The 63,622-nt window shown below is 39.9% G+C and overlaps 5 protein-coding genes across 9 annotated transcripts; 4 read left to right on the forward strand and 1 right to left on the reverse strand.

The window, feature by feature from the left end:
- The first annotated feature begins 13,960 nt into the window (after window positions 1-13,960).
- On the forward strand, window positions 13,961-27,109 carry aak1a (AP2 associated kinase 1a). 3 transcript variants are annotated; one of them, XM_079558717.1, is made up of 20 exons: window positions 13,963-14,101; window positions 14,523-14,736; window positions 16,216-16,334; window positions 16,638-16,746; window positions 16,827-16,969; window positions 17,038-17,159; window positions 17,239-17,320; window positions 17,413-17,545; window positions 17,616-17,719; window positions 17,851-17,930; window positions 18,005-18,150; window positions 18,233-18,393; window positions 19,064-19,245; window positions 19,467-19,660; window positions 19,741-19,809; window positions 21,349-21,453; window positions 21,547-21,642; window positions 22,543-22,665; window positions 22,779-22,868; window positions 25,637-27,109. In XM_079558717.1, the coding sequence occupies exons 2-20, from the start codon at window positions 14,574-14,576 to the stop codon at window positions 26,428-26,430; spliced, it is 3,015 nt and encodes a 1,004-aa protein (XP_079414843.1). In that variant the 5' UTR covers window positions 13,963-14,101; window positions 14,523-14,573; the 3' UTR covers window positions 26,431-27,109. The 3 variants fall into 3 exon arrangements, with proteins under 3 accessions (XP_079414844.1, XP_079414843.1, XP_079414845.1); XM_079558719.1 differs by lacking the exon at window positions 25,637-27,109 and adding an exon at window positions 23,349-25,524 and having other exon boundaries at window positions 13,964-14,736; XM_079558718.1 differs by lacking the exons at window positions 21,349-21,453; window positions 21,547-21,642; window positions 22,543-22,665; window positions 22,779-22,868 and having other exon boundaries at window positions 13,961-14,736.
- Window positions 27,110-27,792: 683 nt separating this feature from the next.
- On the forward strand, window positions 27,793-30,374 carry med22 (mediator complex subunit 22; the record flags this gene model as incomplete). 3 transcript variants are annotated; one of them, XM_079556744.1, is made up of 4 exons in its annotated part: window positions 27,793-28,108; window positions 28,200-28,280; window positions 28,592-28,800; window positions 30,054-30,374. In XM_079556744.1, exons 1-4 carry the CDS (start codon window positions 27,986-27,988, stop codon window positions 30,238-30,240), a joined length of 600 nt encoding a protein of 199 aa, XP_079412870.1. In that variant the 5' UTR covers window positions 27,793-27,985. The 3 variants fall into 3 exon arrangements, with proteins under 3 accessions (XP_079412870.1, XP_079412871.1, XP_079412869.1); XM_079556743.1 differs by having other exon boundaries at window positions 27,834-28,108; window positions 30,048-30,374; XM_079556745.1 differs by lacking the exon at window positions 30,054-30,374 and having other exon boundaries at window positions 27,795-28,108; window positions 28,592-28,810.
- Window positions 30,375-30,379: 5 nt separating this feature from the next.
- On the reverse strand, window positions 30,380-32,192 carry cUnh9orf78 (chromosome Un C9orf78 homolog). The gene is made up of 9 exons (XM_079556723.1): window positions 32,024-32,192; window positions 31,841-31,900; window positions 31,714-31,765; window positions 31,566-31,636; window positions 31,406-31,483; window positions 31,128-31,325; window positions 30,920-31,056; window positions 30,721-30,828; window positions 30,380-30,620 (listed from the first exon to the last, which is right to left on the reverse strand). The coding sequence occupies exons 1-9, from the start codon at window positions 32,098-32,100 to the stop codon at window positions 30,523-30,525; spliced, it is 879 nt and encodes a 292-aa protein (XP_079412849.1). The 5' UTR covers window positions 32,101-32,192; the 3' UTR covers window positions 30,380-30,522.
- Window positions 32,193-32,203: 11 nt separating this feature from the next.
- On the forward strand, window positions 32,204-35,957 carry nfu1 (NFU1 iron-sulfur cluster scaffold homolog). The gene is made up of 8 exons (XM_079556734.1): window positions 32,204-32,297; window positions 32,683-32,780; window positions 32,858-32,993; window positions 33,117-33,183; window positions 33,268-33,385; window positions 33,464-33,527; window positions 35,403-35,577; window positions 35,656-35,957. Exons 1-8 carry the CDS (start codon window positions 32,245-32,247, stop codon window positions 35,689-35,691), a joined length of 747 nt encoding a protein of 248 aa, XP_079412860.1. The 5' UTR covers window positions 32,204-32,244; the 3' UTR covers window positions 35,692-35,957.
- A 685-nt stretch (window positions 35,958-36,642) lies between these two features.
- Window positions 36,643-49,126, forward strand: gfpt1 (glutamine--fructose-6-phosphate transaminase 1). The gene is made up of 19 exons (XM_079572371.1): window positions 36,643-36,724; window positions 37,918-38,025; window positions 38,779-38,886; window positions 38,975-39,100; window positions 39,192-39,250; window positions 39,321-39,455; window positions 39,530-39,591; window positions 39,672-39,751; window positions 39,835-39,943; window positions 40,470-40,633; window positions 41,136-41,231; window positions 41,361-41,458; window positions 41,547-41,667; window positions 41,899-42,056; window positions 44,071-44,185; window positions 44,692-44,819; window positions 45,915-46,082; window positions 47,018-47,179; window positions 47,802-49,126. The coding sequence occupies exons 1-19, from the start codon at window positions 36,718-36,720 to the stop codon at window positions 47,844-47,846; spliced, it is 2,049 nt and encodes a 682-aa protein (XP_079428497.1). The 5' UTR covers window positions 36,643-36,717; the 3' UTR covers window positions 47,847-49,126.
- Window positions 49,127-63,622: the final 14,496 nt, after the last annotated feature.

A 63,622-nucleotide genomic window follows, 5' to 3' on the forward strand; every position in this document is an offset into this window, starting at 1 on the left:
GATTGGCACCGTGGCTGAAGACAGGTAGAAATACCCATGAAAACATGAGATTGGCTGTGATAGCATCTCTTCAGCTGGCTTCCTTTTGTTGTGGAACATTGTTGGCATTGCTAATGGTATATGTAGGCACAGGACAGGCTTAGACCTGTTCCTCTAACTTTAAAATAGAAACAACCCGGCCCATGTTTGGTGTTCCTTTCAAATGAGTTGCTCAAAAATGAAAACAGGACATGTCATCGCACAGGGGAAACCAGTCCTCATTATGTGGCAAAAAGACCAACATGGCAGGAGGAAGAGAATCCCACAGTCATTAAGGAGGGAAAAAAGGTTTAATAATTTCTCAATATGAATCTGATTCGCAAAAAGGCAAAAAGAATTCCCAAGATGTTTTGTGCTGAAAACAATAAACAAATCTGACCCAGTGATTGTCATGAGCCATCAGTCTTCAGGAAAACAAAAATCTTAATTCCTGTACACAGCTCATTTACTGCAGGTTGTTAGGCTGGTTTAAACTCACATGCACACACACACACACGCACGCACACACACGCACACATCGTTTATCACATCGTTTATCACATCGTTTAACACAGTCACATAACTGGACCCACCTCGTTCTCTTTTTTCTTATTGTGTCTACAAGGCTTCAGGAACTAGACTTGAAGACTGCAAGCACGATTAGCAGATTCTGTGTTGAATTGGCAAATTTTAATTTTAGATATATATACACACACACACACTCATATAATTGTCTCAACTTTAATGAGAATAAATAGCTCGATTTGATCAAGCAGGCACTTAATACCTAAGGGTAGTTTATTTGCAGCGATATGGAAGCAATTGCTTTCTCCAGTTATCATGTGTCTAGTGCGGTTATGTGGTCAGGCATGTTTTACCTGCGGAGGAGGAAAGTAACAAAGTGTTGTTAACAATATCTTCTGTTTATTTGATACAAATTGGCGTGTACCTCTGAGTCCGACTGGAACACAGACCCTAACCAACTTCTCATGACATAATGTGTAATAACTAGTATGGTGGCACTCGTTCTCAACCAGAGGATTGCAGGATCTTGAGCTGCCCACTGTCGTTGTGTCCCACTTCATCTCGTTGCCCAGTGCAGTCACAGATGTGGCTAGTTGTAACAGGAACATTGGGCATTTGTTTGTGGTACACATGATCGCTGCTCGAACCCTTTGGAGCTGAACTCTGTGTGCAATGAACCGTCCAGGGGCTGACAGTGGACGATGATGGATGCTTGTAGATTAATTGAAAACAAGAATATTTGCTCATTGTCCTCTATCATACTGCGTCACAATAATTAAACTGGTGTTGTTTTAACTTAATAGAAATGTCTGTGCCCAGTTATTCATCTCCAAATAGCTTTTCCAAGTGTGTGATTCTGCGCTAAGGTCCTTCCCACCGGCAGACCAAGCTAGAGGCAACTAAGAGTCTTCACTTCTAATCAAATGAAGGCATCTGATTAGCCGGGTCTATTGTTGTTGTCCACTGAGCTGTGAGGGAATGGGCCTGCATTATATCACCTTTACACACGTATATGCTATAACATCTCTATATACTTTGTGTGAGAACTCTTTATCTCATGTAAATTAGGTTTGCTGTGGTCACTCCTCCTGGACTTGTGGAATAGAAGGAACACCCAGACAAGTTTAACGTTACACAAAGTCGTGGGAAAGAAGAACCGAGCCCTTAGTCAGAACGCCGCAATTAATGTTGACATAGTAAATTCATGAATAAAAACAAATTAAATGCACGAATGAGCGTTGAATAATTGCTGTATCTCATTGCAGAATCAACCATCTTGAGTTGGACTTTCTTTGTTTACTTGCTGTCTGCCTGCATGTCCTTCCTCCCTTTTTATTTTTTTTAAAATGGAATACGTTTTTGTTTTTTTTTCCGGGTGGAGGACACGTTGTGGAGGGGGGCACTCGTACCTAAGTGCTACCGTCTAATGATGCTTCAAAAAACGAAATTATCTGCCCTGATTACACATTACCAGGCATCAAGTATGTTTCCGACTTTGACATTGGTGAAAGTCGAATTGCAACATCATTATAAGTAGTAATACCTATTATTGAAGAAGTATTAGTTGCTGCGGCACTGCGGGCAGAGTGGTGGTGCAACGGTTAGTGCTATCCTCCCAGCAAGAAGGTCCAAGGTTTGATTCATAGGCCGGATAGAGCTTTTTTTACTCTGGACACACTGGTTTCTTCGACCACCATGCACAGTAGGCTTAAAGGAACAGGCCATCGTTTTGACATACTGAGATATGTTCTTACCTGAGCTTAGTGTTGATGCGTAACTGCCTGGTATTTGTGCGTGCTCTCAGTCACGCAAATAGACCAAAGACGTTGTTAGCATTTAGCCTCTCCCAGCATATAGCTCCAAACTGAGGTGACGTTCGAAGCTACCAAGCTATTCCACGTTTTCCCTATTTAAATACAGTTACAAGAAAAGTTACACGATCCAAGTCTAGTTACACAAAATTAAACATGTCGATTTTCTAAGTCTATAAAAAGGGGCGCTAGATTGTAAGGCATAATAATACCTTAGGAGCACTTCGACATCCGCGCAGTAAAGTCGAAGTGCTCCTAATGTTTAATTTTGTGTAACTCAATCAATCAATGGTTTTGTATAGCCCAATATCACAACAGGAGTTGCCTCACAGGGCTACACCATTAAGGCAATAAAGCAGACCAGTAAATATGACAATGTACAGTTCAGGCAGATTAAGTATCCAGGCAAACATAATGTTCAAATAAGCATCAGCAGCAGGTGGCAATGAGCGGCGCGGGTGTCCCCTGTCCTTAGACTCTCCAGCGCGGCAAGGAAAAACTCAAAAACCCAGGGGGAAACATGAGAAACCTTGGGGAGAACCACAGAAGGAGAGATCCACTCCCATGGACAGACAGGCTATAGACCCAGGGCCGATAACTAGGCTTGGATCGTGTAAATTTTTACGTAACTGTATTTAAATAAGGAAAACATGGACGAACTTTGGTCGCTTCTTCTCCCCAGTTTGGAACTATAGGAATATTCTAGGGCAGTCTAAATGCTAACAACATCTTTGGTCTATTTGCGTGACTGAGCGCATGCATTAAGACCAGATAGTTACGCATCAACTCGTCTAAGCTGAGGTAAGAACATATCTCAGTATGGAAAAATGGTGGCCTATTCCTTTAAACCTCTAAGGTTATAATGCTAGCTCAAGATATGCTGCACTTTGGTCGCTCACTACCCTTGAGGATGGGACACTTTTTTACATGGGGTATACAAAAATACAAATACAAAATACAGTAAATAGCTAATGACCTATAGTCGTATGTAAAGTAGCAGAGAAGTTGTTTTGAATTAGCACTCAGTTGTGTGATGGATGTAATTGTGAATTAAACATGGCTTGTTATTGTAGGTGTTATAGCGTGTATTAGCGCGTGGCCTCACACATTGTTTGTTAGCGGCGCATTGTGAGCTATGTGTTAATTCACAACAGGTGTCCACTCTCAGGCCAGTCTCTGACAGTGTCCAGACCACAGTGAATCAAGTTTCCTACGGGGCTTTTTTAAACCTCAGTGTGATCACGGTACAAAGGAAATTTCCAGGCCTGCATGTCAGCGTGTTGAATGAATCCTTTTGCTTTGTGTGCGCAGTGTAAACCAGCTGCAGGTAGAGCACAGATGGCAAGATTGCTGCTGACCATAAGTTGACCCTTAAGGAACAAGCTCAAAAACAGCATTGAATAAAAGTGATTTTGCACAGACACAGCAACTCGAGATGTTGATGCAGTGGTTGGAAATTATTATGTTAAGTTCTGGAAAATGCTCCTCTGTCTTTAAATTGTACAACATTTACCCTTGAATTTGAAGATCCAGTCCAACTTAGTCCAATTTAGATTCATTTTAGATCCTTCTTATACCCGTTTTAGTCCTGATCTTGATCTAGGTCTGGTAAATATTTTATGAGGTGACACTTGTTGTGAAAAGTTTGAGTAGCACCGGTTTAGTGTTTATTTGGGCAAAGAGGCTGCAGGTTATTAAATTAAACACTGGAATACACTTCCCACATTATGGCAGATGTAAATTAAGTGAATGGCTTATTGAGGAGAATTATTTAGTAAATGATTCTACCTGCAAGGAACATTCAAACAAACCAAAGCTTTATTGTCCTTACAGCAGTAGGTGGTCTAATTGTGTCCGAGGGAACATCACAGACTCACTGTTATATTGAAGCGTATATCTCTTGTGCATTATCTTGATTCATTTAACAAAAGCGCCTCTAAGGGGTGCATGCATCATTACCTTGTTAGATAAAGTCAACTCATGTGAGGAATAGTAGACATTGTACTGGTCATTTTTACTAGTGAGGAAACAATCTTTGATCACACCCCAACAGTTGTTTCATTGTGTGTGGTCTGTGAACTCCCAAATACTACACTGCTACAAGTGTGTGTGTGTCGCCTCTTTGACGTGAGGGAGTGACCAGAGTCTGTGGGATGGTATGCTTGTGTAAATCTAGACATATTACATCATATGATTAGATTCCTGCGGACTTGCATTCTTCATCAGATAAACCTGCGTTTCACCTTTTACTTTTTAACCTGATCTTGCCCGATACCTTCACCTTGAGGTGGACAATACTGATGTGAAATTTATTAATCTGAAATTAATAATCTTTTTGCAAACCGTCATAAATTTTCAAATATTTCTTCAGTTAAAGTTATATTTTGTTAAAATGTTTCCTGCTTTTTCTACCCTTGTTGATTCCTGATACACTTGATATTGTAATTTTGCATAATCTTCCAAACAATGATATTAGTATCTTGACAATACATTGCCCACCTCTCGTTCACCTGTGCTTCACCATTGTGGAGCCACCGCTAGAATGAGTCAGCGCATATGAATCTTGATACATAACATTCAGACATACCAATGGGCCTGATGCTTATCTCTAGGTGAATTATAAAACTTTCAAAGATATGAGAGAACTATTTGTTTGAATAATGACCTGCCCTGGAGGGATTTTTGTGAGAGGAATAGAGCTGTTTTTAGACTTGAGTTTCGGTCTAATGGCACCAATAAGGCAGGCAAAATCCTTAAAGGATTATGTCAGGGCATTTTTTTTAATGTGAAGTTGGGTTTTCCCCTTACAGTACTGGTATATTGTGTTTGCAAATGAGAGACCATCGCATGCTGTGCTCACAGTATCACAAACCTTTTTTTAGCAATTGCAAATTCTGAAGTAGCACTGACGCTAAACACAAATAGCCTGGTGGGCTTGATCGTGAGCATCATAGTGCCACTCTGCTCCCATAATGGTGTGAAACATGCTCATGAACTCATATGGTCATGTTTGAAGTAGGGCTGAAACAACTAATCGATTAATCGACAACTAACGATTATTTATTTCAGTAATCGATTAATCTTCTGGAATTAGTCTTCTGGAAACACGGACTCAAATAGATCAAACATTACATGAAAATGTTTTACTTTTGATGAAACACTTTTGAACACTGTTTTTTAAGTTAGGGTATGTAGTGTTATGTACATTGTACATTTAATTAATATCTGTGTCTCATCCAATCAGAAATCAGAATTAGCTTTTTGTGGTAAAAGGTTAATTAATTAATCGATAAATTGTAAATATAACCGGTAGATCAATCGATCACCAACATAATCGATAGTTGCAGCCCTAGTTTGAAGCAGCCAGAAGGGAAAAACAAAGTTGAATTAGACATTAGGAAGCTACATTAGCTTTGTACCGTTTGTCGCTTCTACTGAACAATTTGCTCTGAAAACAACATCCATTTGGACACAATTTTGGCTTGTCTTTATTGGTGTGTGATAAATATGTTTATAGTCCATCAGAAAACAGTTTAAAAAGTTGGAAATAGTGATTCCCATGAGAGGTTTTCTTCCCGCCCTGTTAGGCCACGCCTACTTGTATGACATATTGCCGTCTGTATCTATCAGGATATTTGGAACGAGGGAAAAAAACGGGTACAGCTGCTTTAACTTTTTCCTTTATGAAAATATACTTTTGGTTTCTCTGTAGACGAGTGAATTGTTGACTGTGTCACATCAGTTGAAAATGGTAATTACATTATCATAGTAATTATATAAAATCTTGATAGCTAATCGGCTGCTTTCATTGCCACACTAATAGTAGTCATAGCAGTAGGCTATGCTTTTAACAGAAATGTACTGATTATGCAAATATAAATAAGAATTAAATTGTGTTGTATTCTTTCTGGAACAAATGAGCAGAACTGAACACTCTCGCTTCACATTACAAAGACTCTCCAGGCTTCACCTCTCTGTGTGGATTTACATGTTCTTGATTTGTCTATGAGTCTCCTCTGGACGGGTGCCCCAGTTTCCCCTACCACAAACAAAACATGTCTTAACAGGGTTTCCACTTAAGCCAGGACTCCCCTGAAAAATAAGTTGTGAATCACAGTGAGTTGAATAAACATGGTTAAATAAAGGTCAATAAATATACAGATTTTGAGCTCAACCTGCTCTATTACTGCTGTAGTGCCCACTGTCGTTCTAGAGGCTGAACTAACAGCATTGCAGTTACACCATTATCGCACAGTGAGGCGATAAGATCCAGGCTGTTTTTCCTGGAGGAGACAATGGGAAATGGGGGGAGTGGGGTGGAGATGCTGTGAGTAGGAGTAGCCTTGTACATAGGACCATTGTAAACGTCAAATGCCTTGGTTCCTTTGGCTGAGCCCGAGCCAAAGTGAGAATGTGAGAACTCAAACCAAAACGATTCTTTCATTCGTCAAAGAGCTGTTCCATTGAGATGCAAGGAGGTATAGAGACCTGCATGGACCTATATATTTATTTACAGTGCTTTTGGGGGTTTATTTGAATCTTGCTGTGCTCTTAGTGTAAATTGAAACGAGGACATTCCAGTCTTGTTCTCAGGCCCTCGCTCTATCTGTAAACGGGACATCCCCTGAGTCTATACCCTGCCTCCGACAAACCACAGCCAAATGTGTTTATTTTTACCCCCCTGCAGTGCACTAAGCCAGATCTCTGTGGACTATTAAATCTTTAATAAACATGTTGCAGCATGCTGTATATTATCTGCTCATTTGAAAGAGAAAACTTAATTCAATTGTTTTATTACTGTATTGTTTAATATTCTATCCTTATTGCCACTCAAAAATAACATCTATTTTAATAATCATTTGTAGTGCCCTTACTCAACTCAATGGTCCTCACGCAAAGTGCAGTCTAATGTGAGCATATAGACAATTGATTAGATTCACTCTACACACTGGCTGCAATCACCAATGTATTTTATTACCACGGCATTAAAATACTGCTCCATACAATGGGCATCAAAAGGATGGGTCAAATGCCAAGGACAAATATCCCGACAGGGACAATAAAGTTTACAAATACAATACTATTTATGGGGGGGAAAAATAGTACTAGGCACCACTATAGTTTCTGTATTGTTTGAACCTACATGGTTTTGTTGTAAAATGCATAGCCCAGCCCTGAGTTAGGAAGACCATAAGTTCAAAAGGTTATTTGTTGACCATTTGTCATGCAAGTAGCCATGTAGGGAGCAGCTCATTGTGGATGATATTTCTGTGGTACTCAAGATCATATTTACACTTGCAGATGGTATTTAGCAGAGTCTGGTCTTCATATAGAGCTCAACAGTAAAAATCTATTTTAGTATCTTTTAAAAAATAATGTACATGAAGAGTTTAAAAGAACGATAGCAGCTAATCACTTATGTGGTAAATAATTGACATAAAACACACAACACACAATTTTAAATAGAGGATTCATCCAAAACTTTCTAGCATTTTGCCAGATTTTCAAGTATTTGGTATTTTCTTTCTTGTCGATTTTAGTTCGCACTAGATACCGTGGACAGATGTGATACCAAAGCTCCGTGTGAAAAAGTATTAGGCTTCTGAAATGACTGTTTCTCAAGCCTGCCTTTGTTATTTGGCAATTCTTTTGTGTGTTGTAGTGAGTCTGCACGAGGCATTCTGCCCAAACTCATACTTCATTAATCTTTGCCAGCCTGGAATATCTGCAAACACAGATCCTCGGAAATAGAAAGTCCTCCAAATTATCACCACTTACTCAGCTCATCTGCCATAGTGATTTATAGCCCACTGTGGGGAAGGAAAACACACAGTATTGCTGCCATGGCCTAGCCTGATGACATGTGTTGACTTGGAGAGGAAATAACTCCATCCCTCTATCAAACAGTAGTTAATAGAGGGAGACAATAATTTATTGAGCAGGACCAAGACTGATACCAAATGCTCCCTGTTATTGTGCACGTCCACAGTAAAGCTTTCTTCCATATTTCCCTTAAATCCCTCTTATCTGTCACATCGATGAAAATTGCTTAACAATATGGTGGTGATATTTTTTCAAGATTTAGGGACTCATAAGAAACCAGCTTTGACGCATTAGGTGCATACAATAAGATGTGATACTGGTATAGTTGATGCCAGAGGGATTCGTGGAAATGGCATCCTCATAAACTCACCACAGTTGCCCGTCGGGATCCGTGCTGTCCACAAAGTCAAAATCTTAGCGTTTTTACAACAATTACAGTCAGCATTTCAGTTCTGCTGTTATGAGACAGTGACAGGTACGTTAGTGCACCACTGCTTTAGTTCATCTGGATTTGGCCAGGAGAGGCCTGTTGTTTTGGAGCCAAAGATGTCAGACTCAGGAAACAGTGCTGATGCATATGGCCACCCTTTAATGCCTGCTTCAATTCACACCATCCATCTCATTTTACACGGACGGCTCATTCGTCTTGTGTTTGTCGAGCTTTTCTTCAGCCAAGCAGAAAAACTCTGACGAAATCCGAACTTGGGGATTCTCTGATCTGCACGTACGCAATGGGCGCTCACACTGATCACAGGCCTAATAATGTTTTTGATAGTATTTATTTACCGCTAACTTTGTAGCTAGTGCAATCGACTTACTTAGAACATGCCAAGTTTTTGACAGACATTTTCTGATTTACAGTCAAAGCCACTAATGCGGTAGTATCATGCATTTAGTCGCACTGGGCAGCGCAATTTGTTGCTATTAAATTTAAACGGTCATTTTAACACTTTGAATTAGCAAATCGCAAAGGCTGCAATTATTTTCCTAAAACTAACAAACATCTGTTTCCATCTGTATAAAACATGCAAAAATCTCCTTTATCCCCTGTATATCAATGCAGTCCCTGCGGCCTCTAACACTGAACTGGTTTTAATTGCTTTTTTAATACACTGTTTGCATCTTTTTTGGTGCCCAGTTCATGTTTGTGCATGATCGTTGGTTGTGTGTGGACTTTATGTTATATTTTAGCGCTTTACAGATGAAGTTTGATTGAAATTTAGTTTGATTTATAATTTGTAATTCACATGAAATGCCGTGAAACTTGGCTGAACGTGTCATTGTGAGAGTTTATTCAGTGAGACGTTTATGACAGCTCATTTTCTAAAGCTGCCATGTTATGAGGATAACGTGGAGCCTGTTGCTGCCGTGCTTCCAAAGCAGCAACAACGTTGTGAGAGTGGCTCAGCTCAGGCCTCGAGGGAGCCCAGAGGAAAGTGCAGCGCCACAACTGCTCATTACTACAAAGGTACACACTTTTTCTGTTCATGTAAAGAATGTTTGTGGGGAGCCAGGAGGTTGGATGAGATGGTAAAGGATCTGTTTCATATGTCCTGAGAGGCAGCAGTATTTTGATCTAAAGAGTCTCTCTTTGGAGCTTACTTATAAGGTGTTTTTTTTTTTTTTTTTTTATCTTTATTTTTTTTAACTTCAGTGTCCTTGGGCAAGACACTTCATCAACCTCGCCTCCAGTGTCTGCGTACAGTGGGTGTATGAATGAGAGAGTGAATGGGTGACTGGTTCCTTGCTATAAAGTGATTTGGGTTTTATGAAGGTAGAAAAGCACCATATAAGTTGAGTCCATTTATCATTTGAAATAAAAGCTCCCACACACTGTCTCACTCTCCTTTATGGCTTTTCTTGCTGCAACATTCCTATCATGCATTTTTCCTGTAAATTTATCTCACTCCCTGTGTTTACGAACATGCACACACAAAAAAAGAGCAGAAATGTCCTGTGAAATGCCCACAGTTTGCAAGCAGCACTCCGCCCTGTCAGGAGTCCCAGGGCTCAGGAAGTTTAGACTCATCTCTTCATCCTGACTCTTCCGGCTGATCTCTACCGATTGCTGATAGCTGGGTGGGCCCATGTCCGAATCATGCATACGAGGCTTTAAAGGAAATCAATTCTGCAGTGAAGACGAGGATAAACCTGTTGATTTTACAATAAAAGAAAAAAACTTTACAGCAGAATCGTCGATGTCAATCAGATTGTCATTTTGTACAGTAGATTATTTATGTTCATACCCTACAAAAATACTTGTTATCTAAAGGCTGACAAAACACATGGGAGAATTGATTTGATTTTTACAGCATGTTGTTAGCTGCTGCCACAAGTTCCATCAGATATCTTGATTTGCCAGGCTCTTTGTCACCAGAGCTGTCATCGCCTGTGAGCTGGTCAGTGCACACCTGCTGCCTCGCCACCACTCTATAATCCCCTGTGTTTGACAAGAACTGATCCTTAATGTAGACCTGTGAGGATAAGCACGTCAGCAGGCTGCAGTCAATACCAATGAGCTTTAGACCATGCGAGTTTCATCGGAATCACTGAGCTTGACATTTATGAAAGCTTTGGTAACAGGCTTGGAAAATGACAGAGAAACTGTTTTTGCTTTTGAGATAACTGAGAATAATTTCTTCTTATTAGATGTAATGAATGGAAATGTTGTCTTGGTTTAATTACAGGAAAACATCTCTGAGTCATTTTCAAACATTGATGCACAGTTGCAAGACAAATAAAGTAAGCGCTTCAGAGGGTCCAGGAGTGAAAGGTAAAAAACATGTGCTGTTCAAAGACACAATACAATTACTGCGAGTAATTAACTATGTTAAGTTTTAAATTTTTCAAATGTTCACATGTAAATTAAACCATCCCAGAGCTTTACAAAAGAGTATTTAACACATTTGCACTGCAAGAGCCGCTAAAAATGCTTATGTTGGCTAGAGATTAGGCGTGCAGGAAACGTATATAAGTGGCCAAATTTAAAATGCAAAACGGAAACTCTGCTCTCAATTTTCTGCTCTGTTACTTTCTGTGTTTTCCTCTTCATGAATGTATTTTGAGCAAAAAAAAGGTTAAAGAGCGTGGAAAATCAAATAAGAAGAGACAGACTTACAGCTTGTTAAAATGTAGATTACAAGTTATTGTTTATTTTCTTAATGCATGGACTTTTTGCCAGTAAAATGACATAAGGCATTTTAACGTATACTGCACCTAAAGGTCTGTGCCAACAGAGATATCAGGACCGCAGCTTGTCCACCATTACATTATTTAATTGTATAGTTGTTTGTTGTATTGAAGTGTTTAATCTTGAAGTGCTACACTTTTGTGTTTGAGCAAAATCTGTGGAAAGGTTTACGCCTGTGGCAAATGATTGCAATAATTAAGACATGATCCTGTCCATTGCTGAGTGGAGAGGAGAGTTTTCTTAGGTACAGCATGTGATGAATGGCTTTCTTAAACACAGAAGAGATCCAGATGTGTTCTATGTTTGGATGCAAAGGGCACCCCCTAGATTGTAACAGCTTAAAGGGCATGATTAACCACTGCTACACAGCAACCTCCCTGAGCAGAATCCAGTATCATAATAATAATCCACCAAATCTCAAAGTGCTACAAGTGGACAACAGAATTAAACAATACAATATACAATAATAGCACAACATATATTTTAAAAAATAAAAAAATATACAAGCATTAGCTGTTAAAATAAGCTTGTGTAGAAAACTGGACCATCACAGTGGCACACACCCCAGAAAGAGTCTCACTTACCATTAATTAGGAACTCAAAAACTCTCTTGAAAATGCACAGGAGCAGCAGATCACAGCGCATCATGTGACGCGTGTACAGTGTTTGTATGAAGTGTGGCATAAAATGTTTTTATTTTATTTATTTTATTTTAAGAGAAAAAAAAAAAGGTCAATGTTAAAAGTTCTTTCTTATAATGTTGTGCAATATGGAGCTACAATTCAATGACTGAGTATGATGTAGTCCCTTGACATTTGTAACTGTATTCTAAACACTCTGAAATGAAAGCGTAGCTTTCCCAGAATACAGTTACTCAAAATTAGTATACTAAATACGTATTCTAAATACATGTATTTAGTTACTCCCCAAAACTGTACACACCTACTGGCTAAAGAAACTCAATGCACTCCATGAGCGCTTAGCAGCACAAATGAACCAACTGCTGAGAGATGGGAATCACTCTGAATGGTTAACCGAAGGGCACCTGACCCTGAAGCAAAGGGTACAATCCCATCCAACTAGTGGCCAATGCCTCTTCACAACATGGAGGCTCATGTCCAGCATCATATCCGCTAAGATAAGGATCAATACATGAGCACAGGAAAGAAGGGACTCTGTAAAAATACCAGAGGTAAACAGCACAGTGGTGCAGTGGTTAGCGCTCGTGCCTCAGAGCTAGAAGGTCCCAGGACTGGGCCTTTCTGTGAGGAGTTTGCATTTTCTTGCTGAGGGTGTGTTTGAGAGTGTGACAACGGATGGAAATTAGCCTAAGGCTACAATCCAGCACGGCATGTATCCATGCATGTTCATTAACATGTGCTGTCCCCACCAAATAAAATTCACTTATGATAAACTCAGCAGGGTGAGAGGTGTGTAAATATTGATGGTAAAACTACGTTCTGATAGTAGGATAATTAACAATACTGGCATCAAACTAATAGCCTAGCAAAAATACAGAGATGGGGAAAGGTCATGTTAAAAAGGCCATCAAGATGAGAAATTTGTGACTGTGGAAAGATAAAGGTCACACTGTGTCATTAAGGATATCCCTGAGCTTTAATGGTTTCAACACAATGCTTTTCTTTAAATTAATCTCGCTTGTATACACATGACGTCGCTATAGTCCTGGGTAAACTTTATTTGATCTACAAATAGGCTACATGACATACCTTTGAGTATGTTTGGTAATGGCATGTGTTTGATATCAAGTTGTTGTTAGCACTTGCAGCATAAATGAATCATTCTACTCTGCTTGGGTCACACACATTGGACTGGCTTGTATTATAGGCCTATACTGAGCTGCGTGGCTTTTTGACCCTGCCTTTTATGTTACGGTATAAGGATGTTTCCGTTCTCAGGGGACTACACGAAAAATAGGAACAAAGTATAGGTTCAGTGTTAGGCATATTTAAATGAACAGGGAATGCATTGAGCATTGTCATTTAACGCATGCTAAACACATGCCAAACTCTTCAGAATATTAATTTAGGCCTATATATCAGGGAATGGACATTAATGGACATTTCAGTAAATATTTCAGTTAGCCACAAGGCTATTTTTCATCTGTAGTTCCAGGACAGATAGTCAACTTAAAATCAAGAACAATGACATTGTAAAATAGTTCTCCATTCTCCAGGTTCATATGAATCACATACACAAACTCTTCGCACTAAAACGTAGACTATGTCCTTGCCTGTCACCATAGGGACTGAAATTAGGTTGCTTTGTTAAAGCTTTGACTAACCTGAACTAACAGAGTTAGCAGACTCACTCACAGTCACTGAGGTAAGTGGCATGTGACCAAAGGCAGCCTATTATGGTTGCAGCTTCTTACAGGAATACACAGCGCCCCCTGTCGTATGCAACCTCTCATTACCAGTTCTTATTATTTTCATGTAGTGCGTTATATATTTGAAATTTTCAAATTTAGCAGATTCATATAACTAATCTATATATTGCCGCCGAATAATACAAATAAACAGCCAAAACGTGCCGATATGTGCAGGAAGTAGTTTATTTTCTCTTGACCAATCAGACAAGAGTGACATGAGCGGAGCAGAGGAGCTGGAGAGGACTGTGCTGCCTGTGCGCAGTGTTTGTAGCTACATTAGCTTGAGAACATGAAAATACGCTAAGCCCCGATGCGGACAGCGGACATCGGCACTTCCCAGAGGTTTTCTTTCTATTATTATTACAGGCTCAGGAGGATAGAGTTAAACGCTTCAGATGAAGATGTGTCGTAAGCTGCACTGGACAGTGGGAACCCACCGGACAGCTAGTTTTATCTGACAGCTGTCACCGTGTGGAGCCACTTAGCCGGTGTGCTAGGTGAGCTCACGGCTAACAAGTGTTGGGAGCTGGCTAATCCAACTGTCGCTGTGTAGTCTTTGAAGAATTGACTTCTTACGGACATCTTATGCATTATAGTCACAGTAGTATATAAAAGGATGATTTTGTGTGGGTAGTTCTGAGCGTATTCTGGAATAAAGCTAGGCAGTTAGCATTGCTTGGCTAACCACAGCTATCTGATTTCATTCAATTACCCAACACAACAGTGTTGTGAACACAAGCCTTGGTCTCTATTTCCACCATAGCCATTTAAAGTCGTAATATCCCCCGGACTAATAGGATCTAAAAGTGAAATTATGAAGAAGTTCTTTGACTCTCGCCGAGAGCTGGGCAGCTCTGGGCCCGGCTTGGGAGCCGCTGCTTGTGGAGGAGCTGGATCCGGAGGAGGAAGCAGCTTCATCGGACGAGTTTTCACCATCGGACGCTACCAAGTCACCGTCGAGGAAATTGTTGCTGAAGGTAACCCGTGTTCTTTCATTGCAGGTTTCAGTAAAAAGCCTTTATGATTTGTATGAACTCGCTGTGAGTCTGACTTGCTGGGTAAAGTTGTTTAAGAGTGACATGCATGCACCTCTGTTTTGTTCCAGCTCTGAGCTGAGGGATTTTAGTATCGTGAAGGGCCTATGCTGAGTCACAGAGGTGTCTTGTGTGCACAAGGACTGAATACTTGCTGATACATAACTTGTATTGAATTGAATATTCGTGAGGCATTTGTTGGACTGGAAGTAACATGTTTCTCATGGTCACTTGCCAGCGCAAGACTGCCATGCTCCCTGGGTAGGTAGCAATGCGTGAGCTGTTTAATAATGTATGAAACAGCTAATTAATTCATTATGCGTATAAAGGGGCAGTAGCTGTTTCACATTGGCTTCATGAAACTGTAGAGCATCTAATCTCAGTCCCTTCAGGCAGACTTGTTTTGCAGTGCATTTGATATGAATGCATTTTCCGCAAATTATTTGACTTGTCGCTGATATATGGAGTGTAACCTTCCCAGCCAAGCTACACCTGCTTATTCAGATGGTTTCAGCTCTAGTTTAAGTCAAAGCCATTTCTGGTTTCTTGTTGTGTACAGTGGATTTAATCTCATCCTGATGTCTGTCTTGACATGGGCTTTTAGACATTTTTCAGTGAACCTAACCAAGGAAAGTCATTGCATTTTATACAAGCCCTATTAACCTTTTATACCTTTTATAATTTAGATGTTGTGCGTTTCCCCTTATTTCAATGCCGGAGGAGCTTGTTCCTTTTCTTTTAAACTGCTATGAGTTACCATATAGAATTACATCATGAAACAACAACCTCCCTGGGGCATGTTTTCTGCTTCAACATCTCAAACCTCAATTTAGAGGGATTCTCTGGTTGTATGTTCAGATTTTATAGCATGATAATGTGTAGGGAGAAGGAACTAATTGTAGGAGCTGCCACTTGGCGCTTAGTGTAATGTGGACTGCTTCTAAATGTTGCCTAAGAAGAAGGCTAATCCCACTAATCAACAGGCATCTTAGATTAGACCTATGAGACAGCAAGGAGTAGGATGCAGCTTTGTGAACTATTTGCACTACACAAACACACAAGCCGTTACCTAAGGCTTCAGTTATGTTGAGCATGGCCCTGTGCCTTGTTTATAATGTGGCCGTTGTTGTTTTGTTGACACATTCATTTTCTAATTGAGGTGTAAGCAAAATTCCTACCAAAGTTGGAACGTTGAATATAGTCATTTCCTGTTTCCTATTGATTCATCGACTTTGTGTGCCCCCTCTTTTCAGCACAACCACTGCTGACTCACACTCTGCTTTGAGAGCTTCTCATTCCAATGTGACAAACAGCCCTTATTTAAATCCTCAGCTCTTATCACATGGATGAAACACTCCCTGCAGAATTCTGACTGTTGTTGTCAAAAGGTATAATTCTACCTGTGTGTTTATGATTCTTTAGGAGGATTTGCTATCGTATTTTTGGTGCGCACTCATCAGGGGGTCCGCTGTGCACTTAAACGAATGTATGTCAACAATGAGCATGACCTACAGATCTGCAAACTCGAAATACAAATTATGGTGAGTAAATTTATCATAGCTAACTAGTTATTAACAGTGTGCCTACATTTCGATCACTGCACGCTATTTCAAACCAAGACACTTTGGACCACAGCTAAATAGTGTGTTGGTACTTTGATGAATAAGAGCAAATGTTGTTTATCTTTCCAAATGAGTCTTGTACACAATGACTGGGGCCACACCCAGGTGGTACTTTGAATCATTATCACTAGATCTTTACTTCTCGACCCTTGGCTCAAAACTCTGCCTGTGTAAAAATGGTTTTGAACACAAAATAATGATGCTCCATTTGTGTTTCTGTAGAGGGACCTTGTCGGCCATAAAAACATAGTTGGGTTTCTAGACTCGAGCTTAACAGCAGTTGGAGCTGGGGACGTGTATGAAGTCTTAATCTTAATGGACTTTTGTCGAGGTAAATAAATGTCTTAAATTTCACATTAGATTTGCTGTAACAAGCATTTTTTAACAGTTTTAAGCATTTGCGCTGTTTAGGAGGGCAGGTGGTGAATCTAATGAACCAAAGGCTACAGAGCGGTTTCTCTGAAGCAGAAGTCCTACAGATCTTTTGTGACACCTGTGAAGGTGTTGCACGTTTACACCAATGCAAGACGCCGATTATCCATCGGGATCTGAAGGTAACTCACCGTAAAATGTGGGTTAAAGATTTCTCAGTTTTGCAGCTTTAACCTTTTTTCCTCACCAGGTTGAAAATATTCTTTTGCATGACCGAGGACATTACGTGCTCTGTGACTTTGGAAGTGCCACGAACCGTTTCCAGAATCCTCAAACTGAGGGAGTGGCCACGGTGGAGGAGGAAATCAAAAAGTGGGTTTTGACACAATCCTTTCATTTTCAAAATTAAATTTGCAGTAAAAGTTTGAATTGTCTTTTTTATTGTCTTTAGATATACTACTTTGTCTTATCGAGCTCCTGAGATGGTCAACCCCTATGGCGGAAAAGTCATAACGACAAAAGCAGACATTTGGGTAAATCGGCTTCTTCAACATTATATATGACAGATATTTGTGCAGCTATTTGTGTAGTTGAATAAGTAATATTGAATGTTTTCTCTGATCAGGCCATGGGCTGTTTACTGTATAAGCTCTGCTTCTTCACACTACCCTTTGGGGAGAGCTCAGTAGCTATCTGTGATGGCAGTTTTACAATCCCAGACAATTCTCGGTATTCGAATGAAATACACTGCCTCATAAGTGAGTGACCTTGATTTTGTTTATTGTCTTTATATGATTGATTATTGATATCATATATTATTTTTCTTAGGATACATGCTTGAGCCTGACTCAGACCAGAGACCTGACATCTATCAAGTGTCCTACTTTGCCTTTAAACTGGCCAGACGAGAATGTCCTGTCCCAAATGTACATGTAAGTCACTATTGGAAGGCTATTACACAACATTAGACTTTCAGGAATTTAGGCTTTATCCTACATGTAATTGAAGTGACAGTGATTGTAATCAATTCAAGTTCTAAATGGTTATAATCTCCATGTTGTAGAACTCATCTATTCCTGCAAAACTTCCTGAGCCCATCCGAGCCAGTGAAGCTTTGGCCAAAAAAAGTCAAACCAAAGCTAGGTAAGAGTAATTCCTAATGCAAGCAATTCACAAATGCTTGTTTAGCATGTGTTAAACAGTGCAGTTTCTTTTAGGATTACAGACCCTGTTCCCACACTGGAAACCTCAATTGCTCCGCGCCAGCGACCCAAGGCCGGCCAGGCTCAACCGCAGCCCATTTCAGGCATGCTTTCCATTCAGCCTGGTGCCACTCCACGCAAAAAGATCAACTCTGTACCAGGTGGGCGAGAGGGAGGTCTTGTTCCAAACAGCCAGATGTGCTGGCTGTTCTTTCATTTATTTATTGTTTTGTTTGGCTTTAGGTGCAGGTGTTTCATCTTCAGCCACTCCTGCTGTTCAGCCTCTGTCTCAGCCAGCTCAACAACCTGTTCAGTCTAACATCCAGCCTACTCCACAGCATCAGCAACTCCTCATGCAGCAACAGCAAGCCACTGCATTTCTATCTCTCCAAAGTAACCAGCAGGTAAGGGGCTCAAACTCTATTTTACAGATTTACATTTGACAGAAACATCTATAAAATTTATCCAAGCTAGGCATTTGTGACTATTTTGTTCTATTCTTGGATTTACTTGTTGTTCATGCGTAGCATTCTGTGGTACAGACAGTCCATCTTCGTAAAAGTGCTTCTCTGGCATCCACTCTGCTGCAGTCCAGAGTTAAAGTTGTGGCCCAGCAGCACCAAAAGCAGCACAATGCTTACGTTGGTGGTGCACATGAGCCTGTGCTTCAGCTCACTGCAATCCCAGAGTCAGCAGCTGTTGCTCCTGGAGCCGACGTTGAAGTTGTGGTAACATCACCCTGTGCTGTCTGCTGCTCTCTGAACAAGGATCAAAATAGGCTTATTTCATTCAAATCATTTCAAGAGTTTCCTTTCTTTCCTCTTTGGGACAGAAAGTTGGACAGATCTACGGGGAATGGCCTTTCTTTTCAGTCCTGCCATGATTTTGTGCTTTTATGCTTTTAAATGATGCACTGTGCTCTTGTGTTCCTAGTTATTTGGTAATATTCGGTTTACGGGTTACTATTCTTTGAGACATTTTCTTCTTTTACGGGGCATTACTGCTTATTTCTTTGTTGGTGGTTGTTTCAGTATATTTTTTCCCTCGCACTCAGTTTAAACTTTTGTTTTGCAGAATCGCGGCATGCACAAAGCAGGCTCTTTAACGCCTCCATCCTCACCAAAGATGGCTCCGAAAAGTGGCCACAGACGCATCCTGAGTGACGTCACCCACAGTACTATTTTTGGGGTTCCTGTGAGCAAGTCCACCCAGCTTCTTCAGGCAGCAGCAGCTGAAGCCAGCCTCAACAAGTCTAAGTGAGTACAAAGAGCCCTCAGATCTGTGGAAATGAGAGGTCTTCTTGGTTCAGAGAGGACATAATAAACACTTCATTTAAGTTCAACCCCTTTTTGGAATAAAGAAGTCTTGAATCCTAAAAGTTGATGGGTTTTGTGATCTCTTACAGATTTGTTACCACACATTAAAATTGACAACTCTTTTCCCTTACCTCTGATGTGTTTTTAAAACATTTCTGTAGATCTGCTAGCACTACCCCTTCTGGCTCGCCGTGCTCTTCCCAACAAAGTGTGTACCACCCATATGATGGCAGAACCGTTGTGGCTCACACTGCAGGCAACAGTCAGCCCAGTTGGAACCCTTTTGGGGACGATAACTTCTCGAAGCTCACCGCCGAAGAACTTCTAAATAAGGACTTTGCAAAGCTTGCGGAGTGTAAGAGCAGCCGTGTTAATAATAAATGGCTACATTTTCAGATTCAGCAATCTGACTACTATTTGTATATTTATGTGCAGCTGGGCTATCAGGGGAGAAGCTTCCCGGCTCCAGTGAAAGCATCATTTCCGGACTCAACGCATTTCCAGGTACATCATATATATTAAATTATGATGTTTTTTCTTATTACATTAACAACAATGACCAGCTCCATGTCATAATAAAATATATGTTTTCATTAGTCTATTAGTTTTTTAAGTACATTTGACCTCTCGGAGTTTATTTTTGTCATTATGTTTTTTTTATTTTTTATTATTTGGTTTGAATCCATGGGTACTAGGGATTCTGATTGTAATTTCAACCTTGTTCACTTTCCCAGAACAGTTTAAATGCAGCTCCATTATATGGTATTTTTTTAAAGTGGGAGCATGCATTTCTTATAAGGGGATACGTTTATTAGCACATTTCTCACACTTTCTCAGCACTTTCAGGAGCAGCTTTACAGTCAGGGCAATGCTAACAGCAACTAGTCTATAATATAAAAGAACACTTATAAATAGATGCACTTGTTTTTTCCCCCCATATTTCTGGGGGGTTCTTCTAGGAATAATAATCCAGAACGGTGCCTACACATTTAAAGTTTGCTGAACTGTTTTGGGAAGATAAGACTTTGATTGTGATTTTTAGAGAATATCTTGTTGGGAAGGAAATCACACAGCCGACCCTTGTAACGTGAACATAGCCGCAGCTCGATCTCATCTCATTTGCAGATCTTTGGCTGTTGCCTGGTAACCCCAGGGACAGTTTCTTCTTTGTTAATTGGATTTCCTTGTTGCTCGTGGTACTTCCTACGCAATCCCCTCTGTCAGACTGAGGAGAGAGTTAAATGGCCTGCACGTTTTAAACGGGTCTTTGGCCCACTGCTCTCTTGTAAACGTCTTGGCGTTGTGTCTGTTTAAGGCCTGGGCTGACTGGTTCAAACTGGACGTTACATAATCGGGGTGTGGAAAGCTTCTCTTAAAGGCTGTTGTGGTGTAGCGTGGATTAGCAGTACCAGATTAGTGTTTAGCTGCAAGGGAATAAGTTAACTTTCCTAGTAATGAGGAATTTGCACAAAAAACTGACCTTTTGTTTTTATTGTAAGGAGCAAAGGGTCACATCTGCTGCTCCATTTTGTGACCAACACTTTCCTCCTCTTAAGACCCCACCTTATTTTCCCTATTGTTGATTCCTGTGAGTATGAGCTGCATCAGAAAGCACTTAATTGTGAGTGACAGCATGGGACATTGTGTGTCCGCCTAGTTCAAGGGTTTGTTTACATTATAGTGTTTCCTCTTACTAATATTTCTAATCATGAATGTTATGACTCACAAGTTTAGACCATAGATTTGACTCTTTTCGTCGATATTTCCTCTGGACAAGATTAGGTCAAGCAATTGGTTTTATGTTACTAGGCCGTCCTTCTGTGAACGTGTGTGTGTGTTTTGTGGAGTAAACAAACCAGAGTTCGACTTGATGTTCTCTTTGTTTACATGTATGCAACTTACTCTTTTTTAATTCACTACCATCATCCGTTATAATGTGATATTTTTGTGACATTTGTACACAGTTAACTGAATTGGGTGTTCGACTTGCTGTTTCTCTGTCTCCTTCCTTGCTATCCTGTCCTTTCTATTTCTGTCTCGCAGAGAAACTGATCGAGGGCCTGAAGTCCCCTGAACCCTCGCTGCTGCTCCCTGACCTCTTAACCCTGACTGACCCCTTTAAAACCTCCTCAGAGAATTGCACTAATGGTATCTGATCTCACTGACTCCTCTATTGTGGCCTTTACAGCTTCAATTCCTCACAACTGTTTTTAATCAACTCGTTTTATCTATCTCGTGTAGCAAAAGCAGAGGTATGTGTGGACTCGTTGATTCCTGGTTTAGAGGCTCCACAATCAAACCAGCGGCAACCAGACTTGAGCTCCTCTGGCATTCAAGGTTAGCTGTAGTTTATAGTCACAACATGGCGCAATCAGGCTGTATGCATACCATTCTGACCACTGGCAGGAGAAGTGAACAACTCTTGTGATTGCCATTACTAAGCAAGAGGTCATTATTAGAGATGCACCGATCCAGCTTTTTTGCTGGCGATACCGATACTGAGGTTTAACCGATACCAAGAGACTTTCTTAAAAGTGGTATGCTATGAGTGAAAATTTAATTGACTCTTCTCCATTGTTTGATCAATAAAGTCATATTATAATATCATGCTACAGATCACTTGTCAATTATATCTATTGATAAACTCTTGGATAAACATTTGAAAAGGATGACTTTTCTATGCTAAATATCCTTTTGTTGTTAATATTAACAACTCACATGAAGTGATCTGATCATTACAAATATGTTAGATCAGTTATTTCTAAACAAAAATACAAACACTTGGCTTCAGCAGTGGTTATTTTATTTTATCAGGCTACTTTAGGTACACTATCATAGTTTCTGACCCAGCCTTGATTAGTTTTCGATAGCATTAGCATGCTCCAACTAGCTTTAGCATGCTTTTGCTAACCGCAGAATTTTGCACGCCAATCAAAAATACATTTGCAGCGATTGGATTCTCCATGTTCTCAGCTTTACAATAATATACAGCATGCCCATATTCACTTAGATTTAGGTGGTAAAAGTTTTGTTTTTTAAGGTGTTGAGAGCCAAGCTAGTATCGGATATTTGTAGCCGATACCCGATATTGTATTTTTTCCAGTATCGGATTGGTGCATCCCCAGTCATTTTGGTGTGCATGATTGTTTTTTGGTTTTACTAATGCATTAACTCTGACAAAGCGACTCGTATCTCAAGCTAACACTTCTCCTCATGCTGTGGTCCTTGCTGCTTCAGACCGAATCACTGGCGATGGCTCTCTTCTCGGCTGCGATCTCCTGTCTCACTCTCCTGCTCACAGAACCCAGCCCTCTGTTCACCCCTGTGTGGAGGAGCAGCAGACAAACCAAACTTCTGCTGGTAAGACCCTTATGCATTTGGGTCAAAAGAAACCACCTAAGATGCATGTTCTGTACGTCTCGCTTGATTCTCTTCTCTATTCTATCTGTTTTTCTCACCTCCTTGCCCTTCAGACTCCTCTCTCCTCTTGTCGTGCGGGCACCAAGTTAACAATGATGAATTTGACCCGATACCGGTGCTCATCTCCAAAAACACAAGTCAAGGTAAGGTTATATGAGAGCAGATGGTCTTGAGACTATCTTTTTGCTTGCACACCCAGCCGTAATACAAGTGTAGAGAGAGTAGATTTTGCTGCTAAGCTGAAAATGCCTCGTGTCACCTAAAGCCTTCACATCTCATTGTCACACTATTGGGCGTTATTCCCCTTTACGGCCAGCGCTCCACTGCCTGCAGGTGTTTGGCTTGATGTAGTTTATCCTCATGTTACAATGACTATCCCTTACTCTCCCTTGTTTTTAATGCAGCTGTGTAAAAATTATCCCTGCTCACACTCTGCTTGTTTTTTCCCCTCTTTCTGCCCCTCCTCATGCATCCATACCATTATCATCCTCATCAAACTCTTTATTTCTTCATTTAATCTTGGAATAAAAAAAAACAATAACTCTTGCTTTCACACTTCCCATTGGCTCCATCTCTATCCCTTTTGTTTCGTTTCCCCCTCTTTTCTTTCTGGCACGTTTCAGGTGGTCACTCGCGCAGCAACAGTGGCACTTCTGAGTCCGGCATCCCCAACTTGGCCCGCTCCCTTCTGCTGGTGGATCAGCTCATCGACCTGTAGAAGCGGTGCCGGGGTCACAGGGGCAGAGCATGGAGCTTAAAACAGGGCGGGGCGGGGCTAGGAAACCGGGAGCGGAGACACACGATGTAGCACCTTAAACCAGGAGGAACTGGTTAGATCAGTCTGGACAGTTCTCGATGAGCCTCCTTGGCCTCAGATCCATCTCTAGCTTCTTGATAAGCTGGCTTCATGTATCTCTGCTGACCTCACAGTAAAACCGTCATGAATTCCTGCACATATCAATGGCTTCTGCCCATACTTTGCTCATTCTTTTCTCATTCTCTCATTGAATGCACTGCCATTGTGAGTTCTCATATGCACATTTACATAAACCTTTTTTTTTATTATTATTGTTGCTTAAGGTTGAAGCTTTAGTTGAATTACTTGGGCATTTATTACAGGGCCTCAATGGTGAGGGATGTGTCTGTGGACCTACTCTATGTTGCACTTTGTTCTGAAAAGCTTTGATCACAGGCAGCTTATGCATCTGCCACAACATTGAAATCCTGTGGCAAACATTAAGAGATTTATGTATTTCCCCCCCCCCCCCCCCCCCCCAACTGATTATGTTTTAAGGTAGTGCACATACACATGCAGTATAACCACAATATAGTGACAAACTATGGTCCTTTTTTCTTTTCTAATGTGATAGAAATTATGTGATACAGCAGCAGTATGGAAATATCTACAGTACAAATGCACTGTTTTGCATGAACCTTTGTGCAGTTCTTTTGCACAGGAGACATGAAAGATACTTTGACCTTGTTCTAGATAATATTTTGTGGACTTGACCAGCTGTGGCAGAGTGGGATTTAGGTCCAGCGAAGTTCATAGGAATCATCTAAATGCTTGTATAGTGCATAAGAAATGGTCAATTGCTAGTCGTTTGTGCTAGACTGCGCTCTGGTGTAAAGAACATTAGTATTTTTATTTGGTGCTTGTCGTAATGTAGACTTACTTCATTATCATGGTCTTAAATTGTTGCTGATTGATCTAGTGTTAAGTTGACTGTTTGAAGAAAAACTATTGTGTAACATGTGCAGATGGTCAGGCTGATGAGCAAATATTTGTACAAATGCTCATGTCATACTATGGTAAATTATATTTTCAGTCTGTGTTTTGCTATAGGGGTCGGATTAAACGGTTATTATTTTAGACATTGCCTTTAGTTAACATGCACAGACTTTGTGCTACTGCTGTCCTCTGCAATGTGTTATAGAAACACACTTTTACACCCACATGTGTCATTTACAGCTGCTATACTTTTATATTAGCTTCTCTTTTATAAATACACACAGCACACATTATTTTCCCTGCATTTTATTAGTTGCATCATGCTAAAAGTCACTGTTTTATAGATTTTTCCTCTACATTACAGCATACAATTAAGTAGTGATATAGCCCATAGCCACCAAAACACTGCACATCTTTCACGGATTTAGTAACATTGCAGTGTAATGACCAATCTATGCAAAATGTTTAATTTTGTCATCATAGGTCTGTTTTACCTTTTTGCTGATCATTTTTGGTTTTTCTCCTGGTTGTGTCATTATATTGCTATCAACAGCAGATGTCAATCACTATTGAGTGTGTACTTCTATTTTTCTGAACTGAGGCTTAAAGTGAATAAAGCTCCAAGTGTGAAGTGAATTAAAGTCTCACTTAATCATTGACCATAAAGAACAGTTCCAGATAGTGCATGTGTTTGACAATGCACCAGCACTTGTAGCTTTTGTTGTTTTGATGCTGTGTGGAAAAAATAAATAAAAGTTGGGCAGTATTATTAGATACAACTTCCCAAGAGATGGCTGTAACAACTGCTTCACATTGCCGAGGTAAGCATGATGTGTGGTGATCTGTGCACACTATCTCTCACTGCTGCCACCTGTGCCGTGAACCTTCACTTTGTTTCCACTCATTACTTTTTTTTATTGTTAAACATAACCTTGATGTTGCTTTGTAGAGACTACGCTGCATCTGGATTAAAACAAATTTGTGTGTTGTTGTTTTAACTGAAGCACTGGTTAGTCTAGTTGTAGATCAAAGGCATATATGTGTTTGTTAATGTGTCGTAGTTTCGCTATTGATGCTTTGGTGTGGTGCTACAATAGAAATGTTTGCGCTGTGGTTCTCAACATTTTACATCCAGTTAACTTCGTTTTTATTCACATCATGAACGTCTTCTGCACACAGATCTCCAAGGGGACAGTAATGGATACTCCGTGCTCGTGGAGGGACAAGAGAATGAAGCTTCAGATCCTCAGATGAATGAAGGCTGTGTGCACTCCAGCGATGAGGAGGAGCAGGAGGAGTCTAAACAGGACGACAGTGGAGCTGGTGAGAGTCAAGTGTCCGCTCACGACTGCGGCGGCTCAAGGCCTCTGCTGCTAGACTCGGAGGACGAGGCAGATGAGCCTGCACACTACAGCACATTACCGTCACAGCTTCCTTCATCTTATCCCCCGCAAAACGTGGTCCAGAACCACTGTCCGCCCTCTTATAATGCCTCGTCCGAGGAGTACGTCCCAGTAGATGTGTTCTCAAGGGCCCCCTTTCAGACTACACATGAAGATGCCAGTGATGTTTTTTCCAATGCCCCATTTAGACGCCCCTCTGGTACAGCACAGCAGCAGATCGATGTCTTTGCTCAGGCGCCCTTTGGGAAAAGAAAGGAGTCAACAGGAGTGGCAATGTCTGTGCAGCCCAAGACCCAGTATCCACCTGCAGCAGCACCTACTGAACAGGGCGTCCTGGGAAATGTTGCACAGCAGCCTTTCCGTCCTCAAGCTCTATCCAAATATTCCCGCCACTTTGAGGGGACCGTCCCACCGCAGCCAGATCCAGCTCACAAAGGAGGATCCAGTGGGAGCCTACATGCAACTGTGGGCTCTGTCCCCGCTGTTCACTCGTGGACCTCAGAAAGGAGCTCTGTTGACCCTTTTGTCTCTGCACCGTTTCACCTCCGAGCCCCACAGGAAAAGCCTTGATTTGCACTGACATGTAAACGTCCAGTGAATTATGCAAAGTCAGACATCCTGCATGCCGTCACCAGCGCCGCAGCTGGACTGTAGGTCTGCATGGATCTCACGCACAACAGTGGCCCAGCACTTACAGCAACAATTTAGATTTGAATGACATATATCATTGATAAACTGCTTCATGATGATGCATCTTTTTGGTACGTTCGCAGATCATGGTTGTTGAGTATGCAAGTGTCTCTACCTCACATTTTGGTTGATTATGACAGTGAGGGTATATTTTGTTTGTTTTCCTCATTGATAATTGCTCTAATGTAGTTTCTAGGAAAAAGGATTGATGAGTAACTGCATTTTACTTTGCAAGTGTTTCACAACTTTTGTCTTTGGCCACCAAACTTGAAATTGTGTTTTAACAAAATGCTGGATTAAGCTGCACATGCAATTCCTGGATGAGAACATTTATGCAAAATGTTTGACTGTTTGACAAAGAAACTATTTTATTTTCAGTCAGCATATTCAGTTTTCATTGTGTGACTGATTAATTTCTTATTGCATTATTATATTTGCCTTCAGTCAACTGCTGCATTTAAATGTGTCATTGTAGTTGCATTTAGTGCTAAATAAGTCACCTTCTGCAGTAGACACAGATCACTAACACAGTAAATACAGTGAAAGTTCAGAAATATTTTGTTTTGTCAGACATAGCCTGTTGCACAGCAGTCCAGGCTAGAGACTGTGCAGGCTATATCTTATGTCAAATATCATGAAATGTGCCGCTCTTAATGTGGCCTTGGTTTTTGTGCTTGAAAACTGTCCTTAAAAATCGCAGAGCATCTTTTTTGTTTTTTTTGCAACCATGGCACTTTTAAGAACTTTTTAAGCAAACCTTTTTCAGTCCAAAGTCTTTCTTTGTTGCAATATACCATATGTACTTAATTTTTATGTTATGTTGTGTACAATCTTATACATGCCTATTTGATGTGTAAAAACGTTGCACAGCGGTGGCTCTTTTATTGATACGGTATTTGAACATGTTCAGGATAGGAATTTTATGGAGGACACACACCTGTTGAAAATGTATTTCTCATGCTGCAAAATCTGCCTTTAAAATCATGTATTAAAATGAATGTAAATGAACAATTTATACCCCAATTATTTCACCAACATGCTTTAGTAATTAGATTACATGGCACATAGAAGTGTCCACCACCAGCGGGGGAGTGGGCCTTCACTGAAAATAATAAAAAACTATTGTTTGTTTTTTTCCCGCTAGAGGGCGGTGTCGGTCATAGTGATCCTACGCCGCTCAAGAAGTAGTGCCAAACAAAAATGGCGTTTGTCATTTCATTGAAATTCACGCCGCGCGATCTAAATTAGGTCTGGAATATTATTGGTAAAAATATTGTGTCTTTGTGCATCGGTTTTGCGGAATATCGATAACATCTGTGCTTATTCTGAGTAGTTGAATATTTATATTTCGGAGCCTAAGTTGCAAGCTGAAGGCATGTTTTGAGAACAATACGTGTAGGGTAGCCAAGAGGCAACGTCAGGTCTACGAGGCGCTATGTCCACTCCAAGAGTTCTTCCTCAAAGCAAGGAAACACTGCTGCAAAATTACAATAAGCGGCTGAAAGATGACATCAAGTCTATCCTCGATAACTTCACGGAAATCATCAAAACGGCAAAGGTACGACACAGAATCTTTCATATGCAGTCTGTGTTAACACGCTGAAATGAAGTCTCAAATGCTGGTTTCATTTTGTCTCATTTGTTATCAGATAGAAGAGGAGACCCAGGTTTCTCGGCCAACCCAAGCAGAGCAGGACCATTATGAAATGCATGTCAGAGCAGCCAATATTGTAAGTTTTTATGTTATTGCCTTATTGACATGCGTGTCTTTTTGTATTAGTTCCAGTCTAGACTAAAAGTTGTGATCAGGTACAGTTTACTCTGGGAAATGTGGTTACTCTTTCCACTATGAGGAAATGACTTTTACACTAACATACTCCCTAGGGGTAATTATGAGGATGTCTGCTTTCACTTGTATTATTATGGCTAGTCTACTCAAGTATATTATTTACTAAAACTATTTTGTGGCACTACTTTTTAATGATTTTGTTAATTGATATTTTGTCTTGCATGTTGGATGTGTTTTTGTTGTTATATGCAGGTGCGTGCTGGCGAGTCCTTGATGAAGTTGGTGTCCGATCTAAAACAGTTTTTAATTTTGAACGACTTTCCATCCGTGAATGACGCCATCAGCCTGCAGAACCAACAGCTTCGCTCACTGCAAGATGAGTGTGACAAGAAACTCACGTCCCTTCGAGATGAAATCGCCATTGACCTGTACGAACTAGAGGAAGAATATTACTCCTCCAGGTACAAATAGGATCATACCCGCTCTCATTCCACCTCCCCTTTGGTGTCACATATCCATTTAGCATAGAACCATGTATTGCCAATGTCTACTTTTTTACCACAAAAGTAAAAGGGGGTATCACTTGTACTTTTATCATACCAAAACCATTATAAGTCATGTCATTTTATTTTACGTGAACGTGTCACGCATGCATCCCTCGGGCTACGTCGCACAGTATATCAGAGGATTTCACTTAAAGGCACACTGCGTAACATTTTGGACTATACTGATGCCATCAGTACAAAACATGCTCCTAATGACCAACTCAACACAGAATATGCTATTTCTGAGGTGGTTAATCAAAGAATGGATTTGGATGAGAACCGAACCTGTTTAAAGCTCAAATTCTGCTGACTTAAGTCACAACTCCATGGAGCTGAACTGGAGACGTACCCACTCCTGGTAAAGTTTCAGTCATGTCTTAGGAGAGCTGAGCCGCTCATGTTTGTTTGTACATTTATGAGGTATTTTTCAATTATGAATTATCTGTCATAAAATAAATGCTTGTATTTCAATTATATTATTGGATAAAATTCTACACGGTGTGGCTTTAAAGGTTCACAATAGTTGCGTACATTTCCAAACACAGAGCAGCTGACAAATTGATCAAAAACATTTTCATCTTTATCTTTAACATACATTGTATCTGACTCCGTTTTGTGATCGAATTTAAATGAGCGTTTTGCAATAATACATACTATAAATCTATATGAATAATATACTGTTAATATATTGTTTATTTAAATTTAAATGAATGGCAGACTATTTACAATTTATGCAGTTCTTGAGGACAACGTTTTGGGTATTATTTTCAATTGGAATCTTTCATAAATAAATGACTCAAACTGTATCTTGCAGTCTGAATGAAACTGTCACTAATAAAAGCGACAAACCACAGTAGTTGGTGTTTTATTTAGTCTTGAGGACCTAAAGTCCTGTATGGAGCATGTTGAAGTGTGGGTTTCCTAACTACATTCCTTCTGCTTCCTTGCCATCAGCGACTAACTTCCCTCTTTGCTGAACTAAAACTTTTGAATCAAACATTATACATTGTGTTGATTTAAAATCTCAACACTTTGGTGTAACATGCTTCTACGTTGTTTAATGTGTGTGTATGATCGCTTTATTCTGACCTGCTGCTCTTGTCTGCTCCTTTGTTTCTTGCTATGCTGCGTCTTTGCATCCTGCTGGTTTTTGCTCTGCAAAGCTACAGTCTATGGGACACCTCAGATGTGCCCCTGTGTGAGGCCTATCGTCGCCGGGACAGTTGGACATCCCCTGACAGTAGCTGTGGCTCCCCATCCGAAGAAAGAGAAGATGCTGACGGGCCTCTTGCACCAGAGATAATTCCTCAACACCATCTCAATGGACACAGCGCTGCTACAATTGAGAAACAATGAGGAACTCTTAAGCTTTAGTTTTGTGTAGTTTATTTTCATGAGCATAATGAATCCCCAATTTGAGCAGTTTTGTTTTACAATGTGTTATGCAAAACCTAATCAGTGTTAATACAATGATTACAACCTGTTTGTCATTTGAACTAAGTTTGTATAAGGTTTTATCACATTAGGTGAGAAGTATTCAGCAACATAACAAAAGGTACACTATTTACAAGTAAAAATATTAAACTAATCACTGCCTTGCAAGTAATGGAGAAGATAAGTCTTATGGGAATGAGCTGATCAGTATCGCCGATTCATCTTCTTAAACTTCTCATAATGGTAGTCATCTGTTGCCTTTTCGTTGTTGGGCCGTTTTCGAACATTGGGCGGTGATGGTGCTGTTGGAGATTAGAGATGTATAATTTACATTATCTGGTTTAGACTGGTTATTTTATATATATATATATGTCTTTAAACCTGGTCGGTTGTGTCTTTTACCTTCTAGGCCTGGCTTTTCTGTGTCACCCACACGCAGCGGTCTTGCTTTAGGTTCCTCTTTGTGTCTGTTGTTATGTCTTTGAGGTGCATTTGCATCTTCATGATAAACTAGAAATAAAAACATAAGCATGATTAACCCAAACATTTAAAATGGGAATTAATTTGCTGAAAATGCTTGTATTTGTTGAACAAAACTCACAGCGATTGTGCTGGACATAATTGACCGCAATGTTTGTTGGAACAAACGATGTTCCCTGGTCCTTTTTCTTATTTCTTTGTTCTGCCAATAACTTTGCTTTCGCCTCTTCCGTAAAAATAATGTTTTTGATTTTGGCACTGAAAAAGACGTTAAAGTGTTACTTGATAATAGCTAGATTAAATCACAAAAACCTAAAATGGCCACTTACTCAATGCCCAAATCAACTTCAGGGATGCCACTCAGCATCTGGTTGGATAACATTTCCTCTGTTTTCTTGGCAGAGTTGACTCTGATACTCTCCGGAAGTTCATACAGATGATCCTCTGCATTCTTCACCTTTACTTTCTGTTCCTCATCCTCCACCAAGCCTTTCTTCTTTTTCAACTCTGTCTCAATGTATTTCATCCTTTCGAAACAAAGATTCATTATTTGTTTTTTGTCTTAACACACGAAGGGGTCTGTTTAAGATAATTTAATACTACTTACATGTCTGCATCCTCATCTCTTCTATTAGTCTCTGCAGAGAACGAAGTACCTAGATTAAGATCTGTCTCGTCTTCTGTCCTATTAGGGGAATATACATTAATCCCGTATCACACAAAACACAAGGTCTTTGCAGTAATGTAGTAAGGGTTTGAATACTCACATGTCTCGATTTCTGTCCTTGACCTTCTTCATATCTACGATGCCTCCAGATTTCATCTTGAACGGATCATTCTATAAATCAGAGTGATATGCATTTAACTGAATGAATTATAACGACTAATATGATTGAAACAAATAGTATGTCTTACATCGATTTCAGCATCGGGCGGTAATTTTTCTCCAACCAATAAGGCCGTAACACTGAAGAAAGAAGGTTTTAAGGTTAAGACATTGTTTAATGTTAATACTGACGACTCGCTTACGAGGACAATTTACCTGACTCCATTCTGTCTTCTTCGTAAGCTCTGAATCTCCTTTGCTTCTTCCACTTTTGATCTGTAAATAGTTGAGGACATAAATATGCGTGAGTGTTACATTTAATTTCCACTTTTATATCTAGACCAGCAGCTCAAACTTGTTAGCAACAATCGTGTAGCTAAGCAACACAATTAACTTTACCGGACTTCCTCGGTCGTCTCGTCCTCCTCTTCATCTGACGAGTCCTTCCTCCTCCTGAAATTCTTTCCAGACGGCATTATATTGGATATTTAACCAGATTAATTTAGCAGAAAAAGGGAGCAAACAAATGCGAGTAGTTGGGGAACAGATTTAACGAACGCACAATAATATTACGTCACATCCTGTGCCATTTCCGGATTTCTTAAGTAACCAAAACAAACATGGCGACGTACAGACAGCTCATCTGTCGCGCTTCTTCACACGTCTCACAAATGTAAGTGTTTACGTCTGGTTAGACTAGTTACTCTCACTCAGCTAAATATATTATACCTCGCATATAGCTACTTTAAAAAAGAAGTAGATAAAGTGTCGAACCGAAGGTGAAGTTGGAGGGCACGCCTCCAGCCGTCAAAGTAACTTGAGTGGAGGATCGTGTTTTGCTATATCTGATGTTACTTTTTTCATTATATTATATTATATTATATTATATTATATTATATTATATTTTTAATGCAAATTCTCACCTGCTGTGTCACCAGCAAGGCGCAAAATGACGCAGGTACAGCGCAAAGTATCAAATCTGTTTGCTGAATGTCTGCACAACTGTGCCCCTTCTTGTGCTGTGGTGTTTTCAAACCTATTCTGTTATGCTCCATTAGACTTGGAAATGGAGTCCAGCGTGCTGAATTCCACTTGCCATCTCATGTCACAGGAATCCAAAGTCTTGGGACACGAAATGTTCCCTGGATGATTTCCGGTTTGCAATTCTCCAATATCAATTTAGCTTGCTTTGTAACTGTACTTATCTAACCATCGCTTCATGTGTGACAATAGGAAGAACAATGTTCGTGCAGACACAGGACACACCAAATCCAAACAGCCTAAAGTTTCTCCCAGGCCGCATTGTCCTTGATTCAGGAACTATGAATTTTGCAGGCCCTCGTGATGCATTCTCTTCCCCTTTAGCAAGGTAAATCATTTCATGTACAGCAGAAAAGCATAACAATTATTTATGCCTTTAATTTCATGCAATTATATAATGTCATTATTTCCTTCAAAGTTATATGTATGAATTTTGCATTTTGATTTTCAGACAGCTCTTTAGGATTGATGGTGTAAAAAGTGTTTTCTTTGGCCCAGATTTTATCACCATTACAAAGGTACTTCACAGATGGTCGTAGATTATTATGGATTAAGGAATTGCTTCTCGACATGTAACAATTGCACTGTATCTAATTGTTCAGGCTGATGTTGAGATGGAATGGAAAGTCATAAAGCCTGATGTATTTGCCGCCATTATGGATTTTTTTACATCTGGACTTCCTGTGGTTAATGAAGATAGCCAGCCTAATCCAGATACAGGTAAAACAATAAAATTCGTTATACACTTAATTTTATTTTTTTATTTTTACCCTTCATAACTAACATGTCCTTTTTTAGCACCATCGGATGATGATGATGAAGTTGTTGCCATGATTAAAGAGTTGTTGGACACCAGAATAAGGTACTCTATAACAGGGGTCCCTGTAGTGGCTAAATTGCCCTCAAACTTTTCAGGCTGTGACCCCCAAAATCACTCAACCAATAACTCCATTCTGTAAAATGTAATTAGCATTTATAGTAATTTAATAGGGCTGGGATGATCCGCTTTTGTCACGATCCGATACGTATCATAAAACTCAGGGACCGATCCGATACGTATTGCGATAGGATAAGTAATTATGTTTACCTTAAAATTTGTAAAAAAGAAAGCAGTTATGTGTCCAGAGTTTATAATCCCAATGCCATTTGACAGTTTTAGAAGTGTTAAGATCGAAAAGTGCATTAGCATAAAACTTGGTATTGCAGCACAAAGTATTGCGATCCAAATCTGATCCGATATTTTGTCCCGGCCCTATAATTTAAGGTGCAAAACATTTAAAATCTGCTTTAATGATGTTAGTTTGGATACTGTATTTTGACATTTGGCTTAATTTCACAGAAATCTGCTTTTTTTTTTTTAATGAGAAATACATCAAATTAAATGTGTAAATATTGTCTCAAAATCAGAACACATTCATTTTATCTGCTGAAAAAGCATAGAAACATTACACGGGTCTGTTAAAATGACTGTTTTATTATTATTTCAGCTTTTTAGGCTTGTTACAGTATAGTTCTTACAATTTATTGCTTATTCAGCAATAAATTGTAAGAACTATACTGTTTTTACATCATGTTGAACAAAATCAATTCAGTTTTGGGTATTGGTGGGACTCGATTACAATTTTTAATCGAATTCATTATGGCCTTTGTAATTAATTAATCGTATTTAAGCATAATTTATGTAGAATTGCATTTATTTTATAGAGGTATATTTTCGATGCTTCTTTGTATTTTCCTACATTTTAACTTATTTTTGCAGAGATGTGAGGCCTGTATGATAATTTCCACTTCCAACACAGTTTGATTTTTTTGGGGGGAGAATGACCTTTTTAAAGACTAGCTATCCCCCAAATCTGTAAGTTGTATAAACAGTCATCTAATAGTGTTGTCTACATGTCTCAGTCACTATTTTGACAGTTTAGCGCATATTTCTTTAAATCCTGTCTTTGTACCCAAATACTGCCTGTGTGGTGCCCCCTGTCTGGTTGGCTCTAAAGATCTTGTTTCATCACCAGGAAAATGTGTCGTCAGTTAGCGCTGCTCCTCCGCACCCTCCCACACACGACCTTGGCCCTGGGGAGAGGGCTGGTCATTGAACTTATTTATTGACATGGCTCGATGTTCCCACGTTGAAAACACAGACACAATAAAGCTGTATTGGGCAGAGAGTTGATGAGAGGGCTGTCAGTGCATATGAGATGGGGCTGAGGGCTGCTTTTTACTGTAGTCTCCTGGGAGAGCTCACAGACAGTTAGCCATCCCAGGCTGACTTTGAGGCTCTGAGCCGGGCGAGAGACTGTAGAGCGGGGCAGTGTGTGACTGAATGTGCGCTGAAGGCAGGAGGGGAAGCGGGGAGGTGTGCATGTAAGCTGGGACGCTTCAGAGTCCAGAAAAGTGTTGCTATGTCTGTAGAAGCTAGACCGCCTGCTCCAGAGCTGGAGGCTGTAGATCGAGCCAGTGTGTGGCTGAGTCTCCGGCAAAGGCAGGAGGGGAGCGGGGAGCCACAATTTAAAAAAAAATCCCGGCCCTAGTTTTGGATGGTGCCATGTCATCTTATGGTAATGATAGGTCCCGACTCAGACCAGTTGAGAACTCCTGCTCTATAACATTTGCCTCTGTGTGACTGGTGTATGAGTGAGGGATTGGTGGTGGCTGAAGAGAGGCTATTGGTGCAGCTATAGCTACAACCATAGCATGCCACCATGCTACGATTAATTATGATGGTTCTCTCTTTCAGGCCCACGGTGCAGGAGGATGGTGGTGATGTTGTCTTTCGCGGATTTGAGGATGGAGTAGTTAAACTTAAGTTACAGGGCTCTTGCACAAGCTGTCCCAGTTCCATTGTTACTTTAAAGACTGGCATCCAAAACATGCTGCAGTTTTATGTACCAGAGGTTGACTCTGTGGAGCAGGTTTGTCTTTGTATTTTGCGTCAAGCATACCATTGTTATGTATGGTGTACCTACTAATAGTTTCATCTTTTCTAACAGGTAAAAGAGGAAGAGGAAGAGACCGCCCAAATTTAAATCATGTTGTATCTAAACTACACATTCCCACGCCCCTCCTGGTGGAGTGAAGATGCATTGTTGTAAAACAATGAACTGCTTTGCAACACAAATATGATTATTGGTAACCAGAAAAGTTATCTGTGGCAAGGTTTTAGAAATATAGAATGAAGACATACAGGACATTATTTATTATTTACAAACACAAACGCACAGGTTTTTCCTTTAGGTAGTCTTCACTGTCAATGCAAACTGTAAATAAATAAACAATAATACATTTTTACAAATGTTCTTATGTGTATGTGATTATTTTACATATGTGTATGTATGTAGCACATGCCAATGTCAAGTATATGATTCCAGCAGCATTTAAGTTTGTAATATTGAGTAAGACTGGTGTTGCAAGTATAATTCTAAAAGCTGCCTTCAAAATTCCCAATAGGCCAAAGGCACATTTCGTTAGCCACATAGCATAATTGCCTAAGTCATTTTTGTTTTGATTTTGGAAAACATGTAAAAAGACGTTTTATAGGAAACACATTGTTTTTCTCATATTGCCATTTTAACAATACAAAATGACTTAGGCAATTATGCTATGTGGCTAACGATTTGTACTTTGCACCGACTTACAGTAGAGCCTGCATAGCACTCAAGCAGACCGGTTTGTAAATAGATATAATTGATTTCTTAAAATATAGACTAGCATGAAGTTAAACAAGTATGATGAGACAATTGTGTCAAGAGGGTGAGGTTGAGTGGGGACAGATTCTAACTGCTGAAAGGTGAAATTTATGTTTGTTTTGTTTTCAAAGATTCCTTGGTATATCATGAATTAATGAAGATTACATTTATATTGCATGAACGTTGTCGTCCTTGCCCACGGATGTTTGCATTATCCTTATGCCACGTCAGAAGTGCTTGCGTTTATGGCCACACCGTGATTGACAGGCACCTCGACCAATCAGAGCGCGCCATGCAGATCCTGTTCCGTGGTACTGCGGAGGCTCAGTGACAGGCGTTCACCACAGCTACAGACCAACAGCAGACATGTGTGGTGAGAACAAGAACACCTTTTTTCCTCTTTTATGTTTATGGGATGTTCTGTTCCAGCTACCTATCTCATTGCTAATAGCAGCGTGCCTATTTCGTTTGAGGAAGTTGGTTAAATATTAGCTGACGATAGTGATGGACTGTCAAATGGCTTAGCCTATATTACTACTAGTTAGCTAGTGCAGTATTCGGCTACTCTATGGTATTTAATTTCATGTGCCATTAAAACACGTTATAAGTATACATTTCAATGTTATGATGATGATTTGTGTGGGTAAATTTTAGTTTTGCTTTGTAATTGTCGGTTTATGTTCTCTGCTCAAGCATTTTCTGAAATTTGTCAGATTGTGGCATTGCGTTTCACCCATCCTTTTAATGGAAAATGCGGTGAATGGATACATTGTACAAATAAAGTGTGCTATTATAATGCCGGGAAGCCTTCATTCGTCCTGGAAAATATGTCTAAAAAGAAGTGTTGAATGCATTTTGGTCCACTATCTGGGATTTGTATCGGGCACCTACTCCCATTGGTGTCATCACTGCAGCTGTATTCTCAAAACACTGGTCAGGCTAGACTAACGTGTTCTATCTGAATCTACATTTGTCCTTCCTATTTGAAAACATTGTATGAGGTGTGCTTCTTCTAATCGGCCGACGCTTTATAGGAGTGTCCTGTGTTTTGTTTTTGGCATTTCGCCCCAGGTCCATCACCTGTTCTAATGAATGAGAGCTCTGTTTACACGCTGGGGCTGTCCCTTTGGTTTAGCTTGGCCTTAACATAGTACGTATATTTACTTTTAACTGGCCTGTCACGATAACAAAATCTAAAGCTTGATATATTGAGCAACAAACAATAAACTCAAAAGCCTGAATGACATAAGCTCTGTTCAAAAAGTACTTAATCTTAACATACACAATAATGAGCATGAAATACATTGAAACACGACTTGCTTTGCTCTTGTCATGTTGCGCTTCAGCGTTTAAAGCCAAAATAAACACTGAGTCACATTATTTATGAGTTGCTTTCCATTGGCAGCAAGTGTTGGGTGGGATTTGAATATAAACGTTTTCAAACAGGTTTGTATGTGCTTGTTATATGATTTTATTTTTATTTATCTTTTTTGTTTCATGAAGTTTGTTTGTTGAATATCCACTTCCAGTTGATTGTCTTGTCTGACATCCACTCCTTCCCCGCAGGAATTTTTGCCTATCTCAATTACCATGTGCCAAAGACTCGCAGAGACATCCTTGAGATCCTCATCAAGGGCTTGCGGCGCCTGGAGTATCGTGGGTATGACTCTGCTGGTAAGAAAAGCCCAAGGCCTTTCTCTGTGCCATTACATTTCTTTTAGTTTTAACATTTGATGTCTTAACCTCTTAATCCCCGCCTGAACCGAACACATTTTGTCCAAAAACACGAGGAAAAAAAGGGCGAAAATGCAACAAAAAATCCATAAAGGGGCAACAGAAAAGTGACAAAAAAGTGGTGAAAATGTGATTAAAAAATTGACAAAAATGTGACGAAAAAGTGATAAAAAAAAAGCAATGAAAATGTGACGAAAAAGTGGCGAAAATGTGATGGAAAAAATGGACAAAAATGTGACGAAAAAGTGACCAAAGTGTGATGAAAAAATGACAAAAATGTGATGAAAAAATGACAAAAATGTGATGAAAAAATTACAAAAACGTAATGAGAATGTGGCAAAAATGTGATGAAAATGCAATTAAAAGCAATATTAAAAAAAAGTAAAAAAAAAAAAAATGTGATGACGACGTGGCAACAATGCAAGGAAAAAGATCCGTTTAGAGTTCTGTAGGTCTTAGCTTTCAAATGAGGCGTTACACTGGCCTATAGGCTGTAAGCTTTTAGATTTGGGTAAAGCTGAACTGAAGAAAATGGACTTGGTTATGGCGGGGGTTAAGAGGTTAAACCTAAACAATTACTGAAAGGTTTATTGTACATAAAGTTACCGTGATGTTGCTTGTGTTTGCACTGACAATACAGAAAATGGATTGTTTCTCATTGTTTATATGTGAATTGATATGTGTTTGTGGCAGGTGTGGGGATTGATGGGGGCAACAACAAAGAATGGGAGTCAAATGCAAAATCTATCCAACTGATCAAGCAGCGTGGAAAAGTAAAGGCTCTTGACGAGGAAGTTGACAGTAAGAATATATGTGAAATCAATGAATCAATGAATATGTTTTTACCTCATTGTTATAACATTGCTGCATGGTTGTGTCTGCCCTTTAGAGCAACAGGACCTTGACCTTGACATTGAGTTTGATGTTCATCTTGGTATTGCACACACCCGATGGGCCACTCACGGAGAACCAAGCCCAGTCAACAGCCATCCACATAGATCAGACAAAAACAATGGTAGCAGCTTGATTAAAGTGATTCAGAGTCATTAGAGCATGCCAATGAGAACTCACGGGCTAATTGTCTTGCCTAATCTTTCTTTTCCTAGAGTTCATTGTCATTCACAATGGAATTATCACCAACTACAAAGATCTGAAGAAATTCCTGGTGAGAAAACACTGGCCTGAATTGATAGGCAGTGTCTGTGCTAGATGTTGACTTATTTTGTGTTTTACAGGAAAGCAAAGGCTACGAGTTTGAATCTGAGACGGACACAGAGAGCATTGCTAAGCTGGTGAAGTACATGTACGATAACAGGGAAAATGACGACATTAGCTTTGCGACACTGGTGGAGCGGGTGACCCAGCAACTGGTAAGAGCAAAACTCAACACTACACCAGAGATACGTCGTCACAATGTTTCATATTTGAATTTTCTGCCGTTCAGGAGGGAGCTTTTGCTTTAGTGTTCAAGAGTGTTCACTACCCAGGAGAGGCTGTTGGCACGAGGTACAAACATATAGAAGTGCCTTTTTTGTTTTTCAAATAAAGTATTAATCATAATATTCATAATAATGCTTATTTTTCAGGAGGGGAAGTCCTCTTTTGATGGGAGTGAGGAGCGATCACAAACTCTCCACAGATCATATCCCAGTGCTGTACCGTTCCGGTATGTAAACATAATACATTCCAGTAATTAACAAAATTCACCCTCTGTTGCTAATCACTGCTCCTCTGTTATAAATCTTAAAGCTGCAAAAGATAAGAAGAGCTGCACTGTGCCATCGCGAATGGACCAGGACACCTGCCTGTTCCCTGTAGATGAAAAGGCTGTGGAGTATTACTTTGCCTCAGATGCAAGGTAAGCATCTGAAATTGTTTTACTCGTACCATTTTCATTAACCTCTTAACCCCCGCCTCTCCAGTTCAGCTTTACCCAAATCTAGAAGGACTATAGGCCAGTGTAACGCCTCATTCAAAAGCCAAGACCTACAAAACTCATCTAAATGGAGTGTTTTGTTCCTTTTTTTTTTCTTTCTTTTTTTTTCGTCGCTTTTTTTGTTGGATTTTCATCATATTTTTGCCACTTTTTCATCACTTTTTTTGTGCTTTTTTGTCACGTTTTTGGAGCTCTTTTGTCGATTTTCATCCCCGTTTTTGTTGCTATTTTGACCATTTTTACCAAGAAGCTCTTCAATTAAACTGGAGAAATGTGCTTGGTTCAGTTGGGGGTTAAGATGTTATGGCTTCACAAAATGAAAGTTAAAAAAAATTCTAATATATGGATTTTACGTCACCTAATATTGCGATATATTGTGCAGCTTTACTTCATATATTATTTACATTCATGACCCTTTGCTTATATGTTTTTATTCCATTTCTTACAGCGCAGTGATCGAACACACAAACCGGGTGATCTTCCTCGAGGATGATGACGTGGCTGCTGTTTCAGAGGGTCGTCTATCCATCCACAGGATCAAACGCACCGCAGGAGACTACCCGGCCCGGGCCATCCAGACCCTCCAGATGGAGCTGCAGCAGATCATGAAGGGCAAGAGTTCACACTTAATTACTCACTTTTACATTCGCATTTCTCTGCCATGTCATTTTCCAAAGAACCTTGTCATTACCCAGTGGATAATGGTCTAGTTCATCAAGTGGCTGTAAACCTGTCACCTTCAGGCTGGTTTTGTCCCACAGTAATAATTTTCTTTGGTCGCCCACATCTCGAGGCAATGTACAGTGAGATTCTTGACCTGAAACAAATTACTATTCTGCACCGTTAATTCCTAAATGTCAAATTCTGTACGTTTCTAATTCATTGAAACACCCATGAATCCACCAGATGGCAGTGGTAAACTAGGGATTTTGCATGACCATAATCTAAGCCACATTCTGGAAACAAATATTTAATGTTTTTGTGTCAAATGCCTTTAGACACGAAATAATGAGAGAGTGAAATTACAACTATTCAAATTTAAACTGTGCTTTTACATTAGTTTCTTATTTGATTTCCATTGTGGTATTTAATTTCGCAACTTTTCCCACTTTAGGAAACTATAGTTCATTCATGCAGAAGGAAATCTTTGAACAGCCAGAGTCTGTGGTCAACACTATGAGAGGAAGAGTCAACTTTGATAATAACACAGGTTAGTTTGAGCAGAAATGTGTTCTTTGTTGCTGATTGACCTTCATTCACATAAGTGTTGTGTTTTAGCATGACTTTATAGAACTGTAGTAGACCTTCTGTGATTGACAGGCTACTGTTTTTATTGCAGTGACTCTTGGTGGACTTAAGGACCACATCAAAGAGATCCAAAGATGCAGACGCCTGATCCTTATTGCTTGTGGAACCAGTTTCCATGCCGGTGTAGCTGTGAGTAAAGCCCTCAGACTGGTTAACTACACTGTTGTCAGGTGAGGGCTTTGTGCATTGTTGGTTAATCTTGTCATTCTTGTCCCAGACTCGTCAAGTCCTGGAGGAGCTGACTGAGCTGCCTGTGATGGTGGAGCTGGCCAGTGATTTCCTGGACAGAAACACTCCTGTGTTCAGAGATGACGTTTGTTTCTTCATCAGCCAATCAGGTTGGAGCACAGTCTCTCAAATAGTTTGCGTTCATGTGACATCCTGAAAAAAGTCTGTTTTCTAAAAAAGTATGTGTTTGAGCATTAGTGGAGTTTCTGTTTACCTAGTGCGTTGAGTCACATTGGCCTCTGTCCTCATTGACACAAGATTAGACTTCACCTTTAAATTAAGCCCAAACTGGCCGCTTTAAATGATCTGTATTAAACTGAGTGGTACTTTCTTGTCCATAGGTGAGACAGCCGACACCCTGATGGCACTGCGTTACTGTAAAGAGCGAGGAGCTTTGACTGTGGGCATCACCAACACAGTGGGCAGTTCCATCTCCAGAGAGACCGACTGCGGAGTCCACATCAACGCAGGTCCTGAGGTTGGAGTGGCCAGCACAAAGGTGTGACCCATGTTTCACTTTGGTAGTCATGGCGTTGATTGTAAACTCTCAGTCATTCAGAAATGTATCACTGAAGTAGAGGCTTTCAAGTTGTTTGAGTCGAGGACGTGGGCGATTGGCACAAACCTCGACTATAATGGACCAGGGGTGAACTGTGCAAAGTGCAATTTGTAAATGGCAAATTGTGCCGTTATTTATCTAATAGTGCAATGGCCTCTGCAGAGAATTAAATAGAACTGTGTGTTTTTTTCATGTATAAAACCTGCTAACACTGTAGTTTAGACCTATAAAAATAAGTTTGTAGGAATGATCCAAATCTTTTTGAAAGTGTGATCTTGCAATGTGATATTTTTCCATAATTGTTCTATAGTATTGCCCAGTTAATTGCTATGAAGTTTGCTTACGTGAAGCTGATACCTTCACGTAGAGCTGGACATTAGACTATAGTTTTTTTTGCATCATTTCAGTAAATTCATTTGACGGCCACCGCAAAGACACTAAACGTGAGCCAGATGATTTTCAGTTTGGTTTTGTTAAAAGCCTTCATTTACCCTGAACCCTCGGGGAGCTAAAGCAGTCTGATATCCTCATCTGTAAATGTCATAAAGTCCAGCTACAAGATGTCAGCTAACGCTCTCCACCTTTTGTGACCAAATGGAGCAGAGTTTTGGCCGTCCCAGAGCGAGCGCGGTGAAGGGAGGGGAGTGGGTCCCATCTTGGCTCAGAGTGCGCTGCGTTGCTTCAGAGTCACACAGACGCCTCATTTATTGCCTGGGCCACACACCCAAACTCGGCATAAGAAAACTATCAGCATGTAGCACACTCATCTCCTGAAATGATGTAGAATAGATGCCCAGCCATTCCCTTGCTCTGATGAAACAAAGGCATGACAGGAACACTTTTCTTTTACAATTAACAGTTGTTTTCATTCTGCATTCTAATATTATGATGGTTCTGCTTTAGAGACCAAATTGAAATCACTGGGATAGATAAGCGCACCTTACTAATGCTACAAGATATTGCCAGTGTGAGCATTGTATTTAGTGTGCTGTCATTTCTTAAGAAAACCGACTAACATTTCATTACTCTTTTCTTGGCTGTCATTTCATTGCTCAGTCTAGAGGGTGCTGCAGCGTTGTTTGGCTGAGCACCGACTTCACTCGGGCACAAAAAGCACATGGCATTTACACAGACACAGAGCACGAGGTGCATTTGTGCAGCCTGTGTCAGTTTGGTCTGGGATTGCATGCAAAACTTTCCTGGAAGGGAGGCAATTTGATTTAATATACGTAACCACTGCCCATGCCAAACAATATTAAGTGATTCTTGTTACGAAATCCTTCTTGCAAGTCTCATCTGGACGTTATTAGCTGGTTTGTCATTGTTTTATCACAAAGGCTGATCAAATGGCCGCATTGACCTCAGCTGTAATACTTTAACATGATAATTGAAAGTATTGTGCATCTAGTTAACATTTTTCCTGCATCTTATTAACGCAACAATGAAGGCAACAAACCGCGTCACAGCAGGTCAACACAAGTGAATCCTGTTTGCATTAAAGAGAAATTGCTGTGTAGACGTTTTTGTATTTCATAATTTCATCTGAGCCACTGGCGTTCCAACTTGTCCAAAAGCATTAACATTTGAGACAAGACAGAAATATGAGAACATCAACATGAATAAAATGTCTGATCAAATGTTAACAAAAATAACAGAATCTCATGGAGAGACTATATACTTTTTTGTATGTCAATGATGATATTCTACCTAAATTACTGCATGCTTTGCAGTTTTCTTATTATCCAACTATTCTTGTTATCCAACTATTCAAATCACGATTGACTGATTGATTGTGCCGAAGTGCAGTGTGTTGCCTTAATTCAGTAGATGTTCGTTTGTAGATGTAAATTATAATTGGGGGCCTCGGGAGATTTTCAGATCAATAAGGGGCCCGCAATGTCCTGGACTTTGGGAATAACTGGTCTAAAATAATGCTAACCTTTGTGGTTTTCAGGCCTACACCAGTCAGTTCGTTGCCCTGGTGATGTTCGCTCTGTTGATGTGTGACGACAGGATTTCTATGCAGCCCAGACGCCGGGAGGTAATCCAGGGGCTCAGAGTGCTTCCAGGTAAATAGATATGCAACAATTTTGAAGTAGCATATTCTAGTAGAATGCACTCCCCGCTGTACATTGCTATACTTTTTATTAAGTCTAATGTATGGAGATTAAATGCCATTAATAAGAAAAATAGTTGAAGAAAATGGGAAAGTGGAGCAGAGCGAGAGCTGCCCATTGGCTGTGGGCCCTTGCATGCTTCTCTGGATCAAAAGCATATGATGGCATGTCCCTAATGTTAAACTAATAAGAAATGTCTGGCCAGTGTGCTGCTCACTATCCAAAAGTATGAGCGTACGCCGCGGTGCAATGAATTCATTTGCTCAGGTTTCAAATCCACTTACTTGAGAATAGGGCTGCACATTATATTGGCAAATTATCACTATCGCAATATTAACTGACGGCAATAACGGCTAACAATACCGTTATTACAATATTCAGTTGTCAAATAATTATGTCAATTTCTCAGCTCTACTGGAGAATTTCCATGTTGAAAGGTGTTCATTTGTCTGCAACAGATTTGATTAAGGAGGTTCTGAATTTGGATGACGAGATCAAGGTGTTGGCAGAGGAGCTGTACCAGCAGAAGAGCGTGCTCATCATGGGCCGCGGGTACCATTACGCCACATGCCTGGAAGGAGCTCTGGTAAAGGATTAAACACGCTCACTCACTAATGACACCTTAATGTGACACCTTAATGTGACACCTTAACGTGACACCTTAACACTCTAAAGAGCCCATAGTTTAATTTGAGATTGAGGACAAGTCTAACATGGTAAAATTTTCTATTATTAATTCTCAAAATATGATGTTTTAGCCGGGTTTATTGTATCTTAGTCATTGCTGGGCCTAACCATTAAATGACTCAGAGCCGTGCATTATGTAAGGGATAATGCACGACGAGGTGTCCGTTATCAGTAATAACTGGACGACGCGATTGCTTCCACGGAGTCCAGTTATTTCTGATAATGGACCCCTCGGAGTGCATGATCCCACTTATACCATGGTCCCGCGAACTGAAACTGTTCATTGGGGTTGGAGTTATTTCACTTTTTAATCAGTTTTATCTGAAATTAGTTCCAGCTCAATTGTTTATCGTTACTGTGGAAACAGCTGCAGGGGAGTGATTAAACTGTTATTTAACTGTTGCCGGGTTAGGTGTACATTATCACTTTTTAACGGACACCTCCAGCCAATCAGAATTGAGTATTCACAAAGACCATGGTGTAAACAATTTTAATGCACGACGTGGAGGCAAGAACACCATGGGCCACGGCGTGCAGTGGAGTGCACTAAAACTGTCTAATGCCCGGCTCCTCGTTGTTTAATCCGCTTATACCAAGGTCCCACAAACTGAAACTGTTCATTATGGCCTGTTTGCTTTTTTTTTTTTTAAGTCCGGGGCAGGAGGAGTTATTTTTGTGTTTTAAGCTCTTTTACATGAAACTAGTTCCAGCTCTATAGAACATGATTTAACTGTCGCTGGACTAACTGTGCGTTATACAGTTTTAACGAGTATTCACTCAGACCATGGTATAATAACGAACAATGTCTTCCTTGTCAACAAAAGGAGATTTTTTTCACTATAGTAAACTATATAAATGTAATGCTCATATGTTGTTTTCCTTAATTACCATAAATCACCCATAGAGCGCCAGCCCTCCATCTGAAATAATGACACAAGACTCTTGCCTTGATTAACCAGACATCATTTCACTTCATTTTTGTGTGTTTATGCAGAAAATAAAGGAAATCACGTACATGCACTCGGAGGGTATCTTGGCTGGAGAGCTGAAACACGGCCCCCTGGCTCTTGTGGATCAACTCATGCCTGTCATTATGATCATTATGAGAGATCACACCTACGTCAAGTGTCAGAACGCGCTGCAGCAGGTGGTCGCCCGCCAGGTAAGAACCAACTTGTTTCTGTTACAGACTTCACACACAGTAGACCAAGGAAATCCAACCCTTTGTTTGTGTCCCGTGAGCTATTTTTACAAAATAAAAAGACAATCATTTTGGATAAGTGTAGAAATTAGTACAGAAACAAGGAACTGTACAAGAAAATGTATTCAGTTTTCTCTTAGACAACATATTTGGGCACAACGAGATACGGCATCTATAAATGTGACTTCTAAAATATGAGTTATGTCTAAGAACAGGTGATTAGCCACTGATGGCAAAGTTAGAAAAAATCCTTTGGGCAATTCTGCTGCATTAGCTACGCATATAGTTTTTGAGACAGATTAACTTTACTTCTTTACTAAACTAAACCTTAAATATGATCACTAATTCACAGTCATTAGAGGAACATAATTGAAATCATAATACATTCTGTCATGTTTTATCAGGTATAGGCAGAGTTATTGACCCAATGGGGTTTTACACTTCTTGGGGTTGTCAAGCCAATAAAAAATATACTCATCGTCTAAACTACTTTAAAAGAAAAGTAATACTGCACTTTTCTTGATTTTATTTTTATTTGTGAGAACATTGGTGTTTTTCCCCTTTTTATCCAATGCATCAAAGTCAGTGTTGGTTATTTTTTTGGTATTCGTTAAGCTTTGCGGGCCAGTTTGAAAACCTGAAAGTGTCACATGTTGGCCCCAGGCTCTACATGTTGGGTGAATTATTATAATCTTGTTTTGTCAATGTTAATTCCTCCTCTCTCATCTGAAATTAGGGTGTGGCCTTTACAGTGTGAGATCACAGATGTAAATGTGCTGCAGATGATCGAAGTTGTGGTGTTGAATTTCTTCACATTTTTGGTTTGAGGCCCACCTAACCACATGGAGACCTATGTCTCAGCTCTGGTTAACGATGTCATTTTATTGTTTTTGCAGGGTCGCCCTATTGTCATCTGTGACAAAGATGATTATGAGACTGTCAAGAGCTCGAGCCGCACCATCCGAGTGCCTCACTGTGTGGACTGTCTGCAGGGCATCCTGAGTGTCATCCCCCTGCAGCTGCTCTCCTTCCACCTGGCAGTGCTAAGAGGATACGACGTAAGCATGATTAATAAGCTTCATTTTAGCATTTCATCTTTAAGAAACAATCAAGCACACAAAAATGTCATGAAGACGACCAGTGTTTGTTTTGCTTTTAACTTGCGAGTCTTGTCTTGGGCGGCACGGTAGCGCAGCAGTTAGTGCTCTCGCTTCACAGCTAGAAGGTCCAGGTTCGATTCCCACCTGGACGGGGCCTTTCTGTGTGGAGTTTGCATGTTCTCCCCGTGTCTGCGTAGGTTTCCTCCGGGTACTCCGGTTTCCCCTACCACTAAAAACATGCACAATGAGTGAATGTGAGTGAATGTATGGTGGTGGTCAGACGGACCATTGGCGCAGACGTGTGCAGTCGCGAAAGCACTTCTCTCAGTCTCCCACAGGGGAGACTAAAGCTACAAACGTAGTTTACCACCACCGTGTATGAGAGAATGTACAATTGTCTTTGTGACTATGTCTGTGAAAGGCGCTATATAAATAAAGATCTTCTTCTTCTTCTGTTACTATTGACTTTGATTAAGCTGTTTAGTCAAATATGTTGTGTGAATGAAGATAAAAGTTGAATGTTATGCAACGTGATCGATCAAAAGATAAAAGATTGATAGATGTTTGTGTTTGAAACCAGGTTGACTGTCCCAGAAACTTGGCCAAATCGGTGACAGTGGAGTAGCCCCTGCATCCACATAACGGTTGATGTTGCTCACGCAGCCAAAAGCAGCAGGACAGAGAGACAACAGAAGAAGGCTTTACGTTCACATTTTTATAGTAAGAATATAGTAAGAAAACCTGTTTGTGTGTAAGGGATTTGCTTTGTCATATTATTGTTACTTGTGCTGCCTGCTGTGGCAAGGTCTGGGCTGACACAGTTGCTGTATATTATCCATATACAGCAACGACAAACTGACTTTGTCGATAAGCAAATGGTTCATAATTGCTCTTCACTGGATGCTTGTCAGGGTTTATTGGTCTGCAGTTGTAAAGGCCATTTTCTAAGTGCAATGATTTGTAGATTTTAGGCATTGTTCTTTGGCAGCTAATAATTAGAAGTGTCTTTGCTCCAGGAGTAAAAGACGATTTTAATCATTCCGAGTCAGAGCAGCGCTTTATCAACAGCACCATGTTTTCTTTTCTTGACAGCGTATTTGCTGTATCTTTCTACACTGGTGATCACGTCCCTGTTCACCACTGTTGTAATGTTGCCTTATGAGTGACTTACTGTATAGTAAAATAAAACACTGTTTACATTTTTCTGATTAATAAGAGACCGTTGTTACAGATTTGTTTCTATTTATCTTTCATTCCTCTAAATGTCTTGCCTCACATAAGGCACAGTAATCTGAAGTGTTTTAATGATTATGAAGTATCTATTTTAATATGAAGTAGAAGTTACTGCAAATTCTTAGCCCACACCTTGCCTTCAACAGCCACTTTGACAATATTTGGGACCATTTATGTTTTCTGATTATTTTTCGTTCGTCCTTTTTAAAATAATTGTTTTTTGTTTTGTTTTTGTCATCGATTTGGTTACTTTTTTATAGAAATGTGAATGTTACATTGATTGGCGTTTGCTCAGTCAAACTTATATTGTTTGTTTGTTTTGCAATAGTTGGGGGCAATTTCTCAAACCAAAATATGCATCTTTTTTGTAGCCACATTTTTTGATGCAAGTGTCTTCAAGCCTCAGCTGCGCATATATCTTTAGATAGTCAAAGAAAGAATTGTAATGTGTACACAAGATTTGTGTAGAAAAGAATAGCTGCTTCTATTTTACTTTTATACAATATATAATTTGTAACATTTAATATTTGTATTTGTTCAGTCAAGTCGTCATTCATTTTCCTTCACGTATACTGAGCCCGTCTAATGGTCGAAACTGGACATGTTACTGGTACTTCAGCAGAGCGTGGGGCTTTAGCCTCTGCACTCGGAGCTTTCACAAAAAGCTAATGATGATGAAGGGCACTGATGCAATAAAGTCAAAACCTTTCTCTGATTGTGTTGTCATCTTTTGGCCAAAGTATAATACATTTTCAGCATTGCCTCTTGTGGAAGTCTGTGTCTTTGGTCTGCAGCGTCGATATGTGCCACAGTGGCACATGGACCAGAGCCAAGGCAATAATAAAGCCTGTGAATATGAGCAAACTGAAACTCATAACTGTTAGAGAAGTAACAATGGTGTTCGAGAGGATAGATGAATGACAGGCAGCAGTCTGGATGTCTTATGCAGGAGAAGTTTATTTACCATCGGTGCGGGACCCGGAGACATGAACTCGAGACATTGCGCTAGTCCTACCATTCAAGTCTGTCTATGCTTCCACAGAAGAGGGATAAATACCCTCTCAGAGCGTCACACTGATACGCAAGCATTCAGTGGCAGAGAGTGGCGCCTGAGCACCACAGTCAAGGCTATGACAGAGATAGTACGACTGTACAGCCTGACCCAGTATGATAAATAGCGATTTAATGTTATCCTCTAACACTCCTCCCTTTCAAAACTACAGTTTTCTAGTGGTTTTGACTAAGTGAAAAAAATCAAAATTAAACGCCAGCATAAAATAAACCTGAATCAACTACCTAAGTTTCAATTTAATCCAAAACCAAGATTTTAGAATAAAATCAAAATTCAAATGGTTTATCTATGCCCTAAGTGGAAGCATACACAGAATTGACATTTCAAAACAACATTCAACACTTCATGTGAAGTACCACAGTACATAGTTATACGGGTCATTGTGATGGAAGTAAATGACCCCCCTCCCAGTGACCCCAAAGTACTGAGACATGTGCATCATTAGATTCACTAATCACCCAATCGGGGCAAATACTGCTACCAATAAAAACACATGCATCAAGTACTAAAGGCGTGTAAAAGGGGGTACCATGACCAAACCTCAAATCCCCGACCTGATTGCCAATTATCAGGGATAAGTAAAAGATCATGGCCGCCAATCAGTTTCTTCTGCAAATGATATATTATTGGTCCAAGTCAGAAAATGTACATACAATAAAATACAAACACAACACAATATTCAAAGATATGAATCAATCAATTCTCATGAAAATCATATTCACTTATTAAGAGAATGCTCATAGCAAACTATTAATCATGAAACAATCTTCATACCGGATGGTTAATTTCAACACAACACTTGTGAGGCCCGTCAAAACACCTCCAGGTGCTTCAGATCTATACGGATCACGAGTAGACTATCGTGCCGTAACACCTCTTGGTGTGTCTTTGGGATTATTCTGCCCACACACACCAAGAGTTCCCTATTGTCTTCCAAGTCTTCAGGTTGAAATAGAATGGCGTGGAGAATTGGCAGTGTCCATTGAGAAGGGTGCAAGCTCATTCACTCGTGCACAATGAATTTTCCTTAAAATTCAAATCTAACGAGATCGTAAGTCTTATTATTTGTTATCCCTTGCTTCCAATGTTTTAATCAAGATTAAAAATAATGTTACTGAAAACTGCTAAGCAAGAAACCATCATTCAGGACAAAATATATTAAATCCTCTTATACTTCAGGCGTAATGGCCTCTGAAATAGAGCTTAAAACCCTTCCTTTTTGACCTAAACATACCTGCAATGAGCAACACACACAAAACATAACATGAAAGAACCTCACCACAAGATAACCAAGTATTGAATACCTGCCCTTTTATCTTGTGAATCTGTACCTGCAAAGTTATGAATTGAAATAAAATGAAATTGGTAAGTTGAATAACTAAGCCATAAAGAATAAGCACCAAAGATTAAAAAATATAAATGCAAAATCAAAATATAAGCTGAAAACTGACTGGACCAAAATGAGTAATAATATATAGAAAGAATAAAATAGAAAAAATAGAAAATGCAAAAATAATAATAATAATAATAATAATAATAATAATAATAATAATAATAATAATAATAATAATAATAATAAAAAATAGGTAAATATAGAAATAAAGTATTAAAAAAAATATATATATATCTAGCCTCACACTAAGTCCTAATCAATCTATATGCCTTTGTCGCTTTAATTGAAACAAACTGCCAACCATCATTGGTTTAAGCGGGAACAAATCCTGGCTTTAACGCTCCCTCGGTGTTGGCCACTAGTGACGGACTTCAGTGATATGGCCAGAAAAGAATAAACAAACACTAAATAAATGAACACTACATCTAAAATACATGCTGTAAAATTAAAAATACATGAAAGCTTATTAACTATAAAAGAGTAATAAAATGTAAAATAATAAAGTATATATAGCTAAGTAAAAATGTAAATATAGAATAAAAGCACTTATGAATATATAAATGAAAATAATAATGAAAAATGAATAATAAAATATAAAATAATTAATGTAAAAAATGTAAATATAAAATGAAAGCACTTATGAATATATAGATGAAAATAATAATGAAATATGAAGTAAATGTAAAAACAGTGGGAGTGTGTAAGATGAATCTTTCCATTTAAACTTTATTCAAACTCCAATGGATGTGTGTTTGCCTTCCTGCCAGATCCAACCTGTCTCTCAGGTCGCCTGTGGACAGAATGTTATACCTTGCAAACATCAACACATCAGTATAATTTCTACAAACTTACCGATTAAGTATGACCTTTCACCAGAGTCAGCTTCAGCCATCATGACATGAATATCAATCATTACTATCATTCGCAAGTTAAAATATTTGATGAGATAATAAGTGTTTCTTTCTCTTGCTTGGAAACACAAAATAGATACACAAAGGATACTGATGCTCAGGCACGGCCTCCAGACATCCAGAACAAACCAACATTTTCTTCTTCACGTTGCCTCCTGCAACAATAAAGAAGCACACTCCGGCCTGCATAAGGCCATATTATATCATGCCATTGGTATTATTGTTCTCGGCTCATCAGCTCCCGTCCTGAATCAGACCCTCCTGCATCAGAATTCCTCCTGTAAATTCCCTGTCTCTGTGGGAAATTAACGTCATCAACCTGGAAATAATATGGATTAAAACATGTTACACACTCACAATCAAAACAATCACACTCTTTAATATCATTTTATAGTAAATATAGTAAAAATATAGTAAAAATTAAATCATGGCATTAGTATTGTTAGTATGAAGCAATAATGGCATTACACATTTTCTATTTTCAGAACAACTGGGTTTCACTTACACAACTTTTCTTTATTCTTTATTATGTTGCGTTATTTCTGATACTTTCCCTGTGTTTAATTATCAGGTTTTAGACTTGAAATTAAACTACTCGCTGTAACTTTTGTTTTCTCATTATTTGTTTATTTAGATCAGAAAGAGTCACAATTATTTCTACAGAGAGCAAATCTCCTCTGCTTCTTGGCCCCTCCTTTTTTCAACAATTATAACGAGCTCCGTGTGCACCCAGAGTCGTGATTAGTGTTGAAAGCTGGGCAATATACTTTTGAGGCCATAAGTGTGACCTTTTGAGTGACTCTTGAGATACTGGATTACACTGAAAACTCTTGCTAGTCCGAAATAAAACATGTTTGCCAGCACAAATTTCAAATTTGAAGACACCGCTTTACTTACACTGTATGCAAACCTCTTCATTAGGCTGCATACAGCTCGAAATCACAGCCTCAGATCTAAATCTAAGAACACACGATGCGTTCAAATCTGGATTCAGCCTCCACTGACAATTCTTTGCAAACAACACAATATCTCAACCTAAGCATCCTAAAGTCTTCCAATGTAAATGATCACCTTTATCATAAACGCTTCAAATTAACATACACCAGTATCTCCACTGATCAAAATTTAGGACTTCTCATTTTACCTAAAACCGAAACCAACAACAAAATCCAGAATCAACTGCACAGTCAATTTCTGTGCATAACTCACTCAATTTACTTAAATTAAATTCACGACATCTTTTATCAATTTCAGAAAGTTCAGAAAGAACATAAACACAAACAACAAATTGTTAAGCCTTAACCCTCCTTGGGTACTAACAAAAAATTAATCCCTACAGTCCTATCAACAAAACTATTTCACACGAGTGGTAACTTGTGGATATTTATCTTTCAAAGTTATGTTATCGGCTGTTACAGATCAATGCAACTGCGCTACACAGTAATTTGGGAATTACTCTATTTTTGAGAGGCTAAAATGTTGTTTATTGCATACTATTACTGACTGAACATTTAAATCTCTCTGTCTGTCGTTTTATTATTTTATTTTTGTAAAAAATTGTTATCTCTTAAAATATCCAATAAAATGTATTTATTTATTTATTTTAACTTGATTATTTTTGCTGTTTAAGATGCAGACTCATTGACCAATTTGAGCATTCTATAGTCAAAAATATCAAAATGAGAAAAAAAATAATAATTATAAATCGCAGCAAAAGAGGATCCCATGGGCCGCTGACCCATCGGCAAAAACACCAAAAATTGCTAAAAAAAAAAAAAGTAAATATAAAATAAGTATATAGCAAAAAAACTTTAAAAATGTAGGTCCAAGTGGTACAGAGAGCAAGGCATCAGACCTGGGCAAATTGTGAGCACTAGTCCTCCTGCAGACGACTGTTCAAGGCTTTCGAGGGGCAGCAGCAGCGGGGCTTTTGTTGGCATGTTTTCGGGGACAGTTTCTCAGCGAGGCAGAGCAGACTCTCAATTCGGTGGACGATCAGTTTGGCGGACTTTCTCTTCGGCAGACTATCGATTCGGTGAACTTTCATTTCAGGGTCTTTGAGCAATGCACTTGGACCAATGCCCACGCAACGCGCAACAGGCCCTTGCCTTTTCCCATCACCACCAAAAATGGCAAAGTAAAATCTAAAATCTAAAACCTACAAAATTCAGCATGTCCTATTACGCAAAGCATCACAAAAATAAAAGCAAAAATTCTGTACTTTATCAAAAAAGGCCCATCCTCTAAAGAGTCAATGCAGCATGCTTGAAAGTAAGCATAGTGTTATTCATTTCTCCTTTTGTCTTTAATGTGTTTAATTTTAGTTGCCTTTAGGTTCTTAAAACCACATCACTAAGATTAAAACATCAAGAATTGAGATACTGTACTACAAGTTTTCTTTAAATCTTTAACTATATTTTACTATATTAAATTCAATTGTCTATTCCAGACTTAAATTAAATTGGTCTCTAAAGTTTAATTTACACATTTCTGGTCAGGACCCCCAAAAACCCTTTGCGAACTATTCGAGATATAAAGTGTTTAGTAATTTAGACAATGTCAAGCAAAACAACACTTAAACTCTTTTATATTATTTGCATAATTTTCTTTTATTTGACCTCTTATATTCAAATCAGTGCTGTTTGCAATTAGGAATTATTTAAAATTCATATTATCTCAGTGCTCGCTATCTCCTGGGGGATCCTAACCCCTACTTTGGGAACAACTGTTCCGACTAATGTTGGAATTTATTAAGACACTTAGTTTGCATTCTAAACCTCTGGTTACCTTTGTCGCAAATATGTTTCTCCTAAACACAGTTTGGACTCCAGCTGACCTTGTCTTGAACCTTGTTCTCGAGGCATTACTTAGAAGAGCAAAGGAAGTGTTTTGACTACTCCAATCTAATCTTGGGCACAAAATGTAACAAAGCAAATACTTAAACTATCTTTAAAGGAACCAGGAAGCCAACCTGCCGTAATCTGGGCATCTCTCAATATTCAAATCTTTTATAAAGGTTAACGATGTGCAACTCCTGTACAACTGAGAGCCTATATAGACATTCAGAGCCTAGAAAGACAGAGTTAAATTTCACTTTACCACAAGTCTAAACAGTGAAGACAAAATAACAAAATATAATATTTTTCAGGTCCTGGTACTTTTAGAACCAGGCCTACAAACTCAGGCTTCTCAAGCAAATCACAGCAGAACAACATTTATCCATCTATTCTATTATTGGGCTAATAAACTAAAAATGCAAGCCATTTCAACTTCTCGATTGTGCGCATTTTACTTTTAAATTTGTCTGACTGTGATCAATATCATTTGTTTTTATTGCTCATCACACCCAAGTCATACCTTTTACTAACATAACTACTTGTAGTTATACATCTTTCCCTCATAGAATTTTTCCTTGTGTATTTTAAAACCCAGTTGTTATACTCACAAGTTGCAGCTAAAACAGAGACATTGTGACATTGTGACACCGGAAATCAGTCCTCCACACAGTTCCTGTGGCCTGTAACAGATTATAAAGCAGCATCAATTCACAAAAATAACACATTTTTCAATTCATCATCACCGTCATGTGAACATCAATTGATTGTGATTCAAAATGCGGACATTGTTTACCCTACGGGGACTCTTAACTTGTATCATTGCTTTACCAATGCATTATCATTATTCAAAAGCATACCCCCCTGTGAGGACTAATCTGACTGGGTAGATAGAGTTGACGCGCGCACTCGAGCATTCTTTGATAAACTTTATTTAGACAAAACAACTATATCAATGACATGGCAAAGCGGTCAAAAACTGTGTGCTCACCCAGTCACTCACAACTGCACTGAAGCGCCCACCCATATACTCTCAACCACACCGCACCCACTACACGCCCACTATGACGTACCATTCATTCACAGATTCACACCAGACCACAGCGCAACACACAATGGCTGGAACACTCCGGCTCCTAATTGCATTTTGACAGACAAAAACAATTCATAATTCAATCATCTTAACCAAGCCATTGACACGCTTAAAATCCTAAAATCTACGTTAAATGTACAACTCATGCAATACATCAACAATGTCCATCTTGGAAAGTTCAGTAAAAGTTCATTTTCAATAGTTCATTGGTGGTATTATAATCTCATAGTCTCTCATAGTCAAGTCCATATTAAAGGTTCAGGCCAACGAATAAAGTCATGTCCATAGTTCATAGTTTTATTGTGCTGCTTGCAGAAGGCACAATTTTGTAATAGGCCTTACTAAGATACTAGTCTTTGTCTTCACACGTGCAGAACGAACTAATCCTTTTTTATCAACAAAGGTTTCTTCGATCCTGCCCAATAACCAGGAGCTACGGGGGGCCAAGGAATCCGCTATCAGCACAATGTCTCCTGGAAAGAGATTTTGTTTCTCCTTATTCCACTTATGCCTCTCCTGCAGCAATGGTAGATACTCCCGTATCCATCTTTTCCAAAACAGGTCACAAATATACTGAGCCTGTTTCCATCTTCTCTTTGAGTAACAGTCTCTGGCATCAACCAGGCCAGCAGGTAACACTGGCTTGCCCTTCATGGTCAGCAGATGGTTAGGGGTTAGAGCCTCCAAATCACACGGATCATCAGACAGCTTTGTGATTGGGCGATCATTTAAAATTGTCTCCACTTCGCACAACACTGTATGGAAGCCCTCGTCATCCAAAGTCTGTTCCCGTAACACTGAGGTCAGAATCTTTCTAGTCATTCCAATGATCCGTTCCCAGACTCCGCCATGATGAGAGGCTGCAGGTGGATTGAAGCTCCACTTAATGCCCTGCTGTAAAAAGGACCCTTGTATTTTACTATTATCAAATGCAGCAACAGCATCCTTTAGCTCCTTCTCTGCACCGGTAAAGTTTGTCCCATTGTCTGATCTCATGTGTGTAACTTGGCCCCGTCTGCAGATGAACCTTCTCAAGGCATTGATGCACGAGTCGGTATCTAGAGTGTAGGCAACCTCCAGATGGACTGCTCTACTCGCCATGCATGTAAAAAGCACTCCATAACGCTTTACCAGACTTCTTCCTCTTTTCACATCGACAGGCCCAAAATAATCAACTCCAACGTTAGAGAAAGGAGGAAGGTCGGGAGTAACTCTCTCAGAAGGCAAATCTGCCATTTTTTGCTCCATAAGTTTTCCTCTTTGGCGCCTGCAGGTGACACAATTTGAGATGGTCTTTCTGACAGCAGCATTAGCATTGATAATCCAGTATTTTCTGCGCAGAGTAGACAGGACATGATTTCTGCCTGCATGGCCCAACTGAAGATGGACGTCTCTCAGAATCAGAGCAGATGCATGGTGGTTTTTTGGTAAAATGACAGGATGTTTCATTGTCTCTGGCATAGCCGCTCTTCTCAAACGCCCACCAACTCTCAACAAGCTATCCTGCAAGATGGGATCCAGCTTGTACACAGAACTCTCCTTTTTTACTCCAGAGCCATCAGACAAGGCTGCAATCTCACTTTGGTAGGTTTGCTGCTGAATGAAACGAACAATGGCTGTCTCTGCCTCTCTCGCATCTTCGACTGTCAGGCCTTCTCCACGCACTGTAGCTTTCCACAATTTTATTTCTTTGTCCACAGTTTCAGCATTCATCGGGGCTTTATTCATCAATTCTTTTCTGAAGGATCTCAGCTTTAACAGAACCTTCTTGAACTTCATGAACCATGCTACAGCAATCTTGAGTCGCATCCAATCAGAAAAGTGCAGAAGCAGCTGACAAGTGGGAGTTTGGTCAGTTACACTGACAGAATTCACCAAAACTTCTTTTTTAACCTCTAGATCATCATCAACAATATTGAGGTCCAGATTTGTAAGAGGCCACTCACTTTCAACTTTGGTTAAAAACTGTGGTCCTTCTAACCATCTGCCCTGGGTTAGTAGCTGTTCCATTCGAAGTCCCCTTGAAGCATCATCTGCAGGATTCTGTGCAGTGGGTACATGCCTCCACTGTGACACTTCAGATGCTTCTCGGATAGCAGCTATACGATTGGCCACAAAAACATGGAACCTCTTGTCCTCGTTTCTGATGTACCTGAGGACCGAAGTGCTGTCTGTCCAGAACGCAGAGTTTTCCAACTCAAATTGTAGTTCATTCTGAAGCATTTTGTCAACACGGACAGCGAGAACTGCAGCCGTCAGCTCCATGCGAGGGATAGTCATTTGTTTTAATGACGCCACACGAGCCTTGCCAAGCACAAAGGCAACATGTACACCATCTGTTCTTTGCTGCCTGAGATAGCTGACAGTGCCATAACCATCCTGACTTGCGTCTGCAAAATGATGTAACTGCATCTTCCCAGTCTGTCTGACATCATTTGGTTTGAAACATCTGTTGACTTTGAAGTCTGTCACCCTTTTTAGGTCAGCTAGCCACTGCTCCCACTGTAACTGTAGGACTCGAGGGACAGGGTCATCCCAGCTGTACTTCATACGACACAGCTCTCGCAAAAGGAACTTTGCTTTCAGTGTGAAAGGAGCCAAAAAACCCAAGGGGTCATAAACAGAACTCACGACTGATAGAATGCCTCTTCTTGTATGTGGTTGTTCCTTTACAGCTCGTTTAAAACTGAACACATCTGTCTCCACACACCAGAACAAACCCAGGGCCCTTTCGAGTGGCAGCTTGTCCCTGTCCAAATCCAGCTCAAGCACAGTTTTTGAACGATGCTCTTGTGAGATGTTACACAAGACTTCACGACTGTTGCTCATCCATTTGCTCAGTGTAAATCCTCCTCTTTGACATAACTCAACCAGTTTGTTGACCATGACGATGGTGTCACTTTCTGATGCCAAACTCTTGAGCAAGTCATCAACGTAGAAGTTGTTACAAACAGTGCTTATCACTTCTGAAGCAAAATCATGACTGTTATCTTCGGCTGTTTTACGGAGTGCGTAACATGCACAACTGGGGGAGGACGTTGCACCAAAAAGGTGAACCTTCATACGATACTCCACAACGTCTTGCTCTGTATCTCCCCCAGGCCACCACAGGAAACGCAACAGATCTATATGTTCTTCATCCACTCTGGCTTGATGGTACATGGCCTCTATATCAGCCATAACAGCCACCGGCTCCTGTCTGAACCTTGTAAGCACTCCCAGTAATGAGCTCGTCAAATGGGGACCTTGCAAGAGCTGCTTATTCAGAGAAACACCCTTGAACTCTGCACCACAATCGAACACCACACGCAGCTTCTTCTTTTGAGGGTGTCTCACTCCATGATGTGGAATATACCACACACCACCATCAGATCTGTTCAGTTCATCTGATGGGACTTTCTCAGCATATCCATGCTTAATCACATTTTCCATGAACTCTGTATACTCATCATGAAATGCTCTATCCTTCAAAAACCTTCTTTTTAGACCACACATCCTCTGCTGGGCAACACTGATGTTATTTGGGAAGGACACCATGTCAGTTTTGAAGGGAAGCTTCATCGTATAGTGCCCATCTTGCCATTTAACAGAACAGGTTACAATGTTCATGAATTTTTTCTCTTGCAGTGACATGTCTTGTTCACTTGAACACTCATTAAAATCGTGGTTGTACTGATTTATTAACAACTCCTCCAATTTATCAACTGCAGTCCTGTTTATGTTGACCACAGGGCAGTCATTCTGCTCACTGCTGCTTCCTCTCAGTGGCCCATTAATGACCCATCCCAGTAAGGTTTTAATAGCATATGGTCCCTCTCCAACACTATTAATAACCTCCCAAGGCTCCATTAACTTTGCAGAGTTTGTTCCAATCAGTAAGTCAACTTCAGCTTGGAACTGTGGAATACGTATGTGTTTTAGATATGCCCACTTCTCCAACTCGACTTGCGACATCATATTTCTGGTAGACACAGGCATTTTCTTCTGCGTATACACATCAGGCAGAGAATAGAATGTACCATCACTGTAGCCAGCAATCTCCAGATCTCTGACAACATATGTTGAGACTTTCTGCTCAGGAGCCATCGTACGGAGGTGAATATTGGCCTTAGTTCCAGTTAACTTCAATCTTTTCATGAGACTTTCGGAGCAGAAAGTGGACGTACTTCCTGGGTCTAAGAATGCGTATGTGCTTATGATTGTATCGCCCTTTGCGGACTTTACTTGGACTGGTAGAATGGACAAAATGCCATCACTGCTGCCGGCTCCTGTATGGCCACAAGTTGTAACGAGTGTATCAGCAGAGGTGGTCTGAGGTGTGTCCATGTCTGTGTCTTGAAGACCTTTATCATAATGCAGAACAGTTGGATGTTTGTTGCCACATTTTTTGCAACTCATGCGCCGCTCACAATGTTTGCTAATGTGCCCAGAGCATAAGCAGCCAAAGCACACTCCCTTTTCCATCAGAAAGCTTATTTTTTGCCTGTGTGTCTTCTTCTCCAACAGAGGGCACTCTTCCACCTTGTGATCGTTAGAACAGTACAAACAGTTTGATTTAAACTTGGGCCTTGTAGTTTCCTCTTCTATCTCAGACTTGTGGTCAGCTGTGATTACATTGGTAGCAAAACTGTTTCTTGTTTTTTGTGGGGACTTGCTTCGAACATTTTTGCTTTGCTTTGCATAGTTACCATCCTGCAAATCTCCAAAAATAGGGTCACACACAATCCTGACCTGCTTCTCAACAAAACGAACAATGTCCATGAAGCAGGCTCTGTGGTTGTTACACTCCAAAATGTCACTGGCTTTGGTTCGCCACCGCTCTCTTAATTTGTAAGGAAGTTTTTGGACCACAGCTTTCATATTGGCTGGCATGTCCAGCTCCTTTAGATATTCCAAGTCTTCCATAGCCGTGCAACACTCTCTGAGGAACAACGAATAGGCCTGTAAACCTTTGACATCCTCAGGCCTCACCGTAGGCCAATCAAGCACCTTGTCCATATATGCAGCTGATATTTTTAATTCACTTCCAAAATGCTCGTTTAACAGCTCCATTGCTCTTGCATATCCTCTGTCAGGGGGCATGTGCTGACAACTGCGCACGAGTTCTTGTGGTTGCCCTCTTGTGTACTGATGGAGGTAATATAAACAATCGCCTGCATTATTTACTTTGCTCTCCACACAGTGCTGAAAGGCTTTCATGAAGGTTTGAAAGGACAAAGGATTTCCATCAAAGATAGGAATTTCTCTCATTGGTAGAGAATTTAAATTTTGCTGTTGGACAAGAAGTTCTGTAATTTCATTTTGTTTTTGTAGCAAGGTGTATAAATTGCCATCTTGGATTTGCAGCACTGGAACACATGCTTTGGAGTCTTGTTTTGTGTTCAATTGGTGTGTGTGCATTTTTTTCATATTTGATTCAGTCATTGTACTATAACCATCTTTATTTGTGCTTGTTGTTGCTCGTGCATTATCATTTGCAGTCGATTCATTTTGCTCATTGGCATCCGTTTTCACTGGGTAAAACTGCTTTGCATTGGGATTCAACAGGTGTTTCTCTTTCGGCTTTACATCCAGCTTCACATGAGAATCCTTTCCATTTGACACAACACTGCGCCCGTCCTCATTCATTAACACAGCTAATTTGGCCGTTGAAGCTGCGATCTCCGTGTCCAATTCCAGCTGCTCCTGCTTTCTCCTTAGTTGCGCAGCTTGCTCTTCCAAATCATGTTTTTTCTTTAAGGCCGCCGCGCGCGTCTCGAGCGCAGCCCTCTCTGCCTCAGCTTGGAGGCGTTTTGTTGAAATGGAGGAGCGTCCACTTCTTGAACTGCGATTGCTGCTGCTCTTTGATGATTTACGAGATGCACTGGACCCGATACTTGATTGACTGTGATTAGACCGAACATCCGCTTCAACAAACTGTGTCTCAGTTTCTTCATTGTCCGCATTTTCCCCATCAGCGTCAGTATTTGTCAACCACACATTCACTTGCTTTACAAAATCATTGACACCCAGCATTTTTGCTTTATACCATATGACATGCTTCTCAGCTTCCTCTTTGGGAAGCAACTCCAGCAACATATCATGCGTATTTTGGATTTCATTGCACACACTTTTATATTTGTCAAAGGTGCATTTCACTTCATTTTCACAATCTCTGTCCATCATCAGTTCAACAATAACAGCCCTTAATCTTCCGGTTTTATTGAACATAGACTTTCGGGAGGTTTGTAAGTTTTCAATTTTGTCCAGCAGAGCTTTAGCGGTAAGTTTCCTCGGGCGCTTCGGCTTGGCATCGTCCGTGCGTAACGCAGCTGCTCCCGCATTTGCGTCATCATGTTGTGCATTTTCCTGCTGATTACAACCCGTTTTACAGACAACAGCATCTGCGTTTTCTGGTTGCAACATTGCGACATTTGTTGTGTCCTTTTCCGCACCTTCCATTGTTACGAGCTTCAAAGCACCTCAGGTATCTTACTCCTTCTTCGTGTGTGTGGCTGACACTGACCTTCTCGCTGGCGTTTTCATTCAGAGTTTACAAACTTGTTTCGTTGACATGGCTGGGAAACTTCCAACTTTCTTTCGATCCACGCTGAGTTACCATTTCCTTCTCCAGCAGCTGGAGCTCACGCGTTTCATGAGCTAGTTTTTGACTTATGTGAGGACTAATCTGACTGGGTAGATAGAGTTGACGCGCGCACTCGAGCATTCTTTGATAAACTTTATTTAGACAAAACAACTATATCAATGACATGGCAAAGCGGTCAAAAACTGTGTGCTCACCCAGTCACTCACAACTGCACTGAAGCGCCCACCCATATACTCTCAACCACACCGCACCCACTACACGCCCACTATGACGTACCATTCATTCACAGATTCACACCAGACCACAGCGCAACACACAATGGCTGGAACACCCCCTATTCTATGAAATAGTTATAGCAAACAATGTTGGCATTTTGTTTTGTTAAACTGACTCAACAATCTTCCGAGGCAAGAGTTTATCAGGAACGCTCTGCTCATGGACCTTCACAGACAGAGACAAAACAATAACAGATAGGAGAAACAGTAGATGTGGACAGAGGAGACAAGGCAGAGACACAAAATGTGAGCATCACTCTCCCTGAATTATTCTTACTTTGAAATAAGTGAAAATGTTCATAATTTGGTCTAACATTATGTCATTGCATCTTGCTGAATGTCAAAGAAACCGAACAGCATCAGGTCACCCCTAACAACACAATCTGTCCTTTGTATAAAACTGACAGCTCCCTTACTTTGTTCATTCAGACCCTTGTTCTTCCTTGACCCTGTGTCCGTGAAAACTCTCTACTCTCGTAGTTTGTTGCTTGTGAACACGGTCGGTGTTATACAGCAAGACCTTCACTTATAAGTCCAGATATAGGTGAAATCTCTGGCAAATTACTTATGTGAGAGTAACATTACTTTGAAATAATTTAGTTTTTTACTCGCTCAAGTGCAGTGGTGGAAAGCAACAAAGTAAAAGCACAAGTACAAGCAAAAGGTAAAAGTATGGGCATCTTACTTTTCTTTAGTAAATTTATGATGAATGAACCTCTACTTTACTTCACTATATTTTTCAATTGGGTTAAAAGTAAAGCATTTTATTTTCAAAGTGACCTCATTACGATGAACTGGTTAGACCCAATTTAGACTTGGTTTAGTGGTTTAGTCTTTTAAACCTTGTTTTAAACCCGGTTCAAACCTAGTCCAATGGTTTACTCCTTTAAACCTTGTTTTAGACCTTGTTTAAACCGGATTCAAATGATTTTAAAATCCTGCACAATAATCTCTTAAATACCTTCACCTTCCGCTTATAAAGCACATTCCACAATGCATAACTC

The sequence above is a fragment of the Gobius niger genome, assembly GCF_951799975.1.
Source record: "Gobius niger genome assembly, chromosome: 1".
NCBI classification, from domain to species: Eukaryota; Metazoa; Chordata; class Actinopteri; order Gobiiformes; family Gobiidae; genus Gobius; species Gobius niger.

Bases quoted from the DNA above. Each gene is read 5' to 3' on its own strand.
- aak1a (XM_079558717.1), top strand. From the start codon at position 14,574: ATGAAGAAGTTCTTTGACTCTCGCCGAGAGCTGGGCAGCTCTGGGCCC. The intron at 16,747-16,826 runs GTAAATAAATGT...TGCGCTGTTTAG, and splicing joins CTTAATGGACTTTTGTCGAG to GAGGGCAGGTGGTGAATCTA. The intron at 22,666-22,778 runs GTAAGACCCTTA...CTTGCCCTTCAG, and splicing joins GACAAACCAAACTTCTGCTG to ACTCCTCTCTCCTCTTGTCG.
- cUnh9orf78 (XM_079556723.1), bottom strand. From the start codon at position 32,100: ATGCCGTCTGGAAAGAATTTCAGGAGGAGGAAGGACTCGTCAGATGAA. The intron at 31,901-32,023 runs GTAAAGTTAATT...AACTATTTACAG, and splicing joins GAGACGACCGAGGAAGTCCG to ATCAAAAGTGGAAGAAGCAA. The intron at 30,621-30,720 runs GTAAAAGACACA...AATCTCCAACAG, and splicing joins AGAAAAGCCAGGCCTAGAAG to CACCATCACCGCCCAATGTT.
- nfu1 (XM_079556734.1), top strand. From the start codon at position 32,245: ATGGCGACGTACAGACAGCTCATCTGTCGCGCTTCTTCACACGTCTCA. The intron at 33,184-33,267 runs GTACTTCACAGA...CTAATTGTTCAG, and splicing joins ATTTTATCACCATTACAAAG to GCTGATGTTGAGATGGAATG. The intron at 33,528-35,402 runs GTACTCTATAAC...TCTCTCTTTCAG, and splicing joins TTGTTGGACACCAGAATAAG to GCCCACGGTGCAGGAGGATG.
- gfpt1 (XM_079572371.1), top strand. The intron at 39,592-39,671 runs GTACAAACATAT...CTTATTTTTCAG, and splicing joins GGAGAGGCTGTTGGCACGAG to GAGGGGAAGTCCTCTTTTGA. The intron at 44,820-45,914 runs GTAAAGGATTAA...GTGTTTATGCAG, and splicing joins CATGCCTGGAAGGAGCTCTG to AAAATAAAGGAAATCACGTA.